This window comes from Urocitellus parryii, chromosome 3, assembly GCF_045843805.1.
Source record: "Urocitellus parryii isolate mUroPar1 chromosome 3, mUroPar1.hap1, whole genome shotgun sequence".
In the NCBI taxonomy this organism is placed as follows: domain Eukaryota; kingdom Metazoa; phylum Chordata; class Mammalia; order Rodentia; family Sciuridae; genus Urocitellus; species Urocitellus parryii.
The window spans coordinates 212,576,073-212,648,161 of record NC_135533.1 but is presented as its reverse complement, the minus strand read 5'-3'; the positions used below and the strand labels follow the sequence as shown (position 1 = coordinate 212,648,161).

Below are 72,089 nucleotides of genomic sequence, written 5' to 3'. Positions count from 1 at the left end.
CAGCCAATCGGCCTCAAGAGCAGGAGGATTGTGGGAGGTGGTGTGGTTGGTGTGTGGGAGAGGCTTCTGGAAGCCGGTGGTGGCAGTTGGGCTCTGAGGGTTTTCCTGAGGAGCTGTTTTGTTTGGCGTTTGTAGTTTTAAAAATAAAGTTTGTTTCTTTTGATAAGTGGCTCCTGAATTGTGCCCAGTCAGTCTTTACATGTGAAGACAATGTAAATTGTTAAGAAAATTGTTTTCTTTTAGTACCTTCTAGAATGTTATATAATTTTTTCTTTAGCCATTATTGCCAGAATTCCTATCTTCATCCCTGTGCCGGTGAAGACAAAGATAAAACTAATCTACAATCTCTGCAATAGCCATCACTGAACCGCTTACAGAACTTGCCTAAACTATGTGTCACATGTATGCATTGTGAACTCACTTGTATGCATTGTGAACTATCTGTTGGTGCAGCGACTTGTGGTAGTGTTGGAGTATTTTTGCTGATGATGTCATCGGTGGTACAATTTTTCCAACAAGAGCTGTCAATTGGCTTGGTATATCTTCCTCTCTTCTGCTTGTCATGATCGTTCAGCTATTTGGGGGCCAACAGAGGTGAGGCAAAGAACCTCACCCCCCCGCTGGTACCTCTCCACAGGTGTGGCTGTATACTGGACCGGTAGTCAATGACGGGTAAGATCCAATTACAATGGTTCCAACCTAAGACAGGAGGCTGACGCCCTGAGGTCAGCTCATCCGAAGACGGGTAAGGACCATATGTAGTATTGGACAACCTAAGGCAGGCACGGTCCCTAAGCCACATGCTTGTTGTTTAAACAGAGAGGGGGAGATGTTGAGAGCCACAGCCAAAGGGGCCCCAGAAAACTTCCAGCTGCCAGCAAACTCCCAGCTGCCGGCTGATGATTGGCTCACAGTGGCCCCAGCAACATCTAGCTGATTGGCTCCTCTGCGGCGATGTTCATTGGGCTGTTTCCCTGCCCTTCAAGCTGCCAGCTGATGATTGGCTCACAGTGACCCCAGCAACATCTAGCTGATTGGCTCCTCTGCAGTCATGTTCATTGGGCTGTTTCCCTGCCCTTCAGACTACGGAACTGCTCATTGGGGGACTTCTTTGGCTCCGCCCACGCGACCCAGCCAATCGGCCTCAAGAGCAGGAGGATTGTGGGAGGTGGTGTGGTTGGTGTGTGGGAGAGGCTTCTGGAAGCCGGTGGTGGCAGTTGGGCTCTGAGGGTTTTCCTGAGGAGCTGTTTTGTTTGGCGTTTGTAGTTTTAAAAATAAAGTTTGTTTCTTTTGATAAGTGGCTCCTGAATTGTGCCCAGTCAGACTGCGGCACTGGACCAAGGTACACTCCAATGCTTGTTCCATAAAATAAGCAAACAACTGTCAGGTGAGACCCACAGGTGGAGAAGGCTTTGTACATCCCACCTGAGGATGGTATTCTCAGAATGGAGGAAATTATTTTATAGTAAAAGATCCCTAAGATGGGAAAAGGCCAAAGATGCCAAAGTACACAACTATGTTATTGGTGAAGGGGTCAGAACAGGAAAGTCTGAGTGCTTCAGAAGGAACACAAAAGAAATTGTAAATTTCCACATCCTTGAATGTGGTAACCTGTAATGCAATCAAATTGTGCAGCTGGGATTCCAAAAAGCCAACAAAAAAAAAGTCACCGAAACTAATAAGTCACAGAGGCAAGTGTTCATAATGACTGGATAACGAAGGGGGTAACAGATGGCCATCATGGTCAGAAGCAGATCATCCATACATACAAATATGATAAAAAGAGACATCTGTGTCAGGCAGCCCACATAGGAGATGGCTCTGCTGTGAGTTTGAATATTCTTGAGCATCTTTGGGACCATGGTGGAGATGAGACCAATGTCAACCAAGGACAGGTTGGAGAGGAAGAAGTACATGGGGGTGTGGAGGTGGGAGTCAAGGTGACAGCCAGGATGATGAGCAGGTTCCCAAGCACTGTGACCAGGTACATGGACAGGAACAGTCCAAAGAGAAAGGGCTGCCAGTCTGAGTCCTCTGAGAGTCCCAGGAGATGGAATTCGGAGACACTTGTGAGATCTGTGGTTATGAATTGATTGGACAGCTTTTGCAAAAGAAAATAGGATGAGAGAAAGAAATACATGAAGGCTCCAAGCACTCTGTCCACATTTGAATTCAAGTATTCCTAAGGAAAGTGTTTACACTTGATTCCCAGACATTTTCAACAACATTTCTCAGTAGCCAAAGCCCAATCTTCATACATTCGTTCATTATTGTTCTCTGTGTTATTCACTCTTTTCTACACTCACTTTACACTCACTTTAGAGAGATAGAACTGAACAATGTTGAAGTCCAGGACCATGGAGAGAATACATTCATGATCACTGTACAATGCAGCCTATGCTTTTAAGGAAGAAAAGGGGAAAAACAGCCTTCCTTATAAAGAAAAGTAATTTTAATAAAAGGAAATTAGAAACAGTCCACTATACCTTGATTTGTACTAAGAACTTGGGACAAATCCCTTAGAATTATAAAACTTAAGAAACTATACCTCCTATATCAAGAAAACACTAGCTGTGACAAATCAGAAATGAAAGAGATATTTTTCCCAAATACACAGCATATAATCTGTAAAGTCAAAAATAAAATGGCCACTCCAGAAACAGGAAAACAGTACCTCCAGGTCAATGGATGTTTTAGTTGAGGGGCATAAAGAATACCTCTTATCATCAGTAATAATAATAATAACATCTAAATTATATTTTGCCCTAATTTTGAACATGCATCACATATTAGTCATATACAGAGCACCTATTTTCTGTTTCATCCTGACTGACTGCAGTTGTCTCAGCTAGAAATCAACTTAGATCACAATGCTGAATCTCAGACATAAACAGCCTGCCCATGTCACAGTAAGGATAACTGAAGTCTGGCCCACTCAACATTTCTAGTGTTTCACAGATGGCAAAGTTTTCAGCAGAGGTCCTAACCATGGGTACATCTCAGGAATATTTTTAAACTCTTTTCAGTTCCATGAGTAAGAATGAGATCAAGAGCTGACCTTAGGTTTCCTTTTGAGACTGAGAGATTTACAAGCATGGAGGACCATATGATCAGGGGCATTAATACTCCTGAGTGGGTGCAAAAGCATGACCTGTACTGAATGTGATCTCTCCTGTGACCTGTGGTTGTTCTTCCATAGTGGATGCAGCAGATATCACCCAGTATTCTGCCCAGTGATCACCAGGAATCCCATAAGGAAGAGCACAAGGAAAAAAGTTTCCCTATTACAGTAATTGAGAAGTGAAATGTTTGATTGGCTTGTTAATGGTACAGCCAGCCAGGATTCTCCTCCATGATGTCCTGTGTCCATACTCGCACAGCCCAATGCAAACAAGGCTTCACTCTTTGCTACCTAACAAATGAGTACAAGTTACATAAGGATAATCCACTTTTTCACTTTCTGTGAAAATGGGCTTACATAACTAAAATTAGATGATGCACAAGAAATGAAACATATCACATAGAAGTGTCACTCAGCACCTGCAACTTGGAAGCATTCTTTATGGGTTCATGATGCTAAGGCTACTGTCATTCTCCTCATCCTGATCATCACCATCATGGATCTTCATAGTACTTAGGAGACACTTTAGAAGGACCCATTTGTGCTGTTATGGGCATGATTTCAATGGGAAGAATAACTCAGTGGGAAGAGTGAACAAGATTTGAATAAGATTTCTGACACTGCACCTTTTTATTGGTTCTTTTTAGTTATACATGACAGTAGAATCTATCTTGGCATAATTATACAAGCATGGAATATATCTTCTTCATTTTAGATCATAGGATCTATTTGTCCCCTACATTTTTCCCACCTCATACTCCCTTCCCTCTATTGATCTTTCTGCCATTTACCCATAGTTATTACTATTTTAATTAATTTCTTGTGGATGTACACAATGGTGATATTCACTGTCATGTAAACTTCACAATCCACATCATTGAAACTTTACATATTTGTGTCCTTCCAGCTGGCTACTAAACTGTGATGTTTGTATTCGTGATAAGAAAATAATACTTTGAACAGTCCTTCCAAGATCCCAAGGTTTCCTCTGCACTACTAGATTACATTATTTTTCTGTTGGACCATAACAAAGAATTTCAGATCCCAAGATTCAACCATACCAGATGCCCAATAAAGGCCCAGGCCCCATCTGCAGGATTCATATGAAGATCATGTCAGATAGAAGCTTCCTGAAGCAGATGACCATAGGAGGAGGCCCATCAGTGCAGCTCACAGAACAGAGGCTGTTAAGCTGAAGGACTGGCTGAAGACATAAGGCTACTTGAAATGCCTTAACTGATGCACAGTATTTATTGTAAGGGAGGGACATCATTTGATATGTTAGTTTATTATCACAACAAGCCTTTAAAAATTCTTGCTCCTCTCTCCATGTAATTTCCATATAATATGCAGATGGAAGATATTTGTTTGATTTTAAACAATTGATGTATATTCATTTTATTATTAAAACCTATATCTGTTGTCCAAACAAAAATATGGGTCATTATCAACTACATCCTCTTATTCTGAAGTTCTATTATTGAAATATCTCAGCAATCTGTTTAGAAATAATGCTCCCATGATAAATCACCAAGACATTTCATCCAGTATTAAGAATAATATTTCTACTCAGATCCAATTGGAGGGAGAATGGCCTGAAATGGGGTAAGAAAAATAACATTTTTCTCCCATATCATTTATTTGACCGTGTGCATAATATGTGGAAAATTCTCCACCTCTTTATGCTCATCTGCTTAATAGAAATGGAGACAACACCCATCTCCATGCCAGGTGTGATACCTAAAGGAACATTGAAACTTAGTAAATGTTGGGTCGCCCTGGCATTTTCAAATTAAGAATCCTATCACTATGGAAAAAAGTTAGTCTAATGGGTAATAAAATTTCAAATGGCATTGCATTCTGGAGTGCTGTGGATGTTAAATGTGCTTTAGACCCCTTCATAGTGTTTGTTTATGCCCCTCTATTTGTTTTTTTCTTTTTCAACCATGATAATCTCAGACATGATCTTGGAATTTAAAAAAAATGCTGCAGGTGTTGTCCAATGGAATACAGGCCAGTATTTCCATGACATAGACACAAATGTACCAACATAACTTGCCTCTGGTTCTACAAGACATTCCTAAGAGGTATGAAATGGCAGGCAGAAAAAGCAGAGTGTGTTGAAGACTCAGTGATTATGGACATTTTTATGACCCAGGGAATGATCTCTTCAATGTTTAAAACAGATTTTTACTTTTTATGCCTCTGTGCCTTTATGTAGGTTTTCTGGAATCAAAAATGAAAGAGGATTAATCATTCCTCTTCAAATACACAGCATTTACTTGCAGAAGGATAGAAATAAAAAGGCCCATTATAAAAAAATGCTGACTTTGGGTCAGAGGATATTTTAGATGTTATGTTTCCCTTCTTACAGTTTCCACCACCTCCCTGAAGCCCTCTCACCTATGTATCCATCCATGAATCACAGAGGAGGTTAGAGCTCTCGGGGACCAACCATTTCCCACCCAGCATTTCTCACCCAGCATCTGAGCACTCCTGTGCTGGCACCAAGCCCTCAATGCGTGAGTCTTTAGGGGACATTCCAGGTCCAAACTGCACCAACTCCCAGCATGTGTTCACACCCAAGGTTCACCACCAGACATTCACATGCAAGGTCAACCCACATGCGTTCACATCTAAGGTCCACACAACTACACACTGTTTCTCGGTTTTCAAAATCTCACTTGAAATTCCCCATTTATCCCTCCCACAAATAATTACTACCATCAATCTGCTGTTAAACATCTTGATATATAAAATACAATAAGATACAAAAATAGTGTTACTAATAATGCAGTATTTACAGATTTATTTGCTTCATCTTATTGCCTTCTCCTAATTACTTATCAAATGGAAGCCAAAAGTCCTGAGATTAGACTGTTCTACTGTGGAGCTGCCTTAGGGTACTTTTAATGTCCTCATTCCTCAGGCTGTAGGTGAAGGGGTTCAGCATGGGGGTGACCACACTGTACATCACTGAAGACAACACCACATCTTTCTTGGGGGAGGATGATTCAGCTGAACCAAGGTACACTCCAATTCCTGTTCCATAAAATAATCAAACAACTGACAGGTGAGACCCACAAATGGGGAAGGCCTTGTACTTCCCATCCAAGGATGGGATCCTCAGAATGGAGGAAACTATTTTATACTAAGAGAAAAGGATTCCTGAGACTGGGAAAAAAACCATAGATGGCACCAATAAAATACTTGATAATGAGACCAAAGAAACTGTCAGAACAGGAAAGACTCAGAACTTGAGCAGGGTCACAGAAGAAATTAGAAATCTCTACCTCTGTGAAGCTGGTAAACTCTAATGCAATCAGAATGTGAATCTGGGATACAAAAATGCTAAACAACAAATACATAAAAACTAAGAAGCCACAGAGGCAAGGATTCATGATGACTAAGTAGTGCACGGGGTGACAGATGGCCACAAAACGGTCATAGGCCATCACAGTCAGAAGCATACCATCCATACATCCATAAATGATAAAAAAGGACATCTGTGACAAGCCACCCACAAAGGAGATGGCTCTACTGTGAGTTATAATGTTCACAATCATTCTTGGGACTGTGGTGGAAATGAAAAATATGTCAATCAAGGACAGGTTGGAGAGGAAGAAGTACATGGGGGTGTGGAGGTGGGAGTCAGAGCTGACCGCCAGGATGATGAACAGATTCCCAAGAATAATGACCAGGTACATGAACAGGAACAGGCCAAAGAGGATTGGTTGCTGGTCTGGATCCTCTGAGAATACCAAGAGTTGGAATTCTAAGATGGCAGTTACATTTAGTGCATCTATAATGCTGGGACACCTTTGACAGAAAACAAGGTGGGAAAAAGGAAACAAATGAGCAGCATTCATCACTCCATAGGCACATTTAACTGAATCCTTTATCATTAGAGCATTCAGACTGAGATCTTTACACCTTCACCAGCCTTCCACAATCTGACCAAATCCTCTTGGAACTTTCTCAATACTGTTCTATGTATCATTTATCCCTTCTGTGCATACACATTTTTTTGCCATACTATAAAGCAAACCCAGAGTCTCACACTAGGCAAACACTCTACTAAACTGTATATCCATCCACTTTTATTTTATTTTGAGACAGACAGGGTCTCCCTAAAGTTGCCCAGACTGGCCTTGAAATAGATCTCTTTCCTCAGCAAGCCTAGTAGTGGTATTACAGTCATGAATCTCTGCACCCAACCTACATACCTGATTTAGAGACACTCAAATGAACAATGTTAGGAAACCAAGAACACTCCACATAGCAAGATAATGACCACAGTAAAATGCAGTCAAATCTCCAGAAAACAAAAATAGTATAAGAAACATTGCTTCCTCTTTGAGAAAAAAAACACACTTTATTAAAGGCAATTAAGAGGCAGTCTATTATACATTACCATATACTAAGACAATTGTACAAATCCCTTTTATGAAGAATATTTATAAACACCCCATAGGAGCTAGAACTGCATGATCTGAATATTAAATTAAAGATGAAAATTCATAATCAGAACACATTCCTAGGGACCAGTTTTCTTCCGGGATTTTATCACTTCTAGGTTTTCTTATTTGCCTCCATGGATTTATGACCTGGGTCATACACTGTTTATCTTTTGAAAAGCAATCAATATATTCCTCTTATCCTTGGTCTAGATAGACTTGAATGTTAAGAAATATGGTTTGATAACTGTACATAATCATTGATGTCACAGACCAAAATCATAGCATTAGTGCACATAGTGCCTGTCAGTGATTTAAAAATAATGAAATATTCGAAAACAGTTTTGACTTTTTAAATTTTATACAAGTTTATTTATATTAGTCCTATACCTATCTGGTGAGGAAAAACCATCCCTTGCAGGATTTTTTTAATGATTTTATTAGTGTCTAATATTTATACATAACAGCTGAGTTTGTTTTATTTTTTTTTTAAACTGGGCATTGAACTCAGGGGCACTCAACCACTGAGCCATAACCCCAGCCCTGTTTTGTATTTAATTTAGAGACAGGGTCTCACTGAGTTGCCTAGCACCTACCCCTTGATGAGGCTGGTTTGAACTCACAATACTCCTTCTTGGCCTCCCAAGCCTCTGGATTACAGGCATGTTCCACCATGCCTGGCAGTTAAGTTCACTATGTCATCATCATGCATGCACAGAATTTAATTTGCTCTTTGGTTTTTTCATAGAATAATCTACGATAACATGCTCCCATCCAGCACTATTTTTCTCATCATAATCACTCTCATTACACCAGTTATATGCCCCCCAAATCCAGTTTCAGTTCCAACCTTTTTTGATTATCATATAAGTATTCACATCAGGGGCTGGGGTTGTGGCTCAGTGGTAGAGTGCTTGCCTAGCATGTGTGAGCTACTGAGTTAGATCCTCAGCACCACATATAAGTAAATAAATAAAGTCCATTGACAACTAAAAAATCTAAAAAACAAAGTTTAAAACTTTCACATCAATCTCTATGGTATATGAATTATAATTAGTTCTGCTCTGTGAAGAAAACTCAGGATTATGATTTTTGTCAGGTCTCACTATGATTTAATTGAGATAAGAGGCAAAAGAGAAAAGCACATGAGCCATTGTGAACACACAGGAACAGATTCTTCATATGGACAAAGCAATAAAAAAGACCTAATTTGCATCATTGTTGTAAGAAAATTTTAAATAAAATATATTGCTTAACTAGTGGCTTTCAATCTTGTGTATCAACATATTTACCTATTTAAATGTTAAAACATTCAGATAGCCTGGTGTCACACCAAACTCAATTTCATGAGAATATCTGACTGTCTTAAATTATTACTGGCATTAAGATTTAAGATACAGTGCAGTCTCATTACCTGTTATTACAATGAATAAAACAGAATATCAATTTGAAAATATAAATATTTGGTAATAATTGTTTCACAACTAAAATTATATCAAGATTTGAATTACTATCTTTGAAAATTGAGCTCTTGGTACCTCTACATGATTCCTTTCTTCTGCATAGCTCTCCTCCAAACACAGCTACTATCATGAATTTGATGGACAGATGCTGCTGTCAATTATTCCATAACAATTGATTTATTTATTCATAAACAGTTTTCTCAGAAACATCCAAAAGGTAAATAAGTTCATCTAAGGAGTGCACAGCACAACTTCTCTTGTCCCTGAAATGTACTACTGGACATCAACATGTGCTTTTTAGTCTCCCTGTGAAGTACAAATACCTGTCTCCAAAGCTTTAAGTGATGTACAGCATGACCTAAGAGAGAGACATCATGTAACTTTTAAGTTTATTATTATAATACTACTTTCAAAATTGTTATGTCTAGCTGGGCGCAGTAGCACATGCCTGTAATCCCAGCAAGTTGGGAGTCTAAAGTAGGAGGATGAAGAGTTCAGAGCCAGCCTCAGCAAAAGCAAGGTGCTAAGCAACTCAGTGAGACCCTGTCTCTAAATAAAATAAAAAATAGGGCTAGGGATGTGGCTCAGTGGTTGAGTGCCCCTGAGTTCAATACCCAGTACCCGCCCCCCAAAATTTTTGTTATGTCTCTTTCACACAAGTGAAAATTATAATGTGTGTGTGGTGGATAGTTTTTTGACATCCACTGTGGATGAATGTTAATATTATTATTAATCACCTATATCTATTGTCTCAGGAAAAAAATTCATCATCATGTGTACCCACTGTTTTCCTAATATGCACTATCAAAATTACCCCTGAGACCCAGCTAAGAACAATTCATCTGAAGTATCTACTCCAGAAAATTTATATTGTATTGGGAGTATTATCTACATTTGACTCTAGTAAAAGAGAAAATAGCCTGCACTAGGAGTTACTAATACACATTCTTGGCATGTATATTGACCTGCTACATAAGCAGTACCTCTCTGTGCTCATACTACTTAATGGAAATAGGAAGAATAACACTCATGGTCACACCATGTATAGCTTGCAATATACATGTTTGCATCTTAATAAACACTTGACCATTGTGGGGTTTTTCTTAAGAAATCACTAAGAAAAGAGTCTGTTCTCTGTTTACCTACTTGCTATGTGCTGGTGAACACTATTGTCAAAGGACACTGGAACAATGGAATGATGTGGAAGTCTAACATGTGTCTCAGCCCAATGAAGGAGGTTTCCTGTCACTCCCATTAGTACCTAGTTTGCTTTTCTTATGCCTATGAAAATCTCTGTTGTTGTTTAAAAAATAACTGAATGCTTTAGATGCTGTGAAGCATGAGTATAGGGCCCATGGGCCCATGACAATGGCAAAAACAAGAGTTGTTACTCATATCTCTTGCTCTATGGCACGTTCCTAAGAAGGTGAAAGCACAGACAGAAAAGCCTCAAGTGTGTTGAAGACACCCAGATTAAGGGCAGGATCTGTGAACAAAGGACGTTCTATCCAGTGTTTAACATTTTTTTTATTTTTTATGTCCTTTATACCAAATATGCTAAAGGCTCTGGGGAATCAGAAATAAGACAATCCTCTCCAAACATACAGCAAATAAGGACACAGTTAAAATACCACATTACAGGAAAAGGCTGACTAACTTCAGGTCATAAGACATTTTATTTGAAGGAGTATGTAGATTAACCTTGCTATATTGCCATATTAATAATAACCAGCCAACTTTTATTTTCCCCTGTTTTATACATTTATCACATATTAATCATGTAGGGAATACCCATTTTCTTTTTAATCTCTACTTAATACATCTGTATCAACTAGAAATCTATTTGAATGACAATGTTGATTTTCAGAGATACTAACAACCTGCAGTACATTCAAGAAATACTAAGTAGGAGCCAACAGCAGCAGTCAAAATGAAACTGTTAAACTCTGAGTCTGATGTGATAATTTTTTTTCATTATTTTACAACCTTAAGAATATTTGAACATAATCCAGAGGCTGAACTGCAGGCACATAACAAATACATTAATAACTCTTTCCAGTTTCCTGCATAGTAATGAAATAGAGATGTGACACTATGTTCACTTTTCAAATTGAGGGCTCTATTTATAAGAACAGGAGGATATGGACAGCTGCAAGGAAATCCCAGAGTTGGGGAAGGAGGGAGGTCTGTGGAGAATTATTGTGTGCCCTCTTTGTTTTGGATCTCAGTCATTTCATCCATTCTACCTGAATTTGTGAAGCAGATGTCACACATTATTGTATCCCTAGAACTAACAGAAATTCCAAAATGGGAGCAATAGTAAAGTCCCATCCTGAAGTCCAAGAAAGAGAAATGCATGGTTGGCTTGAGAGGGGACAACCTGTCAGCATTGTTGAGCGCAGACACCCTGTGTCTCAAATCCACAGCTCAAGTCAAACATGGCTTCAGTTATTCTACCCAACCTAAACACCTAGCACAAATTTACATAAACAGCTGTGCTCCTTTGGTCTTTGTAAAAATAATGTAGTACTTATACCTTGGGAAGAACTTTGCAGATAAATTAAAACAATCTACATGGATCACATAGCTCAGCACTTGGCACTCAAAATTCTCCAATAAATATTCATGAGGCTATGGATACTATCACAGTGCTTAGGATACAGTTGAAAAGGGTGCATTTTTTTGCTATGGTGGATAACAGGCTATGGAAAGCAGAGTGTGGGAGGAAAAATTTCTCTTGCAAAAATCACATATGCAAACTCAGAGTACTCATAAGTAAAATTTTGCACATTATTCTTCTCCAATACAACTACCTAGGTATTTTTACTTTCCTGATGAAGAAAAACAATGCTTTGGGTAGTCCCTCCTCTATCCTTCAGTTCCTACATTAATGATTTTCCCTGTGTCTCTGGTGGGTCATGATGAAGGACTGTGGTTCCAACACTCCTCCCTGCTTGGTAGTAAATGACCTGCTCAGGCTTCAGGATTGATATCAGTGCAGCCTTCTGATCCAAACCATGGAAGGAAGAGACATAGGTACAGCATACATTAGACTGGAGCCATTGAGCTGAGGGACTAGAGGCACAGGCTGACATTGACTTTTATATGACCTTGGAGACTCAATGCTCAAAGCTCATAATTAGTTAAATTGGCCCACTCTAAGGACTCCCTCATATTAATGGTGGAGGAAGAGGAAGAGAAAATGTCAAAAAGTGTTTGTAGTCCTTCCACTACTGAAAAATAATCTTCTGGGTATAATTAATTTCTTTAATTTCTTTTTAGGGATGAATTTTGCTTTTATTTATATTTTATTACAGTAAAATCAATATTTGGGGAAAAATGCAAATTCTTCACTGCCAAGTGCACATTTATAGGCATTGATTACACTGAAATTGTAGTAAACTATCATATCATCACTCCATCTCCAGAAAATTTTCACGTTTGCAAATGGAGGATTTGTTTCCATTTTAAAAACTCCCCAAAACACCCTCCTCAGCAGTGGCTACCCCAGTGTCCTATGATTCCTGACAAGAAATTAAAGCCATGGAACTATAACTTAGTTACCAAGGAGGCTAAATGGAGAGCACTAGGTGTTTAGCTTTGCAACATTTTACAATATATATTCCAATTGGATGCCACAGGTCCTGTGAAGCCTCCCTAGGACACTTTTAATGTCCCTGATCCTTATACCACAGATGAAGGGATTCAGCAGAGGAGTACATCATTGAAGTAATCACAAACTTTTAAGAAGAAAATTATATAGCTGGTCTGAGGTTCACTTCTATGCATGTTTTGAAAATAAGCAGACAACTGACAGATAAGATTCACAGGTAGACAAGGCTTTATACTTTCCACCTGTGGGTGGATTCTCAGAATAGCAGAAATAATTTTACATTAAGAAACAGGATTCCTGAGATGGGGGGAGCCATAAACATGAACAATAAGATACGTTACAATATTCTTAGAAAAGGTGTCAGAACAGGTAAGATAAAGCAGCTGAAACTAGAAAATTTCACGCCCTTGAAGTCAGTAAATTGTAAGACAACCAAATTTTCAGCTAATAATCCAAAAGGCTAACCAAAAAGACATAAAAATTAATAAACCACAGAGGCCAAAGCTCATTATGACTGGGTAATGCAGGATGATAGAAAGCCAAAAAGCTGTCGTAGGCCAACACAGAAGCAGATCAACTATGTACCCAATAATGATAAAAAGAGACCTGTGTCAAGAAGTGCACATAGGCGATGAGTCTTATTTTGGATGGTGGAGATTTAAAATGCATGCTAATGACACTTTGGAGAGGAATAAATATATGAAGGAGGGCAGGGGGAATCAGATTTGATGGCCAGGAGGATGAGCAGGTTCCCAAACAACCCAACCAGGAATATGGACAGGAACAGCCCAGAGAGGGTGGGCTGTAGTTCTGGATCCTTTGAGAGTCCCAGGAGATGTAACTTTGAGACACATGTTAGATCCTATGCTTCTATATTGCTTATATACCTTCTAAAGAGAAAAGAGGACAAGAAGAAGAAAGCATCCAGGCCCAAACACTGTATTTTATTTTATTATTTTTATTTATTTATTTTTTGTATTGGCTCATGGACAGCTTGTCTTTGTTTGTTTATTTTTATGTTGTGCCAAGGATGGAGCCCAGTGCCTCACACATGCTAGGCAAGTGCTCTGCCACTGAGCTACAACCCCAGATCTCTGTGTATATTTTTAATAAAAATATTTATGATTAAAGTATTCAGGCTGAGGTCCATACACCCTCAGTAATATTTCAAAGTTGTAAGCAACCCAATGATCTTGGAATTATTTCATTATTATTTGATGTATCCTTCACCTCCTTACACACACCTACACTTTTAATGTCCCTGATTCTTAGACCATAGATGAAGGGATTCAGCAGAGGAGTACATCACTGAAGTAACCACAATTTTTTAAGAATAAAATGATATAGAGTATAATATATAGTATAATGATATAGAGAATGATATAGAGTATCATATAGAGTATAATAATAGTATAATGATATAGAGTATAATAATAGTATAATGATATAGAGAATGCTTGATGCCTGTGTTCAAAGTATCCAAAGCATGGACAGCACCCTATCTTTTATACTCCTATATCCTCTCTAATCTCATTTTTTCTATTTTTTCATAAGTCCTTTCTATTTTCTGGAGCAATATTCTCCAATCTGAAATCATTGTTTTTTCTAGAAGCCCATTTTTCTTTCCCTCAACCCCAACATGGGCCTCCCTGCTTCTTTCTTGCCTTTCAGTTCTCTTAAGCAAGTCATCCACAAATCACACATTAAATAGTTAAAGCCCAAGGAATGACCTCTGTTGTTTGGTTTTGGATGGCATTATGAGGATCTTGTTTTGAAACACAAGTCTTCAGTCATGTGATTTTAATTGTGGCATTTTGCTGTGGCATTTGGAGAATGGATTATGAAATTTAGCATGTTGGTGTCCTCCAGTTTGTCTAGTCAAAGTGTAATGTTTGACCTGAGGAGGAGGAAACAACATTTCTAATGGACCTTCCACCATCCAATGTCTACCTCAGGATTCACCAGTGTATGATGCATCTCTGCTGGGTTAAAACCAAAGAAAACACATCTAATGCCCCTCTCTGGCTTGGAGCCCATTAAGTGCCTCCTCAATCCCTAAGATTGCTATCAATTCAGTCTCAAATAGGAGCTTCCTGATGCAGAACCATGGAAGGAAGAAACATGATTTGGAGTCTAGTGGATCAAATAGATCAAGCTGAAGGGCTACAGGCTGATAATTGACATTCGTATGACCTTGGAGGTTCAATGCAAAAAGCTCATAATTAGACAAATTGATCCATGTTATCTAAATCCCGAAGGATATCAGTATTTTATCTCTTCCATGTCTGATAGCACATTCAGGCACCCAAATAGGACGGAAAGAGCTTTCTGGGAAAATACAAGCATGGCCTCTGCCCCACATTATCACCGGATCTGGACCCTTCCACTGACCAGTCTGTAAATCTTTCCACAAAACTCTGCCTAAAGGGCCTGTTACTGAGGGAGACATTTGTCTCTCAGCAGCAGTGTGACCTTCTGTATCACAGTTTAAAAAATTTAAAGCAAACAAGGCATGATTAAGGCTATTTTGGGGAGTCACAATCCTATTTCCCCCTTTTAATTTTTGTAATTGAAGCTTAATAGATAAATGAGCTCATTCCACAATGGCTTGACCTTGGGGGTTATAAGGAATTCCTGTTTTATGATTAATTTTAAACTCTTGGCAAAATTGTTGAAAAGAAGAGCTTACGTAAGCTGGAGCATTATCTGTTTTAATCTGCATAGGGCACCCTAAAACGGAAAAAGCTGCTAAGCAATAAGAAATTACATGTTGAGTATTTTCCTTAGTACGTGCTGTGGCAAAAATAAATCTAGAATAAGTGTCCACTATGACATGCACATAACATTGTTTACCAAATTGAGGAATATGAGTTACATCCATTTGCCATATTTGATTTGGTTTTAATCCACGGGGATTTACCCCTGATGGCAGAGATGGAGTGTGAATAACACACTTAGGGCATTGGCTTACAATCTGACAAGCTTGTTCTCTGGTAATATTAAATTTTTTACGTAAGCTAGAAGCATTTTTATGATGCAAGGAATGGGAAGCTAGTGCACAGTCATATGAAGACATCTGTTGACAAAAGGCTACTAACTTATCAATTTTGTCATTACCTGAAACTAGAGGTCCAGGAAGATTAGTATGGGCACGTATGTGTCCTATGAAACATGGGTACTTTCGCATTAGCACTGTCTTTTGTAAATTATGAAATAATTCAAATAACTCCTGTGATGAAGTATACCCAATAACTGAGATTTCAATATTTTTGGTAACTCCGACTGCATATAAGCTGTCAGAATAGATATTAATAGGCTCATTTGAAAAGTAATCTAAGGCACAAATCAGAGCTTGAAGCTCTGCTCTTTGGGCAGAAGTATAAGAAGTTTGTATTACCTCTGTGTGAACACGGCTATAAAAACCTGCTTTACCTGAGTTAGAACCATCCGTGAACACGGATAAAGCTTCATCTATTGGATGAGCACGTACAATCTTTGGAAAAATAAGTGACATTAATGATGCAAATTGTATAATCTTATCACGAGGATAATGGCTATATATCTGGCCAGGAAAATCAGCAAAATCTATCTGCCATGAGCTAGAAGTTTGAAAAAGCCAATTAGTCTGTTGAACAGAAAATGGAATAATTATGATATCAGGCTCAGATCCAATTAATTGTAATATCCTAGTTCTACCTTTAATTACTAATTGAGCTATAGAATCATGAAAAGGAATTAATGTTTTTTTAGGGGAGTGGGATAGATAAATCCACTCAATAACTCCTAATCTTTGCCATATGGCTCCTGTTGGGATATGCTCAGCTGGAAATATTAATAAATACACTATTTCTTTAGGATCAATTCTAGTAAGCTGTGCATTTTTAATTGAATTTTCCACTCTCCTTAAAGTCCTTGTAGTTTCTAAGGTTAGCTAATGTGGAGAGGTTGGAGAAGGATTTCCTTGTAATATCTGAAATAAAGGACTTAATTTAGAAGTAGTTAGTTTTAAGGATGGCTTTAGCCAATTAATCTCTCTTAAAAGCCTTGAAAATCGTTAGGGATTTGTACGGAAACTGTTCCGATCCGGTAAAATTAAAGATGGCGGCCCCTATGGTCGGCGCGATGACGTCACATTGAGCGACGCCAGCAAGGCATTGAGATATGATTATGTTAAGATCTGCATTCATATGGATATTGGACTCCTGCGGTCCACCTCAGCCTGCTATGGGACTCCTGGAGAGTTCCCATTGGTTGGGGAAGTGCGGTAGGAGGGAATTCCGGAGGAGGGACTTCCTGTAGGGTTGCGGGAGAACGCCAAGTGGGTCAGTCAGCAATCATCCCGGGAGCGTACGGGGCATTGGCGGCAGTTTCAAAAATGAAATTTGTTCCTGCTTGAGTGGCTCGTGATTTTGTGCCCAGCCAGACTGCGGCAATTGGTGGCCCGTACAGGGAACGGCTGAAGCTTGGAGGTGAGTAAAATTGCTCGTCCCTGAGGGAAGGCAAGAGAATGGGTGACCATTTCAAAAAACAATGTGTTCTTGTTTTGATTTATTTTGTTTTTGTTTCAAGCTGTCTATCCCTAGAACTTTCTCAGGCAAACCGGGAAAAATGGTTGGCTCAAGGTTTGAAGTTGTTCGGCTCTGAGAAAGAGAAAATTGACAATGATTTTTTGTTCCATTTTTGTTTCATTCTGTTTCAGTTTTGTTTTATGTTATCTTATTGGTTTGTGTTACCTTATAGTAGATTAGAAATTAGTAAAAAACAAACTGAAAGACTGTTAAGTAAATTGTTAGAGGTCCAGACTATGGTAGAAAACATGTTAGGTCAAGCAAAAGAGAAGGTTTCTCAAGCTAGTCAGACAGAGGAAAATTTAAAGGAAGAAAGCATAAAAGACAAACAACCATCTGGGGGGAGCTACAACAGGAGGCTGCTACTAACTCCATTCTATCACCAGAGGGCATAATTCAACCAACAGCTCCATCTACAGCTGAGAGGCCCTCAACCCCCGTAATTGATGGACGGAATCCTGAGGCAGGACCTCAAAGATTAGCATGCCCTGTACTTGAGAAGGCATGAGGGCAACGAATTCACCATGCTTTAGATGTCAAAACAGTGAAGCAATTAAAGGAGGCTGTAACAACCTATGGCCCGCAAGCACCCTTCACGGTAAGCATGGTCGAATCCATTACCAACTTGGACATGACGCCAGCAGATTGGGCTAACATGTGTCGATCTGTGCTAAATGGAGGACAATATTTGTTATGGAAGGTTGCCAATGAGGAATTTTGCATGGAGACAGCTAGGCGAAATGCAGCAGCTGGTTACCCTCAAAGAAATCTAGATATGTTTTTAGGAAAAGGACCTTATGAGGGTCAATGGCAACAAATTGAATATGATCCTGCTATACATGCACAAATTGCTGTAGATGCAGTTAGGGCATGGAAAACTTTACAAGGACATGGAGATTTACAAGGACAATTATCTAAGATAATACAAGGAACTAATGAATCTTACACTGAATTTGTAGACAGGCTTATTCAAACGGCTTCCAGAATTTTGGGGGATACAGAACAAGCAATGCCATTTATAAAACAACTGGCTTATGACCAAGCAAATCATTGCTGCAGAGAGGTCATTAGCCATGGAGACATGAAGATTTAAACACATATATTAAATTATGTAGAGACATTAGTGAACAAGGGCAAGTCTTGGCAGCATTACAATAGGCTTTAGATGCCAGGCCAAAACCATGCTACAATTGTGAACAAACAGGACATTTTAAAAGGAGTTGCCCCATAGGAGGAGGGTTTAACAAAGCTAGGTATCAAAGGAGTAGAATACCGGGTATTTGCCCACGATGCCGTAGAGGGAGACATTGGGCTAATGAATGCTGTTCTCAAACCACCATAGAGGATACTCTGTTATCAAAAAACGGACAAGGACCAAGTGTTTACCCATGATATCATGGAGAAAGGCATCAGGCTCCATTGCCAAAAAACGGACTGGGGGGCCCAATGCTCCGGGGCCCACAAGAACAAATATGCGGGGCAATGGAGGAACCCAGCAACACCATCAGGGTAGTGCCCAGGACACTTTATCCATTAAATCCCTCATCAGACAAGCTAGAGGGAGCACAGGGTTGGACATCTGGTTCTTGCCTCACCTCTGTTGGCCCCCAAATTTAGCCTTGGTGCCAGTGGGGGGGTGAGGTTCTTTGCCTCACCTCTGTTGGCCCCCAAATTTTAGACCATCACTAGCAGAAGGGGGGAGGATACAGAAATGTCACGACACCAAGCCAGTTGACTGCTCCTTTGGAAAAATTGCAACACTGGTGACACCATCAGCAAAGATATGCCAGCACTACCACAATTCGCTGCACCAAACGATAGTTCACAATGCATACGAGTGATATAATATAGTCCAAGCAAGTTCTGCAAGCAGTTCAAAGCGGAGGAGTCTATCAATATGTCCATTTTCTCCCAAAGTAAATCGAGTCCTTGATTGAGCATTACTTGTTGAGTTTTATTCATTGATGCATCAGTTTATACAGTTTACTGTGATAGCTATCATAGAAGCTGTAGTTTGGTTTTATCTTAGTCTTCACCAGCACTGGGATGGAGATGGGAAGTCTGGCAATGATGCTAAAGAGACATTATCCTGATCAGAATTATTAAATATAATGAAAAGGAAAGGTGAAAGTAAACAAACAGATCAGTTAACCTCCTTTAAAAACAATCCTTAACAGCTGTTTACCTAATTTAAATTAAACCATTTAAATCAGGTGAATAAAATAAAAAAAAAATTCAGATCCATTTTTTCATGAGCGCTCCTCATGTATGATATATGGACATACGCACACACAGACATATAACACAAAACACAAATGTGTACACAAACGTACAACACATAAGACAATAATAAAGGCCTTGTAGCTTTACCTAGGTGAAATCTCCATTGCAATGTTTTAAAACTCCACATTCAAAAAATAAAACTGATCAGAAAAACATTAACCTAGGTCTGTATGAGCTCAAAAAGTAAAATAGAACTTTATGAAGTGGGAAAAGGCAATAATAAAATAGATATTGAAAAAAGCATCCTGGTTAATCGCTGTTGTAGATGTAAGAATAGCCAAGCTGGAGCTCTGAATATCAGCTGTTATGGATTTGAGTCAAATCATCTTCTTTTTGATCTGTAGAAATTGCTTTGGTTAATCTCTCTGAAATCCAAATCGGCTGCTGTTCTCCCTGTGGAAATACACAAACAGAACCCCGACTCCAGACAAGCACTGGGTCAGGACCTTTCCATTGTCCTGTTATAGTATCTTTCCAAAGTACCTTAGGCTTATGTACATTTTTTGGATACATATGTCTTTCCGCAGCACTAAGCCCTGATGAATCCAAATTTTAAAAGTTTAGAGTAAAAAGCGTTATTTTAAGTTTATCTTTGGGGGATATATACCCCTTTCCAATTCCCTCTTTTTGCTTTAATAAGTACGTTTTAATAGTTTGACGAGCTCTTTCAACTATGCCTTGTCCCTGTGGATTGTATGGGATTCCTGTTATATGAATAATACCAAATGATGAGCAAAATTGTTTAAAAGAGGTAGAAGTATAACCAGGACCATTATCCGTTTTTAACTGTTTTGGAACGCCCACAGTGGCAAAATTTTGTAAGCAATGAGCTATAACATCTTTAGTTTTCTCTCCGGCATGAAGGGAGCCCATAAAAAATCCAGAAGAAGTATCAACTGTAACATGTAAGTATTTTAATTTTCCAAATTCTGGCAAGTGTGTGACATCCATTTGCCAAATATGGTTAGGTATCAGTCCTCTAGGATTGACTCCAAGATTAACTTGTGGTAAAAATGTCACACAATTTTGACATTGTTTTATTATATGTCTGGCTTGTTCCTTAGTTATTTTAAAACACTTTTGTAAAGTATTAGCATTAACATGGAATCTTTTATGAAAATTTGTAGCCTCTTCTAGTGTAGAGAAAATATGTATGTCATGTGTAGTCACTCCTTTGAGTGGGTATTAATTGTCCTACAGCCTCAGGATACCTAGTAAGAATAGTGTTAGGAGAATAAGACAAATGTATCCACAATAATGGACATTCTTGCCAAAATACTGCTGTAGGAATATTTTTTGTTGGTAGTACAATAAATAATAAGGCAAACTTATATCAATTCTATCCAAATGCATATTTTCCATATATGTTTCAATATATGGGCCACAGGTGCAGCCCTGAATCCCTGCTGTGGTCACCAGGGAGCCAGGCACCGGAGGAGCCCACCTGGGTCTAGGGCCACCCAGCTGAGGGAAGCCCAGGCTACAAGCCAGGGATGCACCCAAGATGGCTGGGAAACCGACTGAGGAAACCCCTTGTAAAGGAGAAAGGCTCGTGAGGAACCACCTAACCGGGAGGCCCCAAGGCACCGCTGTAGAGGCATACTTCCGCTTCCGGTTTCTGCATGGGGGAGGCGGGGCACACCAAGCAAGGGGCGGAGCCTCCGGGGCTGGGATTTGGGGAGGCAAATCCCAGCAGGGTTGAGGCCTGCTTGGGTGCTGTCAGAAAATGATGGGTTTTGTACCGGCTGAGGGTAAAGAAAGAATAATCAGGACGTTTGGAAAAGCAGAACATAATGGCGACTATCATCTGGCTATGATACCAAGTTGAAGAGCTATGCGCTCTCTCAACTACCTTCGCAAGAGCTGAGGAAACCAATGCACCCCTGGTAGGCTGAGGCCAGAAGGTCAAAACCAGTCTGGGCAACTTAGTAACACCTTGTCTTAAGATAAAAACTTCCAACCTGGAGCACACCTGTAATCCCAGCAGCTCAGGAGGCTTAGGCAGGAGGATCACCAGTTCAAAGCCAGCCTCAGCAAAGGCAAGGCCCTAAGCAACTCAGTGAGACCCTGTCTCTAAGTAAAATTCAAAAATAGGCCTGGGGATGTGGCTCATTGGTCTAGTGCCCCTGAGTTAAGTCCTCAGTACCTAAATAAATAAATAATTTCCAAAAAGGGCTGGAGATTTAGCTCAGTAGTAGAGCATTTGCCTAGCCTGGGGTCCTTCCCAAGTAGGAAGGCAGGGGATGTTAAGGAAACCAGTTGAGAGACCATAGTGCCTGCTGTTAGTAGAACAAAAAGAAAAGATGTTTGAAGAGGATACAAAAAGAGTTGGCATCCTCCTCCATCTCTAAGCAGCTCAGCATGGAGAGACACTTTCCACCTAGGCAAGGGAGAAAGAAACAAGTCTAGGCCTTAGATTTCAAACCCTTTACCAGGCCTGGGTGAAACCAGCTGCCATGCTGGCAGGTGGCACAGCCTGTAAACCCTTCCCAGCAATTCGGAAGGCTGAAGCAGGAGGCTTGAGAGTTCAAAGCATCCTCAGCAACTCAGCCAAGACTCTGTCTCTAAATTAAAAAAATAAATAAAATAAAAACAGATGGGGACTGGGGTTGTACCTCAGTGGTAGATCAGTTGCCTTGCACGCATGAGGCACTGGGTTTGAATCTCAGCGCCACATAAAAATAAATAAAGATATTGTGTCCATCTACAACTAAAAAAAAACAAAAAAGAATTTTTAAAAAGGCTGGACATTGGCTCAGTGGTTAAGTGTTCCTGATTTGGATCACCAGTTAAAAAAAAAAAAAAAAAACACCAACACCTATGGCCATGCACAGTCCCACAACCTCCAATACTAGCTGAGTGAGCTTGCTGCTGGAACTGTGTTTGCCAGGGCACAGAACTTCTCCATCACCCTTCCCCCAAGAGTGGGCAGCTGAGGGAGGAGCAGGACTACCTCCACAGGAGAGCAGGTCATGAAAGCTAGTTCGGGTCTTTGTCTTGGAGCTCAGTGCCAGGCCTGCAACTGTGAGACTGAGCAGATTAGAGACCAAGGCCCCTGTGTAGGCCCAAGCTCACAGATGGAGCCTCTAGACATGAACCAGCATCAGGCAGATACCTGCATGCCACCTGGGATAGACTACATCATTCAGCCTGTATCATCACCAGCCTACCCAAAATTGTATCTGTCCTCTGGATGTGAGACTCAGATGTGACTCAGCTTAGTGTCAGTCTTGGGGTCCATTTCTACCACCAGTCACCCAGTCTCAGGCAGCATAGCTATTGTGAGGCCAGTACTTACAGATGAGGCTCTAGAACTTCTTCAGCACCAGACACCTATGGGATGAACTAATTTTTCCACCTTCATTACCACCAGCTTCAGTTTTGGAAGTGTGAGAACTGGGCATGATCCAGTTAAATATCAGTCTGGGGGGACAAGGGAATGCCTTTGTTATTGGAGACAGGATCTTCTGGCTTGGAAATAGGAATGACACCAAGTTCATTATTGTGGGCACACAGAGGCAAGCCTTTAATTAGGGCTTAATCAAAGGGGGACAGCACTGATTGTGGAATTAGGCTGTTTCTCCAAGGCAAGATGTGGAAACTTTTATTGATTTCCTGAGGTGAGGCAAAGTCCAATAATTTCCAATAACCAGGGGCATGATTCCAAAAGATGTTTTTTCCTTGCAAGAAACTAGAATACTGGGCCAACAGGAGGTTAAAGAAGAATAAAATAAAGAAAAAGGAAATTAAAAAAAAGAGGGGCAACCAGGCACAGGGGCACACACCTGTAATTCCAGCAACTTGGGAGCCTGAGAAAGAATTGTAAGTTGAAGGCCAGCCTGAGCAACTTAACAAGACCCAACTCGAAATAAAAAGAGCTGGATATGTGCCTCAGTGGTAGATTTCCCCTGCCTTTAATCCCCAGTATCAAAAAAATGAACAAAAACCAAGAAAAAAATTTATATATATATATATAAAATAAAACAAACACCAATATAAATACAGACATAATTTTTTAAAGTAGCATGTTGAATCGTTGAATCTAGCAAAATGAAAAGGCTAACAGACCAATATGTACAAATTTAATTTAATCCAGTAATACATGTTGTTCTACCATCTGAAAATCAAAGAATGTATACTTCATTTTGTTAACAGAATTAAGGATTTTTTAAAGACTCTGATACATGCAGAAAAGGCACTGGATAAAATCCAATATCAATTTGTGATTTTTAAAAACATTTGACAAGCCAGGAACAAAACAGAATTCCCTTAATTTGATAAAAGTTATCTATGAAAATTTACAAGTAGCATTATATTTAATGGTGAGATGTTGAATACTCTTTCATAGAGGAACAAGGAAAAGATATTCAATTTCATGACCTCTATTCATTAAATAAGACAAGAAAAATAAATAAAAGGTTTAGAAACCCGGTGAGAATTACTTGAGTGAGTTAAATTTATGTCACAAGCTATAAAGCTGATGTAAGAAAAAGATATTGCAAAGGTATGTACTAATCCAAAACTTAAAAATAAAAAAAAAATTACAAAGCAAAACACACCACGTATCTAGAAATAAATTAAACAAAGGCATTCAAGACCTCTACAATTAAACTACAGAACACCTTCAGAAAAGTTAAAGACAACCTAGGTAAATGGATTGTTGCATCATGTTCATTAATTGAAAGACGAAATTCTGTCTTAGTTCTCAATTATCCTTAGGTTATTCTATAAAATGGACTCTGAATATTTTTATAAAAATTAATAAATTCTAAAATGAGAATTTATTACTAGATTTCCAAAAATACTACAAAGCAATACAAATTAAGATAGTATGGTGATGTTCCAAGGAAAGACAAAAAAAACAAAAGACATAGATTGCTTACCTAAGCTGAGGGAAAACATAATCTAGTGGATAAATCTGTACATATACACCTGCATCCTACCTCACACAGTATCAAACAAAAAAATACTTGAAATGGATCACCAACATGAATACAAGTCGTCAAACAATGAAGGGTCCTGAAGAAAACATAAAATATATTCAGTATCTTGGTCTAGGCAAATACTTCATAAAGAACACTCAGATCTCTACTTATTTTCATGTTCTGTAAAGACTGGGAGCAATTTTTAGCAATCTAAAAAGTCATATGGCATCTAACATTCAAAAACGATTTCTAGGAACTAACAAACACTGGGTAAGTTCCCAGACTTTGTATTTCCCGAAGTCAGCATAAGGTGCAATATTGCCCCTAGTTTGAGCCCCACCTGCTCACAGCTTCCACTCTCTCCTCTCTGTGTGCATCATAACTACCAGGGTTCTATGATTTGGGGTACAAATTCTAACCTCAGTTTCTCAATGAGAAACTGGGAGCTGGTCCTAAACAAATCAGAGTATTAACATTCCCCTAGCGACGGTGGACAAAATAAGCCATTAATCAGATTTCATTTTTTAATTATTAGTTGTTCAAATATCCCCCCTCCCTTCCTCAGATTCCATTTTGATGATTATACTGGAACTGTTCAAAAAAGATGTCACTCTTCTCCCTGAAGCATTATCTTGGGAGGAAAGCAGCACAGAACTTCTGAAGCCTACTGTGAAGAAAACATCCCAGCTGGAAGAAAAGACAATGCAAAAGGATGCACAGCCAAGAATGGAGACAGATAAATGCACATCTTTTAGCCTCAAGATCTAGATTGAAGCTTAGTTATAGCCAAGGAGTTTTTAGCACCAAGGAAACACTTCAAAAGAAAAAAGGAAATAAAAATGGGTGAAATGCTTCACAAGGTAGCCTAATAAAGATATATAAATAACCAATAAGCACACCAAAAAGTACCCAAAATCATGACATATCAGGAAAATGCATATTTCAACAACAACAACAAAAAAAAACATACCACCACACACTCTGCTGAAGAGCTAAAGTTAGAAAGTATGGGCACAGTGTGCTGAATAGCCAACATTCACATGCACTGTTGGGGACTTACTGGTGGAAGCAACATTTTTGAAAATCTAAAGTATCTACCAAAACTACACTTGAAGTCTACCCTATCATTCAGTAATTGCATTCCCCACATATAGCATATACCAAGAGAAATAAGAGCAACCAAGTGACAAACCAGACATTATGTTGAGTAAAAGAAGTCAAACATATCACAGTACATGTTGTAGTTTTAACATTTACTTGAAAAGTCAGAAAAAGCACACCAAATCAAGCATAATAAGAGTCAAAATCCAATTTCCTCTGTGGAGAGATTATTGAGAAAGAGATGAATGAATTTCCTGGAATCCTGGAAATGTGTCCACCAGGATGTATACATCTATGTGAAATTACATCAAGCTGTACACATCTTGCACATTAGTGTATGTATACCTTGATAAACAGTAAAAAGTGATTAAGGGAAATGCTATAGTTATGCTTTTAAGAGATAAAATATAATTTTTAAAAAAATTTTTAGTTGTTAATAGACCTTCCTTTTATTCATTTGTTTATATGCCATGCTGAGAATCAAACACAGTGCCTCATACATGCTAGGCAAATGCTCTACCACTGAGCCACAGCACCACCCCTTAAAATACAATGTTTTTAAAAAGGGGAATAGGTAGCAAAATGTACTTGAAAGAGCTCACAGCATTCCTCTTCTCACATAAAGGCAGTAAAATCTTCCCTGTCTGAAGGTATCAAATATAAATCCTCCTCTACCAAAATAGGATGACACCTATCCGAGGCTTGCCTATATTACAGTCAGGATAACTTCATTAGCCACAGGTCTACTCACTTTTGGGACCACGATAGGCTTGTATAGACATCAATCCCATAAGCAGAGTGAAGGATGGGACTGGACTGTGAGCATGATGACAATCCTTCCACAAACTGGTCAACTCTAACAGGGCAGTGAAAGTGCCAGAAGAAGTGCAATGAGAAGCAAAAATGCCAAAATGGCAACACCAGAGCTTGCCAAAGAAATCTAAGTTGTGTTTGGCCAGGATACAGCACTTAATGGAGACATTTGTGGAGGTGCAGCCCCTGAGGAGACTGAGGTCAAGCACTTAACATTCAGTTTTGAGCAAGTATGGATCAGGGCCTTCAATACTCAGAAAAATGAGCTGAAAACTGGGGCCCACAAGGTCCCTACTCATCTGTCTACCTATATCGTGGTCCTAATAAGCAGGCAATTGTAGCTCCTTCCCTAAAGCCTTTCAAACTTCTTGCAAAGTTATTTTAGAAAACTATCACCTAGGATTATAAGTGATTAAGGGAAATGTAGTCCTCAGCTATATCCAAATTAATATAACACACATTATTAACTTAAAACATTAGATCAAAATTCCAGCCATGAGGGCTGTGGTTGTAGCTCAGTAGTCAAGTACTTACCTAGCATGTATGAGACACTGGGTTCGATTCTCAGCACCACATATAAATAAATAAAATAAAGATCCATCAACAACTTAAAAAATTTAAATTAAAAAAGATTCCAGTCATGAACAAACATAAAGAATAAAACACAAAACAGCAAATAGATGAGACAATACTCTTTCAAGGCCTTTGTACTAATTAATTTTACTAATACTTTTTTATTACACATGAAAAGCTTTTGATAGTAAATAATAATATTCTCAAAAACAGTTGGTACTCTTAGTTTAATGGGAAGGGGGGAATTATTGGGTATGCAAATTTCAGTATGCAGACAAAGGCAAAGGAAAAGACTAAGATGAAGACGATGAAGAAGAAGAAGGCAACGGCAAAGACGAAGATGAAGAAGAAGAAGGTGCCCATGCTGTGAGTTCAAACTTAAACAATTAAAAAAAAAAACCACCATTTTCCTGCCTGCCAAAAAAAAAAAAAAAACATGCATTTGAGCCAGACTCAATGATATATGCTTGCACTCCCAAACTTAGGGGGCTAAGGAGTTACAGGCCTGGACAACATAGCCAGACCCTGTCTCAGAGGAGAAGCATACACACACGTACACAATCTCCCAAGAGTCCAAAAGACTTTGTAATGGAAATAACATTTACATCTCAGCTAAAGAAACTCACATACTCAAAAGTATGTCATAAAAGCTGAAAAGGGAAACATATAACCTTAAATCTTCCTATTAGAAAACATTGGAAATCAATGACAATCTAGAAGTCCAATTTAATGAGGCACTGATCTTTTCCAGCTCAAATTTTGAATTTTCTTATACAAGTGTTGAGAGCAACAGCCAAGTCAAGATGGCACCTGACACTTTGCCAGGAGGAGTGGTTTGAGAAGTAACACCAGCGAGCTATTAAGAGGATGAAGATTCCTTAATGACTGACTGCTGTATCTAGATGATGTTAATTGAGTTAAGCTGTGTCTAACTACTAAGATGGTGAAGATTCCTTAATGACTGATTGCTGTAACTGGATGATGTTAATTGAGATAAGCTGTCTGTATTTACTTGGGTATATATACCTCCCGCTGTTTCCACTTTCACAAGTTGCTTGTCGCCCCACTACCACCGGCTACTTTGCACAGCCCAGCCAGACTGTGGCACAAGTTATGTTCAAAATCAAAAGGCTTTACCATATAGCTTACAAACACAGGGTTTCTCTCAGTTGTCCTGAACCATTCAAAAGAATGAGTGATAATCTCCTACTTTCTCACATTTATAATGTCTCTACAGTATGAGACTTCACAAAATGAGACTTCACAAATTGCATTAGTTCAGAAAAAGTCTTGCAGAGATTCCCTTACTCCTTACATTTATATGTTGTCCCTTGTGTGAATGTTCACATCTTCAAAAGTAGGCTGTACAAATAAAGGCTTGCCACATTCCTTACATTAATATGGTTTTCCTCCAGTATGGCTAATCACATGTATCCCAAAGGATGAGGGGGAACTGAAAGCTCTTCCACACTCCACACATTCAAAGGGTTTTTCTCAAGTGTGCATTCTAGCATGCATAGTCAGGGATGAAGAATGTCGAAATGCCTTCCCACATTCCTTACATTCATAGGGTTTTCCCTCAGTGTGGATTCTCATATGGATACTAAGAGCTGAGAAACAAATAAATGCTTTCCCACATTTTTTACATTCATAAGGTTTCTCTCCAGTGTGAGTTCTTCTATGCACTGTAAGATGGGAAGAACTACTGAAGGCTTTCCCACATTCCTTACATTCATATGGTTTCTCTCCAGTATGGCTTCTAACATGTATCCCAAAGGATGAGGGAGAACTGAAAGCTCTTCCACACTCCAGACATTCAAAGGGTTTTTCTCCGGTATGCAGTCTTGCATGTATAGTAAGGGATGAAGAATGTCGAAATGCCTTCCCACATTCCTTACATTCATAGGGTTTTTCCTCAGTGTGGGATCTCACGTGGATACTAAGAGCTGAGAAACGAATAAAGGCTTTCCCACATTTTTTACATTCATAAGGTTTCTCTCCAGTGTGAGTTCTTCTATGCACTGTAAGATAGTAAGAACTAATGAAGGCTTTCCCACATTCCTTACATTCATATGGTTTATCTCCAGTATGGATTTTCACATGTCTCCGAAAGGATGAGGCAGAACTGAAAGCTCTTCCACACTCCAGACATTCAAAGGGTTTTTCTCCAGTGTGCATTCTTGCATGTATAGTAAGGTATGAAGAATGTCGAAATGCCTTCCCACATTCCTTACATTCATAGGGTTTTTCCTCAGTGTGAGTTCTCAAGTGGCTACTAAGACCTGACCAACGAATAAAGGCTTTCCCACATTTTTTACATTCATAAGGTTTCTCTCCAGTGTGAGTTCTTCTATGTACTGTAAGATGGGAAGAACTACTGAAGGTTTTCCCACATTCCTTACATTCATATGGTTTCTCTCCAGTATGGCTTCTCACATGTATCCCAAAGGATGAGGGAGTACGGAAAGCTCTTCCACACTCCAGACATTCAAAGGGTTTTTCTCCAGTATGCAGTCTTGCATGTATAGTAAGGGATGAAGAATGTCGAAATGCCTTCCCACATTCCTTACACTCATAAGGCTTTTCTCCACTGTGAGTTCTTAGGTGTTCAGTGAGGGATGAGGAATGACTATAGGCCTTCCCACACTCCTTACATTCATATTGCACCTTACCATTGTGATCTCTCACGTGTGCTTTAAAGGAAGAGGGACAACTGAAGGCCTTCCCACATTCCTTACATTCATAGTTTGCCTTTTCACTATGAATTTTTATATGTGCTCTGAACATGGAGGAACAATTGAAGGCCTTTATACATTCCTTACATTCATATGGTTTTTCTCCATTGTTGTCTTGAAGAGCAACTAATTCCTTAGTATTAAGTAGAGACTCAAACCCTGAAACAAAAAAATAAAAGAAAATAAAGTTACCTATGAGCAAAGGACTTTGAGCAGTGCAGCTGTTTCAGACTTCATTATTAATAGACACAAGGATCAAAAGTAAAACAGTTCACTAAAAATTATTTCCATGAAACCATAGTATAGTAACATTACCATAGTATGGTAACACATGCTTGTAATCTCAGCTATTTGGGAGGCTGAGATAGGAGGCTCACAAGTTCAAGGACAGCCTCAACAACTTAGAACCATTCTCAAAATTAAAAAGGGTATAGGATATATAGGTATGGGATATAAGTCAGTGGTAAAGCACTCCTGGGTTCCCCAGTTCTGAAAAATAAAAATAGTTCTATGAAGAATGAAAGTGATGGTAACATGACCAGAAGAAATTATTGGGATCAGAGACATGAAAAATTGGGCTTCATATGAATCAAAATGCATTCTGCTATCATGTATAACTAATTAGAACAAATAAATGAATAATTTTTTAAAAAAAGAAAGTTTATGTTAAAATTTTTCTGTTAACTTGATATTTCATATTAGTATAGAAAATATATTAAAATTTTTCATTAATAATTTTTTCAAAAATTACTAGGCAAGGAAAACAGAAAGGATAAAATACACATACCAAAAACAAACTTTAAAAAAGCAAATATGGAGATCTTTGACAAGAACAAGGAAAGTATGAGAGGACAGATAAACAGTCAAAATAGTCCTCTGAGGCATCTGTGGATAATGAGCCTCCTCAGACAAAACAAACTTTTGCTTTATTTCTATTTTATTTTTTTCTCCTCCCAGGCCAGTTTCTCCCAGGGATTCTTGCCTTCCTGGTGCTGCTCCATACAGATGCCCTGGATAAGTTCTTTCTTCACTGTCTGCAGTTCCTCCTCTTGTTCCCACTGGGATATCAGATTGGGTGTGAGTACTGAGTATCCTGCACACAAGGAAAGGAATATCATGAAGGAAATCAATGAAGAATCACAAATATCTTTCCATAAGATTGGGTCAAACTTTGGTCTTATGATACTGTAAAGACAGAGAAGGATGAGTTTAACTAAAATAAAATGTCAAATCCATTGAAGAAAAAAAAAGGCAGGACAAGAAGGGAGAGGAAAGAAGGAAAAAAAGAAAAATAGAGAAGGTAAAAGAAAAAGCTGAGATGTGAGGGGAAAGGCAGCCTCTAATGTGAAAAACTGATCTGAATCAGACATGGTGACACAAGCCTATAATCCCAAGGTGAGATTGGGAGGCTGGAGGATCATGAAGTCAAGGCCAACCTCAGCAACTTAGCAAGATCCTGTTTCAAAGCAAAGAAAAACAAAATTTTAAAGGATTGGGGATGTAGCTCGTGGTAAAGTGCCCCTAGGTGTTCACTTCCCAGCACAGAAAGACAAGGAAAAAAACATTGATCTGGGCTGGAATTGTAGTTCAGTGGTAGAGCACTTGCCTAGTATGTGCAAGGTGCTGAGATTCATCCTCAGCACCACATAAAAATAAATAAAATAAAGGTGTAAAAAATTATATAAAAAAATGAAAGATTGACGTAAATTCACAGTGGAACCTCAATATTTTTATAAGCTGACCTGACACAGCCAGAATATTTTTTATTTATTTTTAATATTCTTTTAGTTGTTGTTGGACATAATACTTTTATTTTATCAGGTTGAACACGGTTTCACCAAAAGTCATGTCCAAATATATCAATGAAACAGAGTAGAGAGCACAGACACAGATCTACATAAGTTGGCCCTCTATATCTGTGAATTCAAGCAACCATGGATAGAAAATACAATAGGAAAAAATTACATCTGTATTAAGCATGTATTTTTTTGTGCTTACGTGCAAATCAATACAGTACAAAAGTAATAATGAATAAGATAGGATAGATAGTAAAACAGAAAGGCAGTTAAGAAAATGCACTCCCCCATAAGAAAAAAGAGAGAGAGAGAGAGAGAGAGAGAGAGAGAGAGAGAGAGACTTTAAATGAAGAGGCTATGTCACAAAACTAACCTATAGAAAACATTCCAAACATTACAGCCAACTTCTTTGTCCCAGGTGGCAGGAAAAAGGAGGTAGAGCCGACCTGAGTGAAGACTACAGACTCAAGGCCTAACTAATGAGAATGTCACAGGCCAAACCAAGAGCCTTGGCACTTTTTCAAGACATGATTAGCATAGATACTGACCAACACCCTTAGTATCTTTCCAAGACCTGATTAGCACAGATATTGATGAATGCCTCATACAGTAGCTATTTAAGTCCCTAGACTACTACACTTAAGTGGAAACCTACTCTCAAGTTCCCCTCTCAGCCCCTGAGAGTTCTGCTTCTTTTCTTTTCAGTTACAGAAATACTACACCTTCACTCTCAAATTCTGTTGTCTGTGGATTTGTCTTCAAATCTGTGAATAAGCACCTGGAAAAAAAAATGGCAGCCAGCTGCTGAGATCTGCCATTGAGAGCTACAACACACTGCTCAGTAATACTGAAGAAGAGTCAGGTTCTGCCAGCTCTGACCAATTGATCTGACCAGACAGGCATTTCCCTGCTGTGACTAGTTGCAATACTAAAATGGGCTCTCTCAGTTGCAGAGACATGTAACTTATGGGGACCTACAGATCAGCAGAGTGGAGAATCTGGTTTCATTTCAAACTCCAGTTTCAATTACATAGCGCTTACATTTTGTCTGGCCCACTAAACATAATCAAGAGATGATGTAAAGTATATGAGAGCTTAGGCTGTATACCAGGGAATTTTAATTAAAAGATTTTGACCATCCACAGATGTAGGTCTCTGGGAGATACTAGTATCAAATCCCTACAGACCAAGCAATAACTATGTAGTCAAGTGACCTTTGACAAAGAATTGACAGCAACACAATAGAGAAAAGGTAGCCTTTTCCACAAATGCTGTTAGAACATGGGACATACCCACATAAAATACCCTTCACAAACATTAATTTAAAATGGATCATAGATATAAATGTAAAACATAAAACTAGAAAAATTGTACAAGATACAAGGAGAAAATCTAGATGACTTTGGATTTGGCTATAACTTTTTTGATACTATATTAAAGGTATGATCCATGAGAAAGAGATTGATACAATACACACCATTAAAATTAAAATTCCTGCTCTGTGAAAGAAAATATCTAGAGAAAGAAAGATAAGCTATGCCTAAAAGAAGACATTTGCAAGAAATTTCTCTGGTAAGAGGATGTTTCACAAAGATTTATCTGATAAGAAACAGTTTTCCTGTTCTTTACACAAAGAATGCTTTTAAAAATATATATATTTATTTCTTAGTTGCACACAATACCTTTTTTAGTTTACTTATTTTTAATGTGGTTCTGGGGATTGAATCAGGGCCTCACACATGTGAAGCAAGCGCTCTACCACTGAGCAATAACCCCAGCCCAGAATGCTTTTTTTTTTTTTACATATTTTTATTAGTGTATTATCACATACATAATATTGCAATTCATTTGACACAACCATACATGCATGGAATTAATGTGCTCCATTTCAATTCCCAGTACTTCTCCTTTCCTTTCCCTCCTCCCTTCCCCTGTCCCCTTCCTCTCCTCTACTGATCTTCCTTCTATTTACCTCCTGTTTTAATTCCTGCTTTATAGATACACACAATAGTGAAAGTCACTGTGGTATATTCCTATATGTGCACAGCACGATATGGCCAGTGCACATTGCAGTCCCCTCTTTACCTCTTCCTCCTTCCTTCCCATCTGCCTCCTACCTATCCTACCTTTTGATTTTCATAGGCACCCTCTGCCTGTTTCCCTCTTACTTTGCTCAAGCTTCAACACACAAGAAAAAACATTGGACGCTTGACTCTCTGAATATGGGTTATTTCACTTAACATGATATTTTCCATTTCCATCCTTTACCAGCAAATGCCATAATTTCATTCTTCTTTATGGAAGAATAAAAACCCATGTGTCAATTGCTGCTGCCTCTGATTCTACTGCTGCCAGCCTGAGGTCGCCTGGAGGTCTTCTTTCTGGGCTGCTGCAGAAGCCAATGCTGTGCCCGGAGGTCTCCTTTCTGGAAAGGGCCTGGTTACCCCTGAGTCGATTCTGATGCTACCTCCATGGTCACTGCCACTGAACTGGAAGTCTCCTTTACTCAACCGCCACCTGCACCACTACCGCCATTGCTGTTGCCTCTGATTTCCCTGCTGCTACACTGAGACGACCTGGAGGTGTTCTTTCTGTGTGCTGCTGCCACAGAAAAAACTATGGATGCAACTGAAGGCCACATTGCTGCTGACCCCTGGAGATCACCTGGTGATGCTGCCCCCACAGCTGCAGTTGTAACTGCCAATGCAGCCACCACTACTGCTGCTACCACGGCCTAGAGGACTGCTGTAGGGGAGATTCCAGGTTTGGTTGCATGTGGCTGCACCCATTTTGGGATACCAGCCAGGGCCTGGGACCTGGCTGTCAGCAGGTTTACCACCACAAGGCCCTCTGTCTGGGGACTCCAATCAGGACCTGCAGGTCCAGTGTTGGGTTACCTGTGGGTATGGAGGACCCTGGGGTCTTCCTGCTGAGAGTGCTAGTGGCCTGAGTATTGCTGCTGCATCTCTTGCTGTTGCTCCTTTGCATGAGTGTATTCCTCATGGTCTCTCAGCAACTAGGAGCAGCAATGAGGTCTTAGGACTACAAATGGCAGAGCCTGAGGTATTTGAAACCCAGGTTTGTAGGCTACAGACTAGGTTTGCAAGGGCCGATCTGGGTTTGGTGATCCTGAGAGACGTCAGAGTCAGAGCTGACAAACTGTTGAACACTGACAGAGACAGTTCAACTTTCCAGCAAGATTTATTTTATTTTTTGATTCACTAATCTCTCTACCATATTTGGAACAGGTGCCTTTTATGCTATTTTCTTTCCAACTTCTCTCCAATCAACAGCCAATCTCTGTCAGCTCCTCTTCCACTCTTCCTGTGAATTTTTACTTCTAGCTTCTCTCTTCCTCCCTCACAAATATTACATACTACACTATTCTGTTCTCTCATCCACCCTTTGAAATAGTAAACCAGTTTAACAAAATTTCTCTTTATACTATAGGTAGTTATTAAATTCATCATTTTGGTTTAATGCGAGAAAGCAGTAGTTGCCTTAGTGGGGGCTATTAGGTTTAAGGCTACATATTATATGCTGAGTAATATTGATATTTGTCTCACCATTAAACATGAGAATCTGGAAACCTTCACACACCTAGACACTATAAGTCTGCAGGGTAGATTTTATGCTGCCTTAGATCCATACTTCTACATGGGAAAACACACTAACAACATGAAAGAAACAAGGAAATAAAGAGCCCCAAACAAACCAAGATGCATCAACAACAGAAGCCACTGATAACACAGTAGAAAAAATGTCCAAGAAGGAGTTCAGATTGCATATAGTTAAATTGATATAAAGAGTTAGAGATCATGAAAAAAAAAAACAAGCAGAAATCCATAAAATGAAGGAATCAGTAAACCAAAGTATAAATTCAATAAAAAGCATCACCAACAGAGTAGATCACTTGGAAGACAGAACCTCAGACAATGAAGAAAAAAATATATAATCTTAAAAGTAGAGTTGCCCATGAAGGGAAGATGGTAAAAAAACATGAACACAACATCCAAGAATTAAGGGATAACATGAAAAGACCAGATTTAAGAATCATTAAAATAGATGAAGGAGCAGAGATACAAACCAAAGGAATGCATAATTTTTAAATGATATAATAGTAAACACTTGCCCAATCTAAAGAACGGAACAGAAAAGTCAAATACAAGAGGCTTTTAGGACCCCCAAATGTACAATTTTACAGCAGACCCACACCAAGACACATTATGCTAGAATGACTAACACAGAGAATAAGGAGAAAATCTTAAAGGCATGAGAGAAAAAAATCAAATTACATATAGAGGGAAACCAATTCAGATCTCAACTGATTTTTCAGCCCAGAAACTCAAAGCTAGGAGGCCCTGGAATAAAATATTTCAAGCTCTGAAAGAAAATGGATGCCAAGCAATAATTTTATAACCAACAAAATTAAGTTTCAGATTTGAATACGAAATTAACACATTCCACAATAAACAAAAATTAAAAGAATTCACAATTAGAAAGTCTATATTACAGCGCATTCTCAACAAAATATTCCATGAGGATGAAGTGGGGGAAAAAAAGTGAAAACCAGCAAAAGGTGGATCTACACTAAAACAACACTCAACCAAATGAGAATCTAAGACAAATCAAAAACCAGAAAAAAATCAAAATGATAGGGAATACAAAATCAGATCACAATAATAACCTTGAATGTTAATGGCCTAAACTCATCTATCAAAAGACATAGACTGGCAGATTTTATTAAAAAGCAAGACCCAGCAATATGCTGTCTTGAAGAGACTCACCTCATGAGCAAAGACATCCACAGACTGAAGGTAAAAGGATGGGGAAAACCTTATCACTCAAATGGATTGTATAAAAAAGCAGAGGTTTCCATTCTCATCTCAAGATAAGTAGACTTCAAACCAAAGTTAATCAGAAGAGATTATATATACTTCCCTTAAGAGGACATTTCATACCTCTTAAGGAAAGTATATATAAGAAGGACATAACAATTACAAATATTCATGCCCCAAACAATGGAGCATCTATGTACATCATACAAATGCTTCTCAATTTCAAGAGTCAAATAGACCATAATATAGTAATACTGGGTGACCTTAACATACCTCTCTCACTATGGGACAGATCTTCCAAAACAAAAAATAATAAGGAAACTATAGAACTAAATAATACAATCAATAATTTAGACTTAACAGATATATATAGAATATTTCATTCATCAACAAGCAAATATACTTTCTTCTCAGCAGCATATGGCTCCTTCTCTAAAACAGACTATAGCTTATGCCACAAAGCTAATCTTAGTAAATAAAAAAATCAGAGATAATGTCTTGCATTCTATGAAACCACATGGAATGAAATTAGAAATGAACAATAAAATAAAAAATAGAAGTAACAAATGGAGACTAAGTAATACACAATTGAATGATGATTTCAAGAATGAAATAAAAAAATTCTTAGAGGTAAATGAGAACACTGATAATCATATCAAAATCTCTGTGACACTATGAAGTCAGTACTCAGAAAAAAGTTTATTGCATCGAACGCATACATTAAAAGAATAAAAAGTCAACAAATAAGTCACGTAACACTACATCTCAAAGCCCTAGGAAAAGAAAAAACGAATCAACACCAAAAGCAGAAGATAGGAAATAATTAAAATCAGAGCTGAAATTAATAAAATTGAAACAATTGGAAAAACTGAAAAAACATAAAGTTGGTTCTTTGAAAAAACTAAAAAATAGATAAACCCCTGGCCATGCTAAGAAAGAGAAAACTGCAAATTACATACAAGATGAAGAAAAAAATATCACAATGGAAACATCTGAAATACAGAAGATAATTACAAACTATTTTGAGAATTTATAATCTAATAAAATAGAAGATATTAAAGATATCAACAAACTTCTAACGATATGTGACCTACCCAAACTGAATGATGAGGTCATACATGCTTTAAATAGATCAATTTTCAAGTAATAAAATAAAAAACACCATTAAAAACCTACTAACCAAGAAAAGCCCAGACCAGATGGACTCTCAGCTGAGTTCTACAAGACTTTCAAAGAAGAATAAATACTAATACTCTTCAAAGTATTCCATGAAATAGATAAGGAGGGAACCCTTCCAAACTCATTCTATGAGGCCAATATCACCCTGATACCAAAACCAGACAAAGACACATCAAAGAAAGAAAACTTAAGACCAATATCCCTGATGAACATAGATGCAAAAGTTCTCAATAAAATTCTGGCAAATCACATACAAAAACATATTTAAAAGACAGTGCACCACGATCAAGTGAGATTCATCTGAGAAATGCAAGGTTTGTTCCATATACAGAAATCAATAAATGTAATTCATTATATTAATATACTTAACAACAAGAATCATATGATCATCTCAATAGATGCAGAAAAAGCATTTGACAAAATACAGCACACTTTCATGCTCAAAACATTAGAAAAACTAGAGATAGTAGGAACATATGTCAACATTGTAAAAGCTATATATGCTAAACCTGAGGCCAGCATCATTATAAATGCAGAAAAATTGAAAGCATTCCCACTAAAAACTGGAGCAAAACAAGGATGTCCTCTTTCACCACTTCTATTCAACATCATCCTTGAAACTCTAGCCAGAACAATTAGATAAAAGAAAGAAATTAAAGAAATACAAATAAAGAAGAACTATCACTATTTGTTGATGACATGATTCTATATCTAGAAGATCAAAGAAATTTACTAGAAAAATTCTAGAATAAGTGAATTCAGAAAAGCAGCAGGATATAAAATCAACACCCATAAGTCACACACATTCCTTTACATCATCAATGAATCCACTGAAAGAGAAATTAGGAAAACTAACCTATTCACAATAGCCCCCCCACAAAAAAAAAAAAATTGGGAATCAATCTAACAAAAAGACCTCTACCATGAAAACCATAGAACACTAAAGAAAGAAATTGAAGAATATTTCAGCAGATGAAAATATCTCCCATGCTCCTAGACAGGCAGAATTAATATTGTCAAAATGGCCTTACTACCAAAAGCATTATTCAGATTCAATGCAATACCTATTAAAATCCCAATGACATTCTTCATAGAAATAGAAAAAGCAATCATGAAATTTATTTGGAAAAATAAGAGACCCAGAATAGCTAAAGAAATCATTAGCAAGAAAAGTGAAGCAGGTGGCATCACAATACCAGATCTTAAACTATACTACACAGCTATAGTAACAAAAAACAGAAGATTGATACAAGTGTATTTTGGCACCAAAATAGACTTGTATCAACCAATGAAACAGAATAGAGGACACAGAGACAAACCCACATAAATACAGTTATCTCCTGCTAGACAAGAATGCCAAAAACAAACACTGGAGAAAAGATAGCCTATTCAACAAATGGTACAGCAAACACTGGAAATCCTTATGTAGCAAAATGAAATTAAACCTCTATCTCTCACATTGCGCAAAAAATCAACTCAAAGTAGATAAAAAACTTAGACACTAGAACAGAGACCCTATGCCTAACAGATGAAAAAAATAGGCCCAAATATTCACCACATTGGATTAGGATATAACTTCCTTAACAAGACTCCTAAAATGCAAGAAGCAAAGTCAAAATAGTCAATAAATGGGATGGATTCAAATTTAAAAGCTTCTTCTCTCAAAGGAAACAATCAATAATGTGAAGAGAGAGCCTACAGATTGGGAGAAAATCTTTACCACATGCAACTCCAATAAAGCATTAATCTCTACAATATATAAAGAACTAAAAAACTTGACACCAAAAAAACAAATAACCCAATCAATAAATGGGCTAAGGAATTAAATAGACACTTCACAGAAGAAGAAATACAATCAATCAACAATTTGCATTTCTTCTTTTTTTTTAACAAATAATCTTTTTTTTTAATATATTTATTTTATTTATTTATTTTTATGTGGTGCTGAGGATCCAAACCAGGACCTGATAGGCGAGCTCTCTACCACTGAACCACAATCCCAGCCCACATTTCTTCTTTTGAAAAATCTGTTTAGTCCCTTTTGCCCATTTCTTGACTGAGTTATTTGGTTTTTGTTTGCTTTGAGTTTTTTGTTTGTTTATTTTGTTCTGCTGTTGAATTTCTTTGTTCCTTGTATATTCTGGATGTTAATCCCCTGTCAGAGGAGTAGGTGGAAAAGATTTTCTCTCATCCTGAAGGCTGTCTCTTCGCACTTAATCATTTCTTTCACTGCGTTATACAAAGAAATCTTAAAGATCAATAATGAGAACAAAAAAAAATACCATAAAAATATAGCCAAAGACCTAAACAAACACTTAAACAAATACAGACAAATGGCAAGTAAAAAAGTAAAAGTATGCTCCACATCCAAAAATCACCCAGGAAAAACAAAACAGTGACACACCTGTACACGCCTTATTGAACAGCCAAAATCCAGAAAATTGACAATACCAAATATTGGCAAAAATGTAGAGAAACAGGAACTCTCATTCATTGGAATGCAAAATGGTACAGCTACTTACAAAGACAATCTGGTGGTTTCTTATAAAATTAAAAATACGCTTACCATGGGGCTGGGGCTAGCGCTCGCCTAGCACATGTGAGACGCTGGGTTCAATACTTGGCACAAAAGCACATGTGAGACACTGGGTTCAATACTTGGCACCACATAAAAATAAATAAATAAAGATATTGTGTCCATCTAAAAAATAACTATTAAAAAAAAAATACTCTTCTTACCATATGATCCAGCAATTAAATTGTGTCCCTTGGCATTCATCCAAGGAGTCAAAACTGCACACAAAAGGCTACAAGTTTATGAGAGCATAATTCATACTGGTCAAAACCTGAAAGCATCCAAGATGCCCTTTAGTAAACGGGATGATAAATAAACTGTGGCACATTTATACTACATAATATTATTCAACAGTAAAAGAAAAATCATAAAAAGACATGAACGAAACATTACCGAGTGAAACAGACCAATCTGAACAAGCTACATACTCTATAAATTCCAACTTTATGACATTCCATAAAAGATAAAAAATATACAGATAATATAAAGACCAGTGGCTGCCAAAGGGTTAAGACAGAGTAAGGGATTAAAAAGTGAGAGCACAGAAAATTTTTAGGGGAATAAAACTACTCTATGAATTACTGTGATGGTACATATCATTGTACATTTGCCCAAAGCCATGCAATGTACAACACCACAAATGAAACTTAATATAGGCTATGGACTCTAGTTAATGATGAAGATGTGTCAATGCACCTTCATCATTTGTAAATTCAACATGGACCATTCTGGTGTAAGATGTTCATAGTGAAAGGGGCTGTCTGTGTTGTGAAGATAGTAGTTGTTAAAAATCTCTCTACCTTCCAGTTAATTTTGCTTAGAAACTGAAACTGCTCTAAAAATTGAAGCCTGTTACTCTGGGGCATGGTGGTGCACACGTATAACGCCAGCTATTCGGGAGGCTGAGGCAGGAAGATCCCAAATTTCAAACCAACTTGAGCAACTTAGCAAGACCTTTTCACAAAATAAAAAAGAGCTGGGGATTTCGCTCAGTGGTAGAGAGCCCCTGGGTTAAATTCTCAGTACCACATAAAGACACACATACATACATACATATGTGCATACGTACAAATGTACATACACACATACATTTTTTTAAAGACTATTTTGAAATGTTCACCCATATTCAGAATGTTGCCTTATATGGAAACAAGGTCTTTGTCAATATAGTAAAGTTAAGATGAGGTTATTCTGGATTAAGATGGACCCTAAATCCAATGACTGATGTCCCTATATGGACAGAGATTAGATACAGGTAAACAGGGAAGGTAATTGTGGAGGCAGAGACTGGAGTGATACATCTATAACCAAAAAGGACTGCCAGCAACCACCAGAAGCTAGAAAGAGACAGGGAGGGACTTTTTCCTTAGAGCCTTTAGAAAGAATATAGCTCTGCTGATACCTGGTTTCACACTCCCAGATGCCAGAAACATGAAAGAAAAATTTCTATACTTTTTACCAACCAGTTTATGATACTTGTTCATAGAGAGCCTAAGAAACCAATATAATCTACCCCATAGACTCATCTCTAAATCATCCAAAAAGCACAAATTCTCTAATAGGTACTTTATAATGACCTCTTACTAAGACGCCCCTCAACTCCCCATGGGTATGTTCTCCCATTACTGCAAAATAAACCCCGCTTGTTTAACTTACAGGTGTGCTCCTGGTGGTCTCTGGGTAAACGACATTCACAGCAGTAGAATCTTCAAAGGTCTCAAATCACAAACTCTCCCTGTGCCCCAGAGAAGCCCCTCAAACCCACACATTCAACACTTAATAAGCCTCAAGGCTTTCAGCCACAAAAAGAAAAAGAAAAATCAAGTTTAATATGCCCGTGTTCATTTTCATGAAGAAGCCTCCAGATCGTAAGCACCCTGTGGTCTGTGACCACGTTTGTCTTATTTACCAAGTACTCCCACTCCTCAGCACAGATCCTGGAACAAGGTCAACTAGCAGATAAAATTGTTTTCTAAACCACTACATGAACCAATATTGCCAATCTTACCTAGTGAGACCAGGTTCTGGAAGGTTTCCAGCATCACATCTCTGTAGAGGCTCCTCTGAGCAAGATCCAGCAAAGCCCACTCCTGCTGGGTAAAGTCCACAGCCACATCCTCAAAGGTCACCGTGTCCTAAAAGATGCCACAAATTCTGTTCAGAAAGGTACAATTCCTCCACTGTGTGCCAGATGCTGGGTGAGGCTAACAGCACTGGGGACCTGAGAATCAATTCAGGGGAGGTTCAGAAGATTCTGTGGTCTCCCCAAGTCTATGGCAGGACTCCGTCAGCAGATCTCTTTCCCTTTCTACTCACACATACTTAGTGACTGTACAAATCCTGTCTAAAAGCCAAAATACTTCTAAAATACTGCATTAGTCTCTTTGCAGTTGATAGTAATGAAATAAGAAAAAAAAAAAAAATCAAAGTTATTTTCCTTCGAACCTGCACAGAACACTGGATATTAGGTATGTGGGTAATTTTCCACACACATCAAGCAATTCTCCAACAGACACTAGCTAGGTTTCCTATTATTCAATAACATTCTTACACTATCTACATGGACAGCTTCATCCCACAGGTTGAGGGCTCAGTCCCACAAAACTTCCCCATACTTCAAACAACACAACAACTAGTACATTGTCATTTATACTTCTGACCAAATGGCTACATCTCAGGGTCCCCACTGTACCCTCCTTGAGTTGGCTAATATGCTGGGATGGCTTACAGAATCTAAGCAAACACTTCCTTGGGCTTATAGTTTGTTATAAATACAGAGAACTATACAGATAAAGAAATATATATGGCATAGCAGGTAGGATAAGCTCAGAACTTCCATGCCAATTGGGGTGCCTCATACCAGGAACCTTTACATATGCAGCTATACAGAAGCTCCCTAAATTCATTCTTTTTGGGTTCTCACAGAGGCTTTACTAGAAAGCATGACTGATTTAAATTAGCAATTTAAATAATCAATTTAACCTTCAGTACCTCTCAACTTCAAGGTTGGTGGATAGGGCTGAGGAGTCTAGCATACCTCAGTCATCCTGAGGCTATCTGTCCTGGTGACCAGTCATCATACAAAGCTACTCTTATCACTCCAGAAATATTTGAAGGGTTTTAAGAACTCTATGCCAGGATATGGGACCAAGACCACATATTGGACAATATCATATTATTCCTTATTCAGAAATCCTTCCTTATTCAAGAATAACTTCACCTGCTACTTTATTCCTATTAAGGCATTGAGCACAACATCAAACTCAGGTTTAAATCTTGATGAGGTTTTAATGAATGAAAACACAGAGAGTGAATGGGAACTTTTCCTTTTTCCCCCCTCACAATCCTGAGAGGCCCAAGAGCCTGCACATCTTTCAACTCAGGCCCACAGCTGGCTCGGTTTCATAGTATTGTGGCCTGGGCTCACCAAACTATAGCACATGCACTTACTCTAGCCTATCACCTACTTATGTAAGTAAAGTTTTATTGCAATACAATAAAACATTTGTTTATGTTCCTCTATGAATATTTTTGGTATTTAAATGAAAATTTCTTTGTAATAGAAATTCTATGACCTTCAAAACCTAAACTACTTACCATGTGATACAAAAAAAAAAAAAAAAAAGAAGCAGATTGCTAACCTGTGCTCTAAAATAGCAGCAGGATAGCAAATGAAATAGAAATATTCTTTTAGAGCATTATAACTTTTACTTACCTGCATCATACTTTTCTGTAACCCAACACTTATTCTTTCTTCCTCCATGTCACCTTCATAAAGAAAAATAAGACATTGAGAAGTTATAGGTAAGACAGAAGCTGACATGGGAATCCAACCCTCCAGAGAATTCCCATACTCATGAGCCTGGATATTATAGCACATCCATTACCAGTGACAACTCAAAACACATACCATGACTCCTAAGTAAATACAAAAAGAACTTGTGTGAAACTGGAACAATCCTTTCTTCCCTAGAGATACAAAACAACACTCTTATCCTTGTCAATGATACAAAAGAGGTTAACAGTAACATTTTATTAGTAAATTAACTCAAGTCTTAAGAACATCTGGCTGTCCATTTCCCCATAACAAAAAGCATAAAATGTATCGAGTGGTGCCTTCAACCCTAAAAATATATATTCCTTGACTCATATCTAAGAAAGCACTAATTTACTTAGACACTAGGCTTCTTGGGGCTCCTTGACCAACATTTTTACTTGTTTACCATTTTACAGGATAATAGGCATTACTACAAAGCCCTGAACACTGCTGTCATCCCAACCCCACCCAATAAGCTCCACAAAACCTAATTTCTGAGAAAGAGAATCAACCTATTTGTTATGGTTTGAATCTGGGATGTCTTTCAAAGCCTCGTGTGTTGAAGGCTTGGTCTCCAGTGCTGCAGTGTTCAGAGTTTGGGCTTGGAGGAAGCGATTGGATTATAAGGGGTCTGACTTCATCAGTGGATTAATCCATTTTATGGATTAAGAGTCTGAATGGACTGCTGGGAGGTAACAGGAACTACAAGAGATAAAATCTAGAAGACATGAGAAAGAGGAAAAGGAAGAAGTAGTGGAGGTGGTGGGTGGTGATGGTAGCGGTAGAAGAGGAGGAGGAGGAAGAAGAAAATTTCATTGTACCCAGTCATTAAAAGAATCATATTTAAAACATGTACAAGGAAACAGAAGTTGCAAACTGTTTTACAGAAAGTTTCACAAAATAAGTAGGAAATTCATAATTCCAGTGTAGACAGGGAAGATAATTATCTACTTCCAACACCAGAAGGGTACAACTAAAAAATATGCCAGATCACATACAAAGTACAAATAATACAAAAGTATTGGTAACAGTTGAAAAATGAACAATATGTATAAATCACAATTTAAGTTCATTTCATCCTAGGAATAACGGATGCTTAAAAACTGAATCACTAAAAAAAGAAAAAAGAAAAAAAGAATAAAACTGAATCACTGGGACTCAGTGGTACAGTGCCTTACTAGCGTTGAGTCCTTGGATTCAATCCCAGCACCACAAGAATAAAATAAACAAAAATTGAATCACTGATTAATGAAATTCACAGTATTCATAGAAAGGTTATTTGACATATTCCCTTAGACACAAAGAAATGACTAATCTATTTCAGTGTACATTGCTAAGGCCATTAGAAAGGATTAGATTTTATATGTTAAAAAATGCAAACATTCTATTTAATAGTGAAATACTGATTAATTTTCTCTGAAATCAGAAACAAGGCAAGAATGAAAATTATATGCTAATCTCCATTCAACTGGGAGTCCTGGCAAGTGCAGTAATTAGAAACAAAAAAAAATAGAAAACACAAAGATTGGGAGAAAAAAATTAAAACTGGCACATTTTCTGTGCAAAATTGAAAGAATCTATAAATAAGTGACTGAGATTTTTTTTTTTTTCTTTCTCCCTGCATTTGCAGTACTAGGGATTGAAGCCAGGGGCATTCTACCACTGAAGTACACCCCTGGTCCTTTTAATTTTTTGTGTAGAGATAGGGCCTGCCTAAATTGCTCAGGCTGCCCTTGAACTTGGGATCAAGTTCTACCTCAGACCCAAGTAGCTGGGATTACAGGCGTACACCACCGCGCCGGGCTAAAATGTATCACTTTATTAAGGATGAAATGCACTTGCCCAGGAGGCGGGTTAACAGTATTTTAAAATCAGCTCCCTCTTGTGTATCTGAATGCAATGTGTCCAACAGGCCCCAGGCCCCCGGGGAACTCTCAGACCCGCGCTCGGCAGTGCGCGAGGCCCAGGGGCAGCGGGCCGAGCTCACCCCACGCCGGGTGTGTGCAGACCAGCAGACCCGCACAGGCTCCGGACCCGGGCCCCGACGCAGGCGAGGCCTCTGCTCTCCGCAGGGAGAGGTCGCGGGGCTCCCCAGCTCAGGCCTGCAGGAGACGCCCCCGCCGCTGGCGCAGCCCGGAGTCCGCGATGCGGTCACCGGGACGAGAGCGGCGCCTGCGGAGCCCACGGGACTCTGGGCCGCGCGGGTGAAGGGGACCCGGGACGGCGGACGAGCGGAAGCCAGCCTTCCGCCTCCCGCGGGGCCTGGACGGATAGGATGCGGCGGGGGAAGAGAAGAAGTCAGCCTTCCGCCTCCCACGGCCTATACCTGGATGGCGCCAGGACGAGACGGATAGGATGCGCACTGAGGCAAGAATATATCTCACAGGCAGGCTGCAGCATAAAATGTCATGGCGGCCTCAAGCACACAGTGAGCTACCTCGCGCCTGCGCAGACTCGCTCTTCTGCCTCCCGCTACTCCCCCTCCCCATTCTGAGAAACGCTCTGCGTAAGGGGCGGGGCTTCGGTTGCTGGGCGTGGCGCGGAGCGGCCAGCTCAGTCCTTCAGCACAGGGAACATGCTAATTTTCCCTGGGGTTGTAGGTAAGAAGAGAACCAGAACCGTGGACGAGGCTGGGGAGGGACCAGGCTAGGCCGGCCGAGTGGACTCAGGTGAGACCAGATCAAGGGGCGTGACTTTTAATATTCCAGAGATTGGGTCTAAGATGGGTCCTGGTTGCCAAGCGAGAGCCCTGGAAATTCCTAGATGCGGGGCTAAGGTTAGAGCCTGTCACACTGGTTCCCTGAGGCCCGGGAGTATCATGCTCATCAAATGCGTTAATACCCTTGCTAGAGCCCTGTCCACAGGCCATCATCCATAAAACTCTGAGTCTACCAACCTATGCGATAAACTCTTTTCCATTGATTCAGTCCTTTAGGTCTTTACTTTTCCCTTTCAATGTTTTATTGACTATTGCTCTGCTAGAGGAAAGCTATTGAAAAGTACTTAATTAGTTCCTTCTGTCTGGAAACCTTGCTGAACTTTAATATCTGTAAATTCGTTATTTTGGACTTAAATATAAATAATATTTCCTGTGCATTTTTGTTATTATAATAGTCATAAGTCGTTTATTTTTCTTCTTGTTTGTGCAGGGCCTCCTAACTATAAGTCAGATAAGAAATAAGGTATTCATGTCTTGGTTAATAATAATCACCAAGGTTCCCATGTTAGCTGCAGTTTGTGGCTTTTATTAACTCCTGTTTTGAATCTGCTTTGTGAAGACATTGTCTCAGTAGTTTTGATAAATATTATACAATGTATATGAAACTATTAAGTTCATAATAGTTTACTCCAACTTAATTTATGATGTCATGTCTGTAAGAAGCAGACACTCCCGTCCAAACCTAAAGAATAGATTAAGAAACAAAAGGTATAGCCAAAAAAAGCAAGGAATGTGATTTTCCTTTCCCCCAAGGCCAGGTAGGGCTGAAGGCAGATTGCTTTTTAGCAAAGAAAGCATGTGGAGTATCAGTACAGTGAACTCATTTTATAGAATTATTCTCTTAACCTAGTGTTCCCACCATCTTCATCTATTTGTCCCCTTACACCTTACATCTAAATCTGTCTGTCCCCTTGATATAGGACAGATGTGGCTGGACACCAGAAATCAGGTTTATTTTAGCTGCAGCAGTCCAGAGGAGGCTAATGCCTAAAACGCTTTGGACCCTGAATCTGAAAATTCTTTTAGACTTATACTCAGTGGGGTGGTTACATGTCACTGGGTGGGTACATAACAGTTACTCTTTGTCCAACATTTTTAGGCTAGACAGAGGTTTCACAAATTTTGTCTGCAAACTGGCATTTATAAGAAAGAAGAAGCTACAAACCACAGAAATTTTTGCTGATAGCCTATTGACACCCTTTGTAAAATTCTTTCTGACAAGAAAAGAAGCTTAATGGTGGCAAGGTCTTTTGGATGGGGGTAACTGGTCTGCTTCACCCTTACAAAGCAGTAAAGAATTTTTTTTTCAATGCTAGGGATCGGACCAATGTGTTGCACATGCTAGGCAAGTGTTCTACCACTAAGCTATACCCCTACCCCAGAACAAATTTTATTTAGGACAATTGCAGTAGGGGAGTAGAGACCTCAGTATAGAACTGGACTCAATTCTGAATACAGCACAGATAAGTGGAAATTTATAAGCCAAGGAACATGGTGGTGGTTCTAGGTAGACATGAGCAGTGGGAACAGGGTCTTTAAAGGGTTAATTCTATGTATAAGTGAAGAATATGGAAAACAACATGTCCTTAGAAAAGGGAAATGACAACCCCCAGGGCTGAGGGAGGACAATGGGTCCTGGGAGAGAATAGGCAATCAAAGTGCCTTGTGCTTTCTCTGGTCTTTCCTCCTTTCCCAGTATCCTGGAGGGGAAGGCAAACAAATGGGCTCTGGGCTCTGGATTATTATCCCAGTAACAAAGAGTTTCAAGCTTTTACCACTGTTTTCCTGACTTAGATTTTTAACCTGCACAGCTAGTTTCCTGACTGTCCAGTTTAGCTAGACAAAGTGTGATGTTTGACCTGAGGAGGAGGAAACATTTCTAATGGACTTTCCTCCATCCAATGTCTACTTCAGAATTCACTAGTGTATGGTGCATCTCTGCTGGGTTATAACTAAAGAACACAGATCGAATGCCCCTCTCCTGCTTGGAGCCCATTGAGTGCCTGCTCAGTCCCTAAGATTGCTGTCAATTCAGTCTCAAACAGGAGATTACTGATGCAGAACCTTGGAAGAAAGAAACATGATCATGGAGGCCAGTGGATCAAATAGATCAAGCTGAAGGGCTACAGGCTGATAATTGACATTCATATGACCTTGGAGGTTCAATGCAAAAATCTCATAATTAGACAAATTGATCTGTGTTATCTAAATCCTGAAGGATTTCAGTATTTCAATATTGAGTATTGTGATGCCTCCAGCTCTACTCTGCTTTGGTTATGCTGCATCTGAGTTGCATTGGCTATTCTGAGTCTCTTGTACTTTCACAAAGATTGTAGAACTGTTATTTCCAGTTCTTCTCAGAACTATATTTTGATGAGTATTGCATTGACTCTTGTAGATTGCTTGGTAACGTGGCCATTTTAACAATATTGATTTTTCCTAACTCTGAACATGGGAGGGCTTTCCATTTGCTGAGAGCCATAGCCAAGTAAGAATGATGCATGGCATTTTTGGTTGAAAGGTGACCCTGCTCAGGGATTAGGGTGGCTCCAGGTTTAGGGTGGATCCTGCTGGATTAGGGTGGCTCCAGGTTTAGGGTGGATCCTTCTTGGAATAGGGCATATCCTGCTGCCTCAGGCACCCACTCCTTGAGTTCCCCTGGAGTTCTCACAGGGTTCTGAGAGTATTGGTACCCAGAGCCCTGTGGAGGGCGTGTATTTTCCCAGAACATGCATGTAGAGTGCCGGTGAGAGTTCAGGAAAAAAGAGTTATTCTTGGAATCTACAAGGCTTTTGTGGTGGCTCAGTTATTTTGTGCCCAGCCAGACTGCAGCATCCATTTTCTGGTGTCTTCTCTCTTACTTTTTCCAGCCTTCCATACTTTTCTTTGAGGAGGTCTTTCATCTCTTTGGTTAAATTAATTCTGAAGATCTTTTGAGGCTAGTGTGAATGGAAATGTTTTCCTGATTTCTTTCTCAACATATTCATTATTGACATGTAAGAAAGCACCTGGATTTTGTGTGCTGATGTTGTATACTACAGAATTGCTCAATATGTTTACAAGCTCAAGAAACCTTTCCTCAGCTGCTTTCTCAAGGCAGTCCCCACCCCAACCCTGCCACCCCTGCCAAGTCGCACTAGAGGGAGCTTTCCAAAATTCTCTGCCAGGGAGATCTCCTCCAGCTGTGTGCATGTTTAAAAGCTTTGAGAGATGGAGATGAGCCAGAAAACACATGGGGGTCTGTCTCCCATGGTGTCCTGTCCAACACTGGGCTACCCTGACCCCCGCTCTCCCAAGCTGCCCACCAAGGGCTTAATAGGGCTAGGTCAGTCCCACAGGGGAGACAGTTTAGGGCAAGTCTTTGTCAGACTCCATCTGCTTATGCAAGATAGGGTTTGGACTGCTGTCCCTTGTATGGGCATTGCAGACTCTCTCTCTTTGCTATCCAGGCATGTCCTGCCACCTGGACTTCTAGCTCCTCTGTCCTCTGATTGCTCAGGTCTTGACAATTCTGCGGTGGAGTCTCCATAGGAAACTTTTTAGGTCTCTGTTCCTCAGGTTGTAGTTGAAGGGATTCAGGGTAAGGATGAACACAGTATAAATGACAAAAGTCACCAAACACTTTCTGGGATATTGACATAACTGAACCAAGGCACATTCCAATGATGATTTCACATTATAAGCCAACAACTGACAGAAGAGAACCAGAGTTACAGAAGCATTTATACATCCCACATGGTGATGGGATTCTCAGAATGCTGGAGACCATATTTTAGAAAGATAAAAGAATTCCTGATGGGAAAAACACAAATATGCCACAATACTTTACAATTATATTAGAGAAGGTATCAGGACAGGTGACATTAAAGAGATGAGAAGGATCACTGAAGAATTGGAAATTTCTACATCCATAGACTAAAAATATTATGATACAATCAAATTGTGCACCTTAGTGTCCCAAGGCTAACCAAAAGACACCAAACTAAGAAACCCGGAGTCAAGGGTTCTTGATGATTGGGTAATGCAGGGAGAAATTCATGGCCACAACATGTCCTAGGCAATGACAGCAACATACCATCTCTACTTCAAAAAAACAAGAAAAAAAAAAGAGCCATCTGTGTAATGCAGTCCACATGGGAAATGATTCTATTATGATTTTGGATGTTCACAATCATTCTTGGGACCCTGATGAGGTGAAACAGAGTCAGCCAATAACAGGTTGGAGAGAAGTACATGGGAGTGTGGAAGTGGAGGTCAGAGCTGACAGCCAGAATGATGAGCATGTTTCCAAGAACAGTGACCAGGTACATGCACAGGAACAGTCCAAAGAGGAATGATTAAACTGGACCACGGGAGGTACCCAGGAATGAGCATTTCATGACATATATAAGGTTTTCTAATATATTGTTTGGAAACATTCTGGGAAAATAAAGAGTGTTGGATAAAAGAACAAATAAGCAAGAAAGGAAGATTACCTCTAGATAGTGAATAGGGATGGGAGGCAAAGGGAGAGAGAAGGGGAATTCTATGGTTAGTGAAAGGAGACCTTCATCATTATACAAAATATATGTATGAAGCTGTGAATTTGGTGTCAACATACCTTATATATAATCAGAGATATGATAAATTATGGTATAATAGTGTATTAAGAATTATAATGAAAAATAAAGAAAGAAATAAAAGAACAATAAAAACACCCACCACTCAGTATATATTTTGAATTCAGGTATTCAAAGTAAGATATTCACTCTTGAGGTACACACACCTTCTGCAATACTTCTCAGTTGTGACAAAACAATTTTTACAACACTTAAGTTACGTATTCTGTGCTATTGTCTATGGACACCTACTTTAGAGACACTCAGTTGAGCATGATATCATAAAAAGCCAAGATCATTAGAGATAAATTCATGGTAATTAAAATAAATACAACTCTTTGAATAAAAATATAGAGAATAATAAATATACTTCCCCTTTTAATAAAAATCACTTTTAGAACTGAGATGTAGCTCAATGGTAAAGTGTTTGCCTTTCATGCACAAGGCCCTCAATTTTTATCCTCAGTACCACCAAAAAAGAAAAAAAAAGAAAATTCACTTATTAAGGAAAATTAAGAAACAATTCAATATTATTGCTAACTTTATTCTACAAAAATGGCACTTACCATCTGTGTTTAGAATGCTTGTGAACTTAATCCTAGTGGCTTAGTTAGCTGAGGCAGGAGAATCATGAGTTCAAAGTCAGCCTCAGCAACTTAGCAAGGCACTGAGCAACTCAGCAAGACCCTATCTCTAGATAAAATATTAGAAAAATGGCTTGGGATGTGGCTCACTAGTTAAGCACCCCTGGGTTTAATCTCCAGTACAAAGAAGAGGAAAAAACAAAGAATGCTTGTAAACACTCTATAAGAACTAGGACTACCTTATCCAGACCTTAATTTATGATCAATAGTTAATGACTAGAAAACATTGTGTGCCAGTTATTCCAGCAGTTTTTCAACATTTTGGGGACTTCTCATTTCTCTTCTTTCTACATGAAGCACTCAGTCAAATAACATTTATCTTTTAAAAATCATTAAATATATGACTCATTTGCCATGGTAAACTAAAAATTTTAATATAGTTTAGTTAAATCTACATAATCATACATCGCTGACCACAAATGTAGTATTAGCATACACTATACCTCTCAATAATTAAAACATAATGAAGTTTGAAGTAACATTTTTGAAATTTTTATTTAAAATGGTTTTTCCATATTTGTATTGGTGCATTGTGGTTGTACATAATGGTGGGTTTTGTTATTACATATTCATATATGCACACAATATAACAACATAATTTGACCAACATCACTCCTCAGCATTTTCACTTTCCTCCACTATATTGATCTCCCTTTGATCTTCATGAAACCCCTACCCCACATTTCTTTTCCTTTTTTCTCTTTAGTTTTCACATATGAGAGAAAACATGTGACCCTTGACCTTCTGAATTTGGCTTGTTTTACTTAACTAATGATCTCAAATTCCATCCATTTTCCTGCAAAAACATGATTTTGTTTTTCTTTATGGATGAATAAAATGTGTATGTTTTGTGTATGTGTATGTGTGTGTGAGTGTGTGTGTGTGTGTGAGAGAGAGAGAGGGGGAGAGAGAGAGAGAGAGAGAGAGAGAGAGAGAGAGAGAGAGAGAGAGAGAGATTGTCTTTATCCATTCATGTGTTGTTGAACACCTAGGCTGGTTCCATAGTTTGGATATTATGAATTGTGCTGCTGTACACATGAGAATTCATGCATCACTGTAGTATCATGATGACTTTAATTCTTTAGGATAAATACCAAAGAGTGGTACACCTGAGTGTTATGGTTGTTCCATGCCTAGTCTTTTGAGCAATGTACATACTGTGTCCCATAGTTGTACTAATTTACAGTCCCACCCAGTGTAAAAGTGTTCCTTTTTCTCCACATCCTCTCCAACATTTACTATTATTTGAATTCTTCACAGCTGCCATCCAATATAGGTTTCTTTTTATCAGCCCATTAAATCTTAGTAAAATATCTGTTGTGTAAGACAATTCTTGGCATTTTTCCCATTGACTCCCATTTTACAGTAGTCTGGTAATACTTTTCCTTTTTTCTTTATTTTTTTGGTTGTTTTTGTTGCTGTTGTTGTTAGTTTATTTTTCTCCCCATAAATCCTCCATTTTGTAGTTGGAGACTTTGACACCCAGGAATGTGCTAAGCCCCAGAGTTTGGGTGCTAACTTTCATACACTTACTTAATGGACTTTCTGGTCAATATTTCCTACTATAGGGACTGCTACTTGCTTACTTGAGAGACCTGAAGCCAAGTCTAATCCATTATTTTGCCAGACCACATTCTGATTCAACTGGGGGAAAAAAGACAAAAGAGAAAATAACAGGAAATAGTATAAACATACCTGGGCAATTTGCTCATGTGTAAAAGGAGAACAATTACTTAAGTTATATGACTGTTTTACATTTTTTTATTAATTTTGTGATTTGGGTGGTGCATTGTAATTATACACAACACTAAAACTCATTGTGAAATTTTTTGTACATGCACATAGCATAATTTCTTCAATCTCATTCCCCAGGACCTCCCCTTTCCCTACCCTTCTCTCTCACCTTCATCCTCTTCCTCTACTGGTCTCCTCTCTGTTGTTTTTTTTAATTAATACACTATAATTATGCACAAAATTGGAATTCATGGTGGCATATTTGCAATGAACATAGCATAGTTTTGTCAATTTTGTTCCCTCGTACCACCCCTGTCTCTCCTCTCCTCCCTCCCCCCAATCCCCCTCATCTACTCTTGCTCAATACAGGGAAAGAAGAAAATTTTTATTAAATCTCTTAAATTGAGTACAGTAGTGATACTCAATCCTTTTTAACAACATATTGACCTGTGAATATTTGAAATATCTATGTACTTTGGCTTCACACACTAACAACTTAATCATAACATCTGCTTGTGAATTATTTTGTTTCTTTTTTGGTTTTAGGGTTTTTTGTACTATACATTGATCTCAGGGGGCTTAACCATTGAGCCTTTTTTATGTTTTATTTAGAGAGAATCTTGCTAGGTTGTTTAGGTCCTCCCTAACTTCCTGAGGTTGGCTCTGAACTTTGGATCCTCCTGTCTCAGCCTCTGGAGCCCCTGGGATGCCTGTGAAGTTCTTTTGGTCTATTCTTATACCTGTGTTAAAAATAATGACCTTAAAATATTTATGTTATTGAGAAACAGCCAATTAATATTACTTATTACTGATATCAAGAAGACTATATATATATATAATATGCTTATATGAACATTTTATGTGTGTGGGGGTGTGTATGTATGTAATCTATATATAGGCAAGCACCACCATGCCTAGCCCAAATACCTATATTAAATTTGGAAGTTAATTCATATTTGCATCAAAACTAATATTTTGTAGATATTTAGATAATTACCAATGAAATTTAAGTTCTTAGTATCTCTGCATGATTTCATTCTCCTACACACCTCTTCTCCAAAGGAAAATAGTATAAGGAATTTTGTAAGTGGATTTTCCTCACAGTGTTTCCATGTCAATTAATTTATGTATCCATAAACAGTTTTTATAGAATCTTACCAAGAAATATCTGTCTAGCTATTATACAACATATCTATTGCCCCCAATATAAACTGGTTTACATCAACAGGTGTATTAAATTCTGGTTTTGAAGTACACACCTGTACAATAAATGCTATAAGTGAGCAAAGCATTTAATTTGAGGAAGGGATATCATTTAGTTTATTGGTTTAATATTACAACAATCCTTTAAAATTTTTTATCCCTCTCTTCATATCACACAAGGGAATTTCTATATAATATGTAGGAGGATATTTCTTTAACTTTTAACATTTTGTATATTCAATTTTACTATAAAAAGTTACATTTGTTGTCCAAATTTTTAAAAAATCAGTCATTTTCCATCACATCCTCTTTTTCTGATGACCTATTATGGCAGTATCACTGCAGTCTATTGATTAATAAAATTCCACCATAAATCACCAAGAATTTTCCTCTGGTGCTATGAACATTATTTCTATTGGCTTCAGTAGAAAAGAGAGCAACTGGGGATGAGAGGCAGGAAGTGAACATGTTAGCCCTGTATCACTGACCTAATGTTATGTGCAGAATAGGTGCAAGTCTCTCCACCTCTCTGTGCCCATACTGCTTAATGGAAATTGGGAGAATAGCACTCATCTCCACAACACAGCACCACAGGTGGTGTGGAACTTACCGAATATTGGGTCATTGTGGTATTATTCAAATAAAAAAAAAATCCCATGACTATGGAAAAGATGAGTTTAATGATGAATAAATTTTCCAAATGTCACTGCAGTCTGGAGTAATGTGATTTCTACAATATGCCTCAAACCAAATCATAATTTTTGCCTACACCCTTCTCTTTATACTATATTTTCTTTTGATATTCATGTTAATCACTTTTTATAAATTCAAGATCTGTCCAATATGAATTTACATTTTCTATTGTGCTGAAATATACTAAAATGTATAGTTTTAGTCATTATTAACATTGCAGTTCAATATCATTAATAACATTAAGGTTGTTGGAAAACTATCACCATCATAAAGGGCTAAAATTTTTCTCATTTCCTATCTGAACCTTTATATTCAATTCTAAACTCTCCATTAATCTCTTCTCCCAACCCTTCTAACTACAATTCCACTGTGTAACATGGGAAATTAAAGCTATTAAATTACAAAATAATGTAATAAAAGAGACAAGATTTACAGGTACCAGTGTTAAACTTCATTGGTTTTCCAAATTAAAAATGAAATATATGTCACTGATAATGAGATTAAACTATCCTACTAAGGAGCTTCTTTAGGGTACTTTTAATGTCCCTGTTTTTCAAGCTGTAGATGAAGGGGTTCAGCATAAGAGTGACAGCTGTGTACATCACTGAGGCCACGGCACCCTTTCTAGAAGAATGAGACATAACTAAACCAAGGTACACTCCAATTGCTATTCCATAAAACAAACAAACAACTGCCAGGTGAGACGCACAAGTGGAGAAGGCTTTGTACTTCTCACCTGAGGATGGGATCTTCAAAATGGAGGAAACAATTTTATAATATTAGAAAAGGATCCTTAAGAGGGGCAAAAGCCGTATATGGCACCAACAAGATACATGACTAGGTTATTGGTGAAGGAGTCCCAACAGGAAAGAGTGAGAACTTGAGAGGGACCACAGAAGAAATTAGAAATTTCAACATCTTTGAAGGTGGTAGACTGTAATGCAATCAAATTGTGCAGCTGTGATTCAAAAAGGCTAATTGAAAAAGACCCCAGAACTAAGAAGCCACAGAATCGAGGGTTCATAATGATTGGATAATATAGGGGGTGACAGGTGGCCACAAACCGGTCATAGGCCATCACAGTCAGAAGCATGTCATCCATACATGCAAAAATGAGAAAAAAAGACATCTGTGTAAGACAGCCCACATAGGAGATGGCTCTGCTGTGAGTTTGGATGTTCAAATCATTTTTGAGACTGTGGTGGAGGTTAAACCAATGTCGGCCAAGGACAGGCTGGAGAGGAAGAAGTACATGGGGGTGTGGAGGTGGGAGTCAGAGATGACAGCCAGAATGATGAGCAGGTTCCCAAGCACTGTGACCAGGTACATGGACAGAAACAGGTCAAAGAGTATGGGCTGCTGGTCCAGATCCTCTGAGAGGTTCACAAGTTGAAATACAAAAACACATGTAAGATTTTGTGGTTCTATATTGATTGGACACCTTTTGAAAAAAAAAAAGAGGATTAAAAAAGAAATATATAAATGGGCACCCAGAACTCTGTATACATTTGAATTCAAGTCTTCACAAGAAAAGTATTCATGCTTAATATCTATGCAACTTCAACAACACTTCTCAGAAGCAAAAAACACGGTCTTCCTGTACTCTTTGGTTATTGCTTTCTGCATTATTCATTGCTTCCTTCCACACCATTAGAAGTCCAGTGGCAGTGGAGGGAACAAGTTGTGATCACAGTAAAATGCAGCCTACTCTTTAAGGAAAAATGGGAGAAGGTACTAAGCTTCCTTTTTATTTAAAAAAAACAATTTTAATAAAAAGAAATTAAGAGGCAGTCCAATGTATCTTGTTTTGTTCTAAGACCTTGGGACTAATTTCTCTGATTTGCAATATTTAAATGCTGTGTCTCCCCATGCCAAGCAAAGAATAGGCTCTGAAGAATTGAAAATGAGAAAAGGAGATTTTTCTTCCCAAATACAGACCATATACATCTGGAGGACTGAAAATAAAATGTCCAATAAAGAAATAGGAAAATGGCAAAGTCAGGTGACTGATGTTTTAGCTGAATAGTATGAAACTTATTATTAGTAATAACACATTTATTTTCCCCTAAATTTATATATGCATCACATTATCACATACAGAGGCCCTATTATCTATTTAATCCTTCCTCATTGGAGTTATCTCAACCAAAAATCAACTCAGATAACAATGCTGAGTCTCAGATACCAACACTTCCCCCACATCTCAGAAATGATAAGAACAATAGAAAGATTTAAAAAATAAATGGTTAGACTCTGAGTTGGGTCCACTAAATGTTTCATTATTTCCCAGCTGTCAGAAAGTTTTAGAAGGTCTTAACCACAGGTACAATTCAAGTTATATTTTTAAAGTCTTCCCAGTTCTGTGAGTAAGAACAAAATCAAGACCTCACATAAGGTAACATTTTGAGATTGAGTGGGCTATTTACAAGCATGGACGACCATGTACTCAGCTGTAAGGATGTTCCAGAGTGGGTACAAAACAGAGACCTGTGCTGAATGATCATGAGTCTCCCCTACTATGACCTGTGGCTGTTCTTCCATAGTACATACAGAAGGCACCCCCACTGCTCTGCCCTGTGATCCCCAGGAATCCCCAAAGAAAGAACACAGTGGACAAGGCTCTCTTTCTGCTGGTAAGAGAAATGGCTGATTGGCTTGTTGATGGGACAGCCTGCCAGGATTCTCCTGCATGATGCCCTGTGTCCATGGTCAGACAGCCCAATGTAAACATGGCTTTAATATTTTCTAACTATAAATGAGTACAAGTTACATAAATATAATGCACATTTTCCATTTGCTTTTTTAAATATTTTTATTCATGCAGTAGTTATACATAGTAGTAGGATTTATTTTGATAAACTTATATATGCATGAAATATAATTTGCTTCATTTTAGTTCCCATTACTTTCTCATTTCCTCCCCATCTCCCATTCCCCTTCCTCTACTCTATGGGTCTTCCTTCTATTTAGTTATTGTTTTTAAGTGGTGATTTATAGATATACATTAAGATGAAATTCACTGTGGTGTACTCATATATGTGCACACCATAATTTGGTCAACTTCATTCCATGGGTCTTCCTTTTCCCATCCCTCCACCCTCCTCCTCTATTCTCTTCCTCTACTCCAGTGAACTCCCTTATACTTTCACAGGATCCCTCCTTTTTTCCATATTTTGCTCTAGCTTCTGTTTGTGAGAGAAAATCTACACTCATACATTGTTGGTGAGACTGCAAATTCATACAACTACCCAGGAAAGTAGTGTGGAGATTGGCCAAAATCTAAGAATGGAATCACCATATGACCTAGCTATCCTATTCCTTCATATTTATCCTAAGGAACTAAAATCAGCATTTCATAGTGATACAGGAACATCAATGTTCATAGCAGCTAAATTCACAATATCCAAATTATGGAACCAGCCCGGGTGCCCATCAACAGATGAATGGATAAAGAAAATTTGGTATATAAACACAATGTAGTTTTACTTAGTCATAAAGAAAAATTAAATTATGGCATTTTCTGGTAAATGGATAGAACTGGAAAACATCATGTTAAGTGGAAATAAGCCAGACACTTTTCATTTTGTATAAAACAGTAATAAAGTGGCCTACTAACTAAAGTGAGATGGTACACATGAAATGAAACTAATGACAGAATACATTGTTTAGCAGTTGGAACCGGAGAAGCCCTCTGTATCAGTTTTTGATGCTCTGGTTTCTATCATCCTCCTCATCATCCTTATCACCACTATCATAGTCCCTTTTCAGTGCTTGGGAATCTCTTTAGAAGGACCCATTCAGTGTTGTTGTGGGTGAGATTTCTATGAGAAATAGAACCAGTGTGGGTAGAGAGCAAATTTTGAATAAGATTTCTGATATTCCCACCTTAAACCAAAATGTAAACTTTACAATCCCCAAAGCTGAAATTTTCATATGGTATCCTCCCATCTGGCTTTCCAAAATGTGATGTTCATCCTCATGGTGAAAAAACAATATTCCAATAATCCTTCCCACATCCACTGGCCCCCTCTGCACTTACTTGGTTAGGCCGCTTCTCTGCTGGGTCATGACCAAGAAGTACAGATCCCAGGATCTACCCATGACTGGGGCTCAATTAGACTCAGGCCCTGTTCACAGCATTCATATGGATAGGGTATCAACTATGAGCTTCTTGATGCATTCAACTACAGCAGGAGACACAGTATGCAGCTCTCTGGGATGGACCATCAAAGAAAAACACTAAAGCCACAGGCTCTTTATTGATTATTAAAGGACCTTGGATGTTAAATGCACAGAGCTCATAATTAGCCAAATTAATCCATGTTGTCCCAGTCTCTGAGGACTTTCTAACATTAATGGAGGAAGAATAACAAGAGGAAATGAATGTCCACAAAAGGGCTTGAACCTTCCCTCTACCTTGGAGGAAGTTCATGTACTATTCACTTCTTTCTCCTCTACATTTTGTAAAGGTATGTCTGCTTTTTTTATCCATTTTTTATTGAGGTAAAGTATAAATAACAAAAAAAATCACCATTTTAACCATATTGAGTACCCACCCACCATGGTGGATATTTAATATAAATTCATAGTTTTAATTAATTGTGTTCACATAATTATTCAATCATTGCCATCATCCAAATCCAGAAACTGGCTTATTAGCTAGATTGTGTCTTCCATCACTGCTTCCCTCAAATTTTATGGAGTCCTGAATGTTGAGATGACAGAATGCCAGTCAAACCTATCCCCACACCCACTTTCCTCTAACCACATATGCCCCTGTCATCTCTGCTGAGAAAGCCTACCATGAAGAGCTTACTGTAGCAGAGATCACCATTGCTTTCTTTGAGCCAGCCAACCTGATTCTGAACTGTGACCCTTGCCATGGTAAATATATAGTTTGCTGCCTGTTTTAACATGATGATGTGGTTCCCAAAGATGTTAATGCTGCCATTGTTGATATCAAAACCAAGCAAACCATCCAGTTTGTGGATTGGTACCCTAATGACTTCAAGGCTAGCATTAATCATGAGCCTCCCTCTGTGGTATCTGGTGAACACCTTGCTAAGGTACAGCAAGCTGTGTATATGCTAAGCAACACCACAGCCATTGCTGAGGCCTGGGCTCACCCAGGTCACAATTTTAACCTCATGTAGGCCAAGCGGACCTCAGTTCACTAGTACATGGGCAAGAGGTTAGAGTAAAGAGGACATGGTTATCCAAGAGAAGGACCATGAGGAGGTTGAAACAGACAGTGCTGAGAAAGAGGATGAGGGTAAGAGTATTCATCTTTCGGAGATTCCAACATGGTGGCAGACGTGGAGAGATCAAGTCTCTGACCTCTTCAGCTGTGCAGGCATAGGGAGTCGTAAACAGCCTAAATCCGTTTGCTCAGGATCACTAGGCAATGCTGAGCTGACGTGGATCTGGGGTGAACAGTCTGGGCCTCTCAGAACACACACTGAGCCCAGCCCGGATCGGCTGAATTCAAGGTTCCGTTCGCCTGCTTCCCGCAGACAAACAGCTGTGACTCAGCACTAATCCATCCGGCTGAAACAACTGGTCAGCCCTTCTGATCCTACGGAGGTAATGCCAACCGAGCCTTCATAGGTAGTGGCCACAGGTTTGAAACGGGGCTTGGGAGAGACAGTAAGGACCCACCCGTTGCATTGGTCACCTGGCAAAGGGAAACGAACTGTCGCCATTTGCAAGAGATACCACCATGGCAGAGAACTGACGTCATCAGACTGCGGCGGAGGAGACAACTTCATTGAAACCTGCGGCTACAGGTGTGTAATCCCCTAGCCTTCCCTCTCCACACATCGGGGAAACCTTAAGGGCCCCTCCCAGCTCTCGCGTGAGCGCGGTAGCCAGACCGAGGGAATTAGAGGTGGCGCGGGACTCACAGCGCGGAACTACTGCTCCCACCAGTGCTGACAGCTGAGGTCTCTTGTACCAGCTACTGGGGGCATGGCTACCGGAGGGCAAGTAAAATTCGCTGAGGATTCTCAGACCCAAGCTCTACAAACTTAGGGTTTGAGGGAATGGCAAACTGGAAGAGTGTGCCCAGTCATTCATGAAAACAGGGCTCCCGGGAGCAGCAGACCTGGTGTGTACCCAGTATTGTGGTGAGCGGCACCAGTGAGAGGGGCCTGGCTAGAGGAAAAGTGGGGAAGTGACTAGACACAAGAGGAGGCCCTAGGCACTAAGAATTGGAGACTCGCCCAGTCTGGGTGGAGCTGCTGCACAGTAATTGGTTCCCGCGTATTGACAGGAGAAACTTGGCCTGGTGGGCACAGCGCCACCTACTGGAAGAGAAGTTAATCAAACTCTAAGACTGCATTTATTATTTTTTTTCTTTTCTCTTTTTTTTTTGATTTGAGTTTTTCTTTCATTTTCATTTTCCTTTCTTGTTTTTTAATTTTTTTACAATTTTTTTAATTTTTTTCTTCCAATTTTAATTTTTTTAATTATTTTTTATAAAAATTTTTTTCTTTTTTAATTTTTTTCCTATTTTTTTCTTCTTCTGTCTTTTCATTTCTTTTCAATTATCTTATCCCCCCTTCCTTGAATTCTACCTGCTTACTCTCATTCTCTTTAGTGACTTCTTCCCTTCCCTTCTAATACCTTTCCTCAAATAAATTTATAGGAGTAAACATCAAAAAAATTTATTGGAGTAAATAGTAACTCAGCAGTCAAACAGAACAAGAAGTAACATGAGCAGCTTCAAAAAGCAAGGAAGAAAAGGAGTACAAACAATGCAGGACAGCCTAAATATTCAGGAGGACCTAGAGTCATCAGAAAAATTGTCATATAAAGAACTCAAGGAACATCTTAGACAGATGGAATGGAACCTTAAAGAGGATACGAGACAGCAAATTCAAGCAGCGAAAGAACACATTGAGAATGAATTACATAAACAGATAAAAGGAGAAGTTAAGCATCTTTATCAGGAGATAGAGATTATAAAAAATAATCAAACAATAATTCTAGAAATGAAGGAAACGATAAACCAAATTAAAAACTCAATTGAGAGTATCACTAACAGAGTGGAGCAAGTAGAAGCCAGAACGTCAGATAATGAAGACAAAATGTATCATCTTGAAAAAAGTGTAGCCAACTCAGAAAGGCTGGTAAAAAATCACGAGAAAAACATCCAAGAGTTATGGGATAACATAAAAAAACCAAACTTACGAGTCATCGGGATAGAAGAAGGTACAGAGATTCAAACCAAGGGAATGAGTAACCTGCTGAATGAAATAATTACAGAAAACTTTCCAGAAATAAAAAAGGAAACAGATATACAAATTGAAGATGCATACAGGACACCGAGCACACAAAATCACAGTAGACCAACACCAAGACACACTGTTATGAAGATATCCAATATACAGAAAAAAAGAGAAAATATTAAAAGCTACAAGAGAAAGGAGACAGATTACATTCAGGTGTAAACCACAAAGGTTAACAACGGATTTTTCATCACAGACTCTGAAAGCAAGAAGATCCTGGAACAACGTATTTCAAACACTGAAAGACAATGGATGCCAACCAAGAATTCTGTATCCAGCAAAATTAAGCTTCAGGTATGACAACGAAATAAAAATCTTTCATGATAAACAAAAGTTAAAAGAATTTGCAGCCAGAAAATCAGCATTGCAAAGCATTTTGAGCAAAACACTACACGAGGAAGAAATGAAAAACAATAACCAAAACCATCAGAGGGAAGTGCCACGGTAAAGACAGAGGGCGAGGGGAAAGATAATCATGGAGAAACAAACTAAATTTTTTAAAAAAAGAATAAATAATCAAACATGGATGGAAGTACCAACCATATATCAATAGTAACTCTGAATGTTAATGGCTTAAACTCTCCAATAAAGCGACATAGGCTGGTATCATGGATTAAAAAAACAAATCCAACAATATGCTGCCTCCAGGAGACACATCTGATTGGAAAAGAAATACACAGGCTGAAGGTGAAAGGATGGGAAAAAATATACCACGCACATGGTCCTCGTAAGCAAGCAGGGGTGGCCATCCTCATATCGAATAAAATCGACTTCAAGACTAAGTTAATCAAAAGGGATAAAGAAGGACATTATATACTGTTAAAAGGAACCATTCACCAACAAGACATAACAATTATCAATATTTATGCACCAAATAATGGTGCTGCGACATTCATAAAACAAATTCTCCTCAAGTTCAAGAATCAAATAGACCACAACACAATAATTATGGGTGACTTCAACACACCTCTCTCACCATTGGACAGATCCTCCAAACAAAAGTTGAATAAAGAAACTATAGAACTCAATACCACAATCAATAACCTAGACTTAACTGACATATATAGAATATATCAACCATCATCAAATGGATATACTTTTTTCTCAGCAGCACATGGATCCTTCTCAAAAATAGACCATATATTATGCCATAGGGCAACCCTCAGTAAATATAAAGGGGTAGAGATAATACCATGCATTTTATCTGATCATAATGGAATTAAACTGGAAATCAATGATAAAAGAAGGAAGGAAAAATCCTTCATCACATGGAAAATGAACAATATGTTACTGAATGATCAATGGGTTACAGAAGACATAAAGGAGGAAATCAAAAAATTCTTAGAGATAAATGAAAATACAGACACAACATATCGGAATCTATGGGACACAATGAAAGCAGTTTTAAGAGGAAAATTCATCGCCTGGTGGTCATTCCTCAAAAAAAGAAAAACCAACAAATAAATGAGCTCACACTTCATCTCAAAGCCCTAGAAAAGGAAGAGCAAAACAACAGCAAATGTAGCAGAAGGCAAGAAATAATTAAAATCAGAGCAGAAATCAATGAAATTGAAACAAAAGAAACCATTGAAAAAATTAACAAAACTAAAAGTTGGTTCTTTGAAAAAATAAATAAGATCGACAGACCTTCAGCCATGCTAACAAAGAGAAGAAGAGGGAGAACTCAAATTACTAACATACGGGATGAAAAAGGCAATATCACAACAGATGCTACAGAAATACAGAAGACAATTAGAAATTATTTTGAAAACATATTCCAATAAAATAGAAAATAGTGAAGACATCGATAAATTTCTTAAGTCATATGATTTGCCCAGACTGAGTCAGGAGGATACACAAAATTTGAACAGACCAATATCAATGGATGAAATTGAAGAAGCCATCAAAAGACTACCAACCAAGAAAAGCCCAGGACCGGATGGGTATACAGCGGAGTTTTACAAAACCTTTAAAGAAGAATTAATACCAATGCTTTTCAAGTTATTTCAGGAAATAGAAAACGAGGGAGAACTTCCAAATTCATTCTATGAGGCCAACATCACCCTGATTCCGAAACCAGACAAAGACACTTCAAAGAAAGAAAACTACAGACCAATATCTCTAATGAACCTAGATGCAAAAATCCTCAATAAAATTCTGGCGAATCGAATACAAAAACACATCAAAAAAATTGTGCACCATGATCAAGTAGGATTCATCCCTGGGATGCAAGGCTGGTTGAATATACAGAAATCAATAAATGTTATTCACCACATCAATAGACTTAAAGATAAGAACCATATGATCATCTCGATAGATGCAGAGAAAGCATTTGACAAAGTACAGCATCCCTTTATCTTCAAAACACTTGAAAAACTAGGGATAACAGGAACTTACCTTGACATTGTAAAAGGTATCTATGCTAAGCCTCAGGCTAGCATCATTCTGAATGGAGACAAATTGAAGGCATTCCCTCTAAAATCTGGAACAAGACAGGGATGCCCTCTATCACCACTTCTATTCAGTATAGTTCTCGAAACACTGGCCAGAGCAATTAGACAGATGAAATAAATTAAAGGCATAAAATAGGAAAAGAAGAACTAAAATTATCACTATGTGCAGATGACAGGATTCTATACCTAGAAGACCCAAAAGGGTCTACAAAGAAACTACTAGAACTAATAAATGAATTCAGCAAAGTGGCAGGATATAAAATCAACACGCATAAATCAAAGGCATTTCTGTATATCAGCGACAAAACTTCTGAAACGGAAATGAGGAAAAACACTCCATTCACAAATCCTCAAAAAAAAAATAAAATACTTGGGAAACAACCTAACAAAAGAGGTGAAAGATTTATACAACGAAAACTACAGAACCCTAAAGAGAGAAGTAGAAGAAGATCTTAGATGATGGACAAATATACCCTGTTCATGGATAGGCAGAACTAACATTATCAAAATGGCGATATTACCAAAAGTTCTCTATAGGTTTAATGCAATGCCAATCAAAATCCCAACAGCATTTCTTGTAGAAATAGATAAAGCAATCATGAAATTCATACGGAAAAGTAAAAGACCCAGAATTGAAAAAGCAATTCTAAGCAGGAAGTGTGAATCAGGCAGTATAGCGATACCAGATTTCAAACTATATTACAGAGCAATAGTGACAAAAACAGCATGGTACTGGTACCAAAACAGGCGGGTGGACCAATGGTATAGAATAGAGGACACAGAGACTTATCCACAAAGTTACAACTATCTTATATTTGATAAAGGGGCTAAAAGCATGCAATGGAGGAAGGATAGCATCTTCAACAAATGGTGTTGGGAAAACTGGAAATCCATATGCAACAAAATGAAACTGAATCCCTTTCTCTCACCATGCACAAAAGTTAACTCAAAATGGATCAAGGAGCTTGATATCAAATCAGAGACTCTGCATCTGATAGAAGAAAAAGTTGGCTCCGATCTACATATTGTGGGGTCAGGCGCCAAATTCCTTAATAGGACACCCATAGCACAAGAGTTAATAACAAGAATCAACAAATAGGACTTACTTAAACTAAAAAGTTTTTTCTCAGTTAGAGAAACAATAAGAGAGGTAAATAGGGAGCCTATATCCTGGAACAAATTTTTACTCCTCACACGTCAGATAGAGCCCTAATATCCAGAGTATACAAAGAACTCAAAAAATTAGACAATAAGATAACAAATAACCCAATCAACAAATGGGCCAAGGACCTGAACAGACATGTCTCAGAGGAGGATATACAATCAATCAACAAGTACATGAAAAAATGCTCACCATCGCTAGCAGTCAGAGAAATGCAAATCAAAACCACCCTAAGATACCATCTCCTTCCAGTAAGATTGGCAGCCACTATGAAGTCAAACAACAACAAGTGCTGGCGAGGATGTGGAGAAAAGGGTACTCTTGTACATTGCTGGTGGGACTGCAAATTGGTGCAGCCAATTTGGAAAGCAGTTTGGAGATTCCTGGGAAAGCTGGGAATGGAACCACCATTTGACCCTGCTATTGCCCTTCTCGGACTATTCCCTGAAGACCTTAAAAGAGTATGCTACAGGGATGCTGCCACATCAATGTTCATAGCAGCACAATTCACAATAGCTAGACTGTGGAACCAACCCAGATGCCCTTCAATAGATGAGTGGATTAAAAAAATGTGGCATCTATACACAATGGAGTACTATGCAGCAATAAAAAATGACAAAATCATAGAATTTGCAGGGAAATGGATGGCACTAGAGCAGATTATGCTTAGTGAAGCTAGTCAATCCCTAAAAAACAAATACCAAATGTCTTCTTTGATATAATGAGAGCTACTATGAACAGAGCAAGGAGGAAGAGCAGAAAGAAAAGATTAACATTAAACAGAGACATGAGATGGGATGGAAAGGGAGAGAAAAGGGAAATGGCATGGAAATGAAGGGAGACCCTCATTGCTATACAAAATTACATATAAGAGGTTGTGAGGGGAATGGGAAAATAAACAAGGAGAGAAATGAATTACAGTACATGGGATAGAGAGAGAAGATGGGAGGGGAGGGGACGGAGGATAGTAGGGGATAGGAAAGGTAGCAGAATACAACAATTACTAATTGGGCATTATGTAAAATTGTGGATGTGTAACCGACGTGATTCTTCAATCTGCATTTGGGGTAAAATTGGGAGTTCATAACCCATTTCAATCTAATGTATGAAATATGATATGTCAAGAGCTTTGTAATGTTGTGAACAACCAATAAAAAAAATAAAATTTAAAAAAAAGAAGCAAAAAAAAAGAGTATTCATCTTTCTGCTGCAATTTTACATTGTGTTGTCTTATATTTGTCTTATTTCTGCTTTTTGTAGCCCTGGACCATCAAAAATAGTGTTTCCATTCAAAAAGAGAAAGATTAATTTCAGGCAGCCCACTATGGAGATGAGTCCACTGTGAATGTTGATGTTTATACTCATCTTTGGAACTGTGGAGGATGAGATATAGAAGTCAACCAAGGACAGGTTGGAGAGGAAAAGTGCGTGGCTGTGTGGGGCAGGAAACAGACAAATGATGAGCAGTTCCCAAGCACCATAACCACACACAGGGACAGGAATCATCCAAAGAGAAAAGGCTGCAATTCCAGAACACCTGTGAGCCCAGAGGAAAGATTCTGACCCACAAGTAAGATTTTGTTCTTCTATATTGTTTGGACACCTTTTGGGAAACGTAAACAGGGTTGAGTGAAAGACATGAAAAAGCAAGCACTTAAAACTCTGTTTATATTTTAATTCACACATTCACAATTATTCACACCTGAAGTCCATACAACTTCAGCATTACTTCTCAGTTGTGACAGGCCCAGTCTTCTTAGAACTCTTGCATTACTGGTTTCTGTGACATTTATCTCTTATACACACCCCCTTTAGAGACAATCAACTGAGCAACATTAGTAAACTAAAAGCAGGAGAGATAACCAGTCCATGATGGCTCTTTAATATATTCTATTCTTTGAAGAAGAAAATACAGAATAAAACATGTCCATACCCTTTAAGGAAAGCCATTCTCGTTAAGATAAAATAAGAAGAGTCAAATATACCTCCTTTATTCCACAACAGTGGTACAAAACTTCATTTAGAATGCTTGTGAACTCTCTGTAAGAGCTAGGACTGCCCTATCTGAACTCTAGGTTAAAGTTGAGAGCTTGTCATGTGCCATTTGTCCCAGGGTTTTTCATCATTCTTGGGTTTTCCATTTTCCCTTCTTTGTGCATAAAAGTGTTCAGTCAAATATGATTTATCTTTTAAAAATCATTTAATATATGACTCCTATTATTAATCTTGATAGATTTTAAATTTTGATAAATACACTTAGATTCCAAAAACCATATGTTCTGGTTTGGATGTAATGTGTCCCTGAAAAGCTCAGGTATGAGACAATACAAGAAGGTTTAGAGAACAAATAATTGGGTTACCAGAGTCTTAACCCAATTGGTGAATTAATCACCAGGTTCTATACCAATTTGAAGAGGGCCCTGAGGAGGACAACAGCCCTGATTCCTCTATCCTATACTCCTGCACCCAGTAGAAAGAGCAAGCAGTGGCAGCACAGCACCCTCTGAGCATCCAGCCTCAGGCCCCTGGACTGACAAAGGAAAACTGTGAACTGCCTGAAGAGGGGTCCATAGCAACCACGAGAGTGGCTCCTGTGCCCTGGCACTTTGGGGGATAAAAAGCTGAAGAGTAATGGACATCTTCTAATTGCCCAAATCCTGATGAAGTACAGAACAATAAAACTCAATATGAATTATCTTCTCCTTCGCACAGTTTACTATGCTCTAACATCAACTTTGACCATACCTATATTATTCATTTTTATTTGATAGTTGTTACCTTCATATTTAATATTGTGTCCCTGACCCATTAGATTGTATTTTTCTATGTTTTGAAGCATTGAGTGGAATCATTCCATACACCCACTCCTCTTAGCCCCTCTTTTCCTCTTACATTACCAGCTACTACCTCAAATTTTGCCCCCCATTCATCTTTTTCTTCATTTCTTACCTTGGTTTATATTATTCGTTTCTTTCTTTTCTCTTCTTTTGCCCAATTTTTCTCTCTTCCCCTTTAACACTTTATATAATGTGATAGCAATTTTATTATCTTTAATAATTAACTTTTCAACCTATTCCAGAGTACTACTACAAGTTTATACCTGGATTAGAGGAACTGTGGAGAACACCATCAACAAGTTTTTGTTTTTCCAAAGGTTGACTAGTATGTGGCTTTTCTCTGAAGTGATTGTACTTAAGGGTTTAGTGTCATCTCTCAAAGTGGTGTGATCCTGGGAACTGCAGAGGACAAACACTGAGTGGAAGTGTCAATACATGGACATTCACCCAACCTAGGGCTTTTATGGGAAGGTCACTAATAGTGCCTTACACAAAGGAGTAAGCTCACCTATGTAGTTTACAATACAATACATATGGCACTGAAATGTCTTGTTTACATCAACAGCTGGATTTGATACTGTCTTTGAAGTACATCCATTACAACAGATGCATTAACACAAACACAGACTTTAACTGGAGGGAGCAACATCATTCAATCTGTCAGTTTATTATTACAACAATCCTTAAAAGGTCCTGCCTTTCTCTATATCACACTAAAGAATTTTTATGTGATATGAGGGTGGACTATATTTGTTTCTCTTCCAACAATTGATGGATATTCATCTTTACTGTTAGACATGTATATTTGTTGTCCAAAAGAAAAATCAGTGATTATTAAAAACATTCTCATATTCTGAAGTTCTACTCTTGAAACATCATTGTAGTCTCTACAGTAATAATCATGCCATAACAAATCACCAAGAAATTTTATCTGGTGTTATGAATAATATTTCTATTTTGTACCACTAAAAGAGAGAATGACCTACAATGGAAATGAGAAAATGAACATTTTAGTCCCATATCGATCACCTGCTTCTATCTGCAGTAAGTGTATAAATCTCTACACCTCTCTGCTTATACTCATTACTCAAAGTGGAGAGAATAACACTCATCTCCAGGCCATGTTGGCCACCTAACGGAAAGAATTTCATTACAAAGGGAAAAAATGAGCTTAATAATGAATAAAATTTTCAAATTCCCTGGAGTCTGGAGTGATGTGAATTCAAAAATATCTCAGGATGAATCATATTTACCTATAACCTTCTCTTTCTGCTTTTTCTTTAGCATATCCATAGAAATAACTTTTTAAAATTTATGAGCCATCTGATTATTATATATACATTCTGCTGTGGCAAAAGGCACAACAAATAATATAAAAATTTATCATTTCAACCATGGTTTAATTCACAGTTTGATGGTATTAATTGCATTCATATTGATAGGAAACTATCACCAAGATCCATTCACAGAAATTCTTCACCTTTCTAAACTGAACTTTATACCCCTTCTTAAGTTATGGGACCAGAAAACATATGTAACAGAAAAACTGATAAATAATATGTGTTATATATTCAAAATGGAGTTTTACTCAGCCATAAAGAAGAATAAAATTGTGGCATTTCCTAGTTAAGTGGATAGAACTGGAGATATCATGCTAAGTGAAATAAGCCAGACTCAGAAAGTCAAAGGCCAAATATTTTCTCTAATATGTAAAAGCTAGAAGGAAATATGGAAAACAATGAGGGTAGAAGATCTTGAAAACAGAAACAAATCAGTGGAGTGAGGTAGGGGGTTGAGAGGGAGGGAGGACAGATGGGAAAAAAAAAGAAATAGTGGAATAAAATTGACCAAACCATGCCATGAACATATCTTTATGTATATTTGTAAACCACCAACTTAAAAATAAATAAATAGAAGAGTACCAAAGTGAGGAAGGGGAGAAGGTGAAGGGAAAATGGGAGGGAAGGTAGAAGTACATAGATTGAAATGGAACAAATGTATAACTATAATGCACTAATAAAAACATTTTTCAAATTCCCTTTAATCTCATCCAAAGATCCCAACAACTACCATTCCACAATGAAACATAAGAAATTAAAGTTATCAACTACAAAATAATGTAACCAAAGGGGTGGGATTTACAGGTATAGGTGCTAGCTTCTATTGCTTTTTCCAAACTATCCATCAAATGGACATCAAAGATCCTGAGGTTAGATGATTCTACTGTGGAGCCTCTTTAGGGTACTCTTAATGTCCCTGTTCTGCAGGCTGTAGATGAAGGGGTTCAGCATGGGGGTGACAACTGGGTACACCACCGAGGCCACTGAAGATTATCTAGAAGAATGTGACACAGCTGAACCAAGGTACACTCCAAAGCCTGTTCCATAAAATAAACAAACAACTGATAGGTGAGACCCAGAGGTAGAGAAGGCTTTACATTTCCCACCTGAGGATGGGATTCTCAGAATAGTGGAAACTATTTTATAGTTAGAGAAAAGGATTCCTGAGATGGGAAAAACACCAAATAGAGCACCAACAAAATACATTACCATGATATTGATGAAGGTGCCAGAACAGGAAAGACTGAGGACCTGAGAAGGGTCACAGAAAAAATTAGCAATTTTGACATCCTTGAAGGCAGTAAACTGTAATGCCATCAAATTGTGAAGCTGGGATTCCAAAAGACTAACCAAAAAATGACCAAATCTAACAAGCCACAAAGTTGAGGGTTCATAATGGTTGGATAATGCAGGGGGTGACAGAGGGCCACAAAACAGTCATACGCCTTCACAGTCAGAAGCAGATCATCCATGCATCCAAAAATGAGAAAAAGAGACATCTGTGTCAGGCAGCCCACATAGGAGATGGTTCTACTGTGAGTTTAGAGGTTTACAATCATC

The 72,089-nt window shown here is 38.4% G+C and overlaps 1 protein-coding gene and 1 pseudogene across 1 annotated transcript; one reads left to right on the top strand and one right to left on the bottom strand.

Annotated features, from left to right (window-relative positions):
- Positions 1–28,411: 28,411 nt before the first annotated feature.
- LOC113178247 (uncharacterized) lies at positions 28,412–46,260 on the bottom strand. Its single transcript, XM_077796408.1, has 5 exons — positions 46,184–46,260; positions 43,756–43,808; positions 42,049–42,175; positions 30,635–30,745; positions 28,412–29,811 (listed from the first exon to the last, which is right to left on the bottom strand). The coding sequence occupies exons 2-5, from the start codon at positions 43,801–43,803 to the stop codon at positions 28,412–28,414; spliced, it is 1,686 nt and encodes a 561-aa protein (XP_077652534.1). The 5' UTR covers positions 43,804–43,808; positions 46,184–46,260.
- Positions 46,261–56,664: 10,404 nt separating this feature from the next.
- On the top strand, positions 56,665–67,632 carry LOC113178618 (tubulin alpha chain pseudogene; annotated as a pseudogene).
- Positions 67,633–72,089: the final 4,457 nt, after the last annotated feature.

What these genes read in the sequence shown, in the direction of transcription:
- LOC113178247 (XM_077796408.1), bottom strand. Translation starts at nt 43,803, where the DNA reads ATGGAGGAAGAAAGAATAAGTGTTGGGTTACAGAAAAGTATGATGCAG. An exon ending in TACAGAAAAGTATGATGCAG is followed by an intron (nt 42,176 to 43,755) that starts GTAAGTAAAAGT and finishes GGCATCTTTTAG; the next exon opens with GACACGGTGACCTTTGAGGA. An exon ending in CCAGAACCTGGTCTCACTAG is followed by an intron (nt 30,746 to 42,048) that starts GTAAGATTGGCA and finishes CCTTGTGTGCAG; the next exon opens with GATACTCAGTACTCACACCC.